The sequence below is a fragment of the Salmo trutta genome, chromosome 1, assembly GCF_901001165.1.
Source record: "Salmo trutta chromosome 1, fSalTru1.1, whole genome shotgun sequence".
Lineage (NCBI taxonomy): Eukaryota > Metazoa > Chordata > Actinopteri > Salmoniformes > Salmonidae > Salmo > Salmo trutta.
The window spans coordinates 41,027,472-41,099,560 of record NC_042957.1 but is presented as its reverse complement, the minus strand read 5'-3'; the positions used below and the strand labels follow the sequence as shown (position 1 = coordinate 41,099,560).

The 72,089-nt window shown below is 41.7% G+C and overlaps 2 protein-coding genes across 3 annotated transcripts; both read right to left on the bottom strand.

Annotated features, from left to right (window-relative positions):
• Nucleotides 1-6,260: 6,260 nt before the first annotated feature.
• On the bottom strand, nucleotides 6,261-9,796 carry LOC115195949 (H2.0-like homeobox protein). 2 transcript variants are annotated; one of them, XM_029756317.1, is made up of 4 exons: nucleotides 9,102-9,796; nucleotides 8,306-8,482; nucleotides 7,832-8,016; nucleotides 6,261-6,985 (listed from the first exon to the last, which is right to left on the bottom strand). In XM_029756317.1, the coding sequence occupies exons 1-4, from the start codon at nucleotides 9,535-9,537 to the stop codon at nucleotides 6,671-6,673; spliced, it is 1,113 nt and encodes a 370-aa protein (XP_029612177.1). In that variant the 5' UTR covers nucleotides 9,538-9,796; the 3' UTR covers nucleotides 6,261-6,670. The 2 variants fall into 2 exon arrangements, with proteins under 2 accessions (XP_029612177.1, XP_029612187.1); XM_029756327.1 differs by lacking the exon at nucleotides 8,306-8,482 and having other exon boundaries at nucleotides 9,102-9,792.
• An 18,796-nt stretch (nucleotides 9,797-28,592) lies between these two features.
• LOC115195943 (solute carrier family 35 member F6-like) lies at nucleotides 28,593-42,846 on the bottom strand. The gene is made up of 6 exons (XM_029756302.1): nucleotides 42,655-42,846; nucleotides 36,642-36,714; nucleotides 36,170-36,341; nucleotides 35,277-35,492; nucleotides 33,488-33,598; nucleotides 28,593-29,477 (listed from the first exon to the last, which is right to left on the bottom strand). Exons 1-6 carry the CDS (start codon nucleotides 42,729-42,731, stop codon nucleotides 29,002-29,004), a joined length of 1,125 nt encoding a protein of 374 aa, XP_029612162.1. The 5' UTR covers nucleotides 42,732-42,846; the 3' UTR covers nucleotides 28,593-29,001.
• Between the last annotated feature and the right edge of the window lie 29,243 nt (nucleotides 42,847-72,089).

Below are 72,089 nucleotides of genomic sequence, written 5' to 3'. Positions count from 1 at the left end.
TTTACTTCTCAATGACCACGGAAGTACCGCAGGATTAGGCTACCTAGCTTTTCCACTTTTGGGCAGATGAAAATTAAATGTATATTAAATCATTATCTTGACTGACTGTTTGTGCCGTGCTTATGTTTGGCGATACTGTTACAACAGACAGCAAAGTTTGGACAAACATGTTGATCATGTCTTTTGTGTACAACATGGTAATAGCTGCATGTAGCCTAACTCCCCTCATAAAAATATACCATGAAATCACGCTTAGCCTATGCATACCCCTTTTCTGTGGTCAAATGACCAAATCACCCTCTAGTGGCCTCATGAGTGGAATTGTATTAATATTTTTCATAATTTTATAATTAGTAAATATACAAATAAAAGCAGAAAATGTGATGTTTCTATGTCAAATGGTTTTGTTATATTTCAATCTCCTGTGATGTATATAAAGTGTTATATTGAGATGCAAACTAAAAATTGAATACATTTCAACTCTATATCTCACAGGGTACATGTCTTCTTTGTTTAAGCCCATAACCATGTGTGTGAGGTGTATAGTTTTGTTTCAAAGTAGATTTGTTTAAGACTACCAAGAAACACTATGCACCCCAGTTCATAAAAATGAGACACGCTGTCCCCTTTAGTTAATATTCAATATTCAATTTGATAAACACCTTTGCTTTACAATACACATTTTAGATGTATGGAACATGTTGTATGATATTGATATTTACAATATATTTCCCTTATACATTGGCCAAATTATGAAGCTTAACACTGTTTCATTACTTGACGTTGTCCGTTCCTTTATTTTCATGGATAATGAGAGATTTGTGTTTATATAAATGATATATTGTCATTCAGACTCCTTTACAAATGGTGTATATTTTGGCCAACTTTATAGGCCTACACCTAAACAGAATGCCGACTTAGGCTACAGTTTATTAATTTGCATTCCATGTACCAAGAAGGCCTAGCTGATATAGAACATACACTTGTCTTTGTAATGGTTTTCTTAGAGAAGTGGAGGAGTCCAGCAGTGTGTCCTCTGCGGTCACCTCTGGTGCATGGAACGGTTTCCCCTCCGGTCTCCCTAGTACCAGCCCCGCCCAACTCCATCAGTGTTGGGTCTAAGGGACTGGAGGATGGAACCAACGGACCCCGATCCGGACGTCCGCGGGAGGCCAGCAGGTTATCCAGCTGGATAGATAAGTCCACCAGCTGGTCCAGGTGGAGGGTTGTGTCCCTGCAGGCTAGCTCCCTACGAACGTCCTCTCGCAAACCACACCTGTAGTGATCGATCAGTGCCCGCTCATTCCATCCTGCACCAGCCGCCAGAGTTCTAAAATCCATTGCAAACTCCCGAGCGCTTCTCATCTCCTGCCTTAAATGGAACAAGCGCTGTCCCGCCGCTCTTCCTTCTGGTGGATGATCAAATACTGCCCGAAAGCGGCAGGAGAAGTCCTTGTAGTTATCCCGAGTCGGGTCTTCCACCTCCCAGATGGCGTTGGCCCACTCCAGGGCTTTACCAGTCAAACAGGAGATGAGGGCGCTCACTCTCTCTTATGGCAGTCATAAGATTCTGGATCATACTCGCCTGCTGCTGAACGCGCTCCTCTATATGAATAGGAGGACTGGCTGCTCCTGCTGACTCCATTGCGCGGTCGGTGATTCTGTAATGTTTTCTTAGAGAAGTGGAGGAGTCAGGCGCAGGACACAGGGATAAAGGTAAACAAACATGTTTATTAAAATTATCAATAAATCTTCTCATCGAAAAATACATAGTTTGGAGAAACACCTCCAACTACACAAAACAGACAAACAATCACCGACAAGACAAACAGGAAATGCAGAGGTTAAATAATGAACATGATTAGCGAAATGAAAAACAGGTGTACACAATAAAGACAAAACCAAACGAACAGTGAAACATCGATCGGTGGCAACTAGTAAGCCGGTGACGTCGACCGCCGAACGCCGCCCGAACAAGGAGAGGGGCCGACTTCGGCGGGAGTCGTGACAGTCTTAAAGGAATGTGGTGAGAAACAGACATTATATGCAACATTTATATATGTGAAATGTATTGCCTTATTGCTGTAATCAATTAAATATATCTGTTATCGAAACAAGGCAATTATCTACCAACTTTATTTTCTGTCGGGCAGCTTAAAAGAGAAGCATTAGAGGTCCATAAATGGAGTAGGGCTTGATTCTTATATCTGAGCCTGGATACATAAAATACACTCATCCGTTTCGTCGCTGATATCTGGAGCCAGCAAATGTATACAAACTATAAATTTCCCTTCTTCTCTGCACTTTCTTTGGCGCGACAGATTTCTTCTGACTAACATTCTTTAGAGGAAAGGGCTTAGCGGAATTACATGAACATGCTTAGGGAAAGGTCTTATAAGCCAAGAGATGTCCAAATTCTCATTTATCAAGAGCTTATGATTCCGATATGCAACAAATGGTCTTTGTGAAGCACTGAGGCTTGACAGGTTGGCATCGTTATTCTGTCTCGGTGATGCATGCTATTAAGTGTTGCGCTTAGGACATAGCATGTTTTCACTTTAATCACCATAGCCAACTCTTGACTCTGCTTTAGAAACTGTTTATGGATAGAAAATGTCTCACTAAGAGAAAGACAAATAGGCCTTGATATTATACAAATTGGAGGACATAGCATATCATACAAAATGGAGGGATATAAAAAAAATGACCAAATTATATGAACTGAGTCAAGTTTGCAATATTATACAACTATTGCCATTTCGTGGATTCAGAGCTATCTATCTAATAGAACTCAGAGGGTTTTCTTTAATGGAAGCTTCTATAATGTCAAACATGTTAAGTGTGGTGTACCGCAGGGCGATTCTATAGCCCCTCTACTCTTTTTCTATTTTTACCAATGACCTGCCACTGGCATCAAACAAAGCATGTGTATCCATGTACACTGATGATTCAACCATATACACATCAGCAACCACATCTTATTAAGTCACTGAAACCCTTAAAGAGTTGCAGTCTGTTTTGGAATGGGTGACCAGTAACAAACTGGTCCTTAACATCTTTTAAACTAAGAGCATTGTATTTGATACAAATTATTCCCTAAGTTCTAGACCTGAGCTGCATCTGGCAATGATTCATGTGGCTGTTGAACAAGTTGAAGAAATTAAATGACTTGGTGTTACCTTAGATTGTAAACTGTCATGGTCAAAACATATAGATTAAATGGTTGTAAAGAGATGCTCTGCTTTTTTGACACCACACTCGAAAAGGCTCTACTTTTGTCTAATCTTGATTATTGTCCAGTCATGTGGTCGAGTGCTGCAAAGAAAGACCTAGATAAGCTGCATCTGGCCCAGAACAGAGCAGCACATCTTGCTCTTCATTGCAATCAGATGTCTAATATAAATACTACACATGCCATTCTCGATTGGCTAAGAGTTGAGGAGAGACAGGCTGCAATCTTTCTTATTTTTATAAGAAACAATGTGTTGAAAATTCCAAATTGTTTGCATAGCCAACTTACACATAGCTCTGAAACACACACTTACACGACCAGACATGCCATAAGGGTTATTTTCACAGTCCCCAAATCCAGAACAAGTTCAAGAAAGCATACAGTATTATAAAGGGCCATTATTGCATGGAACTCCCTTCCATCTCATATTGCTGAAATGAACAGCAAACTTGGTTTCAAAAACAGATAAAGCAACACCTCACGACACAACGCCAATCCCCTTATTTGACCTAGATAGTGTGTATGTATGTGTAACCGATGTGAAATGGCTAGTTAGTTAGTGGTGGTGCGCGCTAATAGCGTTTCAATCGGGTGACGTCACTCGCTCTGCGACCTGAAGTAGTTGTTCCCCTTGCTCTGCAAGGGCCGTGGCTTTTGTGGCGCGATGGGTAATGATGCTTTGTGGGTGTCAGTTGTTGATGTGTGCAGAGGGTCCCTGGTTCAAGCCCAGGTTGGGGCGAGGAGAGGGACGGAAGCTATACTGTTACATATGTATTGATATGTAGGCTGCGTGTGTACTTTTTTTTTTATTAATGTAGTTCTGTACTTGAGCTGTTATTTTTGATTAATGTTCTGTGTTATGTCATGTTTAATGTTTTGTGTGGACCTGAGGATGAGTAGCTGCTGCTTTAGCAACAACTAATGGGAATCCTAATAACATTCCAAAAATACCAATACAGACATTAAACTCTATAACTGTTTTAAAGTCACCATTTGCCTCATGGTGAAATCCCTGAGCGGTTTCCTTCCTCTCCAGCAACTGAGTTAGGAAGGACACCTTTATCTTTGTAGTGACTGGGTGTATTGGTACCCCATCCAAAGTGTAATTAATAACTTCCCCATGCTCAAAGGGATATTCAGTAGGTACCTTTCTTTTTGAGGCTTTGGAAAACCTTCTTGGTCTTTGAGGTTGGATCTGTGTTTGAAATGTACTGCTCGACTGAGGGACATTACAGATAATTGTATGTGTGGGGTTAGGGTTAGGGTTAGGGTTAGAGATGAGGTAGTCATTCAAAAATAATGTTAAACACTATTATTGCACACAGAGTCAGTCCATCCAACTTATTATGTGACTTGTTAAGCAAGTTTTTACTCCTGAACTTATTTAGGCTTGCCATAACAAAGGGGTTGAATACTTATTGACTCAAGCCATTTCAGCTTTTTATTTATATTTATTTATAAAATTCTAAAAACATCATTCTACTTTGACAATTTGGGTTATTGTGTGTAGGCCAGTGACAAAAATATCTCAATTTAATCCATTTCAAATTCAGGCTGTAGACAACTAAATGTGGAAAAACTCAAGAAGTGTGAATACTTCCTTAAGGCACCGCATGCTTCTTTTCACACTTCCATTGGGACTGGACAAAGTGAGGTATCCATAATACTGCACTACAATATTGGCTGTCAGTAAGGGTATAGACTATAGGCCTACTTTAATACATGGAGTTTAACATAACCTGCTATAAATAATATAGGCATGTTTTTAAATGTAATTCAAAGTTGTTATTATGCCATTACTGTGTGGATTACAACGAACTCAGCAAGTAGTGACTGCTAAATAAGGCGTATCTAATTCTTCATTAGTTCAGCGGACTAACTTTAATGGTCTGTTACTCACTGGCTGCGTTTACGCAGGTAGCCTACATATTATATATGTTTCACTAATTTGACTTTTGACCAATCATGTCAGCTCTGAAAAATATCTGATGTGGAGAGGTCTGATGTGATTGGTCAAAATACCAATTACTGAGATTTTTTTTTAGAATTGGGCTGTCTGTGTAAATGCAGCCACTGACTCCCGGAGTTAGGAGGATACCTATTTGTGGGCCTTGGTGTAACCATTTTTTTTGCCATCAGCTTATTTTAGACACTTTAATTTACCTCAGACTGATTTAATCAATGTAACAGGACAAGGTAACCTACTGAAAATAAAATTAACTAAGGCAAACGGCTCATTGAAAACGCATCGATAGGCTACCATTTTTCTATTGTAAGTCGCTCTGGATAAGAGCGTCTGCTAAATGACAAATGTTAAATGTTAAATGTTTTTAAACGACTTGCGTAACTTGCATTCGTAAATGCAAACGGTTAGATGGTGTTGGACTTGTGAGAGACAGTATGACTAACTTATTTAAAAACCCTTGATAAGTTTTATCTATTTACACCAAATTGTTGAGATAAGTTATTACAGGCTCCACCATGTTTTCACATTCCATTTCATCTTGAGTGTACCCATTATTGGGTTTTATGCTTATTCCCAAAAAGCTAAATATTACTTTATGAATTACATAATTGCAATATAGAATGATAGACTAGGTAGGCTTTATTGATTCTTTTAAGCATGAAACATAAACATATATCCCACCCCTCTGATCACTTCACACGGTGAAATAAGGCCTACGTGGCAGCGAAGTCCTAGACTTCAAATATTATTTTATCGGCATGTAAGCTGTGAGGAATTAAATAGTAAACCTATATCATCATCATGACCATCATCTTACTTTGTACATACTGTAGGAAAGAAATGCACAATCCTAAATGTATAGCCTATGACGAAAATAAAATGGTATTATCCACTTCAGATAGTCAAGACCATGTCAGTTGTGAAGTTCTCTCTCCTTCAGTGATGTTTTCAGCATTCGATTAGACCCGAAAGAGGAAGTAATAATGGGCAAAATAATGCAATTAAAAAATAATAATATCATTAATAATAATATATATATAAAATATGACATTTAATCGAAAATCGAAAGAAAGAAATGTTTTATTTACAATATTTTCAGTGCAAATAATTATTGAAAAATATAAAATACAACAATATTTATTAACGCTTCCAGAGTAAAATACATTAACATTGTGTCATTTTCTGGGATTTCAGAACGCGAAACGCTGTTTCAGATTAAAATTCACAACAGAATATTTCCTTAATTTGAGGAAAAAGTCATGCATATCGCCTAATACTGACTAACAGAGCTGAAAGATTGAAGGAGTCGAAAGTAAAAATAATAATAACCCATAGCCTCTGCAGTGGGGCATCCTACTGGCCCTCCACTTTAAGACAAACTTCACTCTGTATATCAATTTAACAAAATAATATTTATATTAAATTATTATTGTTACATTTGTTTAAAATTACGTTTGACTTTGCACCCATATTTACATTTGTGATGATGCCACAGTTTCTGTGAGGGCTCCGACTGAAGTTGCCTCTTCCGTACTCACAGGGGTGGCCCCGGTCATGATCACACTAGTCTTGTTATGCTCAGAAATGTCCACGTCACTCTTGTCCTCCTGTCCTTCCTCGAATTCGGACTCGCAGCTCGCTTCACTCTCACACTCGGACACTTCCGGCTCTTTGGGCTCGGCCTCTGTCAGTGACTTGTCCAGTGTCTCCTTGTCCTTGTCCTTCTGTGCCTGGGCTTCTTTCGAATGCCTCCACTTCATTCGCCTGTTCTGGAACCACACTTTGACCTGACGAGAAAGTGCAAAAGCTCGTTTAGATGTCAACAGCATGACCCTGATTCCTAGGCTACTCGCCAACATGTTGACAATGATTTTTGCTCCATGGAAATATGACCCAGAGACCTAATTGATAGCATAAAAGGACAGTCTCTACATAACACAACAAAACCGTATTGATAAGGAAATCATAGCCTACATTTCATAATGAATAACTTGACAGTAGCCTAGGTAGGCTACAATAAAGTTAATGCAGAATAAAACAACAGTGTGGGTAAAGGTGGGCATACGTTGCGTAAATGTGGGCCTATAGCCTACAAAAACATATGGCTATTAAACACATCAGATGGGCTGTAGGCTAGTATTATGTGTATTGCTTAACCCAATGGAGTTACGTAAGATTATGACCTTTCTCCATTTGCAATAATTCGTTGTAATCGACTTTCATTTCCCTAAAAGTTCTCGATTGCGCAATTCTACAGTTGCCTACTAGGATATATTACCGGGTGTGTCCTCTGAGTGGCGGCTTCCTGTCTTAACAACACAAGACCAGGGCTCTATTCAATCCGTATCGCGAAAGTTCACCGTTACAGCATTATTGAAATTTAAAGACAATGTTCATGATTTAGCGGAGACTGCATTCACGGTAAACGCTCCATATGTCGGCTCAGTCGCAAATGACTTTTAGGGTATATTTCTATCGCGCAATCTTTAACGCTTCAGCTAAACTTATTGAATATATATATTACACTATTAGGCATATGTCTTTCCATCTCAAGAAGAAATAATTCTTGAAATAACTCAAACATGTCCATAAAATTGGGGCCTATAGGCTACAACATGATGCAAGTAACGTACCTGTGCATCTGTTAGGCCAAGCATTGCAGCCAGTTGTTTTCTGTCGGGTTTGGTGACGTATTTCTGTATTTCGAATCGCTTCTCAAGTCCTTTTCTTTGCAGGTTGGAGAAGACCGCTCGCGACCAGGACCTCTTCCTTTTGTATGTCTGTGGTATCGTGTCTTTTGTGAGGACAGCATACGGACCTGTATAAATAAAGGGACATAAAGGTTGAGCAATGTTATTTATTCGTTCAAATTTCAAAGTGCACTGGTAAATTATAGTTGGATATCCTAGAAAAGTGGTATCATGCCATCAAACATGCCAAATTATATTCACTTGAAAAACACGATCAACAGAAGATAGTTTAATGGTTTAAAAACACTGAGCAAAGTCTGAATAATAAAGGCTATGTACAAATATTGTTTGTACATAGCAAATGCCATGTGTGCGGGAAAATTCCCTATGTAGCCTATGTGCTGACGGCTACACTACCTGGGAAGGTGTCCTGAAACTGATGCTGCCCTGATTGCCTGGCGCAGTTTAGTGAGCTCATCATGGAGGACGTGTCGCTCATCGCTGGGTCTATGGATGCGAAGTACTGGTTCGCCGAGGGCTGCACGGGCATGTGGATCCCTGACTGACGATTCGAGCTAACAATGGACGTGAGATCTGTCACAGGGCGAGAGATAAATAAGTAAGAAATTACCGCAACGTATGATATATAAGAGTATTTGTCAATGATAAAACTTTTCACCTAAAAATGACTTTGGTGTGCGAGTCTGAATGTTTAACCCTTTATTTAACTAGGCAAGTCAAATTCTTAATCACAATGACGGTTTAGGACCAGTGGAAATTATAGGTAGATATCCTAGAAAATTGGTGTCATGTTTTACCTTGTCAGCGGGGGGATTCGATCTACCAACCTTTCGGTTAGTGGCCCAACACTCTAACCACTAGGCTATCTGCCGTCCCGAGCTAAATAATACCTAGTTTTATAGTGAGGCAACTGTGGCAGTTTGGATATTAATATAAAGGTTTTGTGTGCGTAAATAATAAAGTGCATGATGTTGCCACTGTTGTTTAGGTGCCTTCGAGGTCAGTAATTTATAAACGTAGCTTTTAATTAAGTCAATACAGCCACATTATAAAAAATAAAAAGTGCCTTTACAACATGATGAAATTCTTGAATGCTTTCTATGGCAGTAAGAGAATCTTGATGTGGGCCTATAAATAGTTATTTTAGAGAATTCATTTTGACAACGGTATGAAAGTTAATTTAAAAGGTTACCTCTTAAAGACAATATGTCTTTTGTTTTTGGGTCGAAGTCTGTTGACAATATCCGATCGATTCCGAACTTGAGGTCCTTGCTTGATGGTGGGGGAGCTTGTTGGGAATTGAAACTCGTTCTAGATACAGACGTTAAGTGTATTCCGTGCCTGTGATATGGAGACCCGGGGTTCAGTCTCCCACCGTAGACCGACTGTTCTGGCCCCACCGGGGAAGGACGCAACGGAGATCCAGAGGTGTGGACCTGAGAACGGTGTCCCATATGAGCCATGAGGGCCGAGGATCCGGGGATGTTCTCGGCATCTCCAACCTGCAAAATGTCAGCAATGCAAAATGAGGGCTTCTTCATTGTATCCACAGCGAAACCACTCGCGCAATAAGCAGACCAAAGACTAAAATTTGATGCGTAAAACGGATTGAGTCCTGCCGTATACATCCTGAACTCGTAATGTTGCCCCTCGGTTGATCACAAACGATGATACAACAATAAATTTGGCATGTAACGTTGAGTTAACTGTAGTCAGAAAGGCTGCAGTCTTTGTGTAAGTGCCAGAAATCTCTCACACAACTCTGACATGTTAGTCTTTGGTCTAAGTACTTCAACGTTGAAGTTTTTCCTCTGACACAGATTGGTTGCTTTCTAGCCAATAGAAGTTTGGTTTCGACACCCAAACACGCCCTTGTGATGGAGATGTGCAGAGTTAAGTGTTGCTAATGACCATATATTGAATATCTTCATAAACATTTTCAACAGCAGTCACAGACAACATCATCATCTTCGTCACTATCTTGTTCATCATGGATGGCATGCAGCAACGACAACAATAAATGCAAGGGCAAACGTCTTCTGCAAGATGAACATGTATCTAATAATGTAATTACGTTTCTCCTTGCACTCGGCTGTTATGTATTCAGCTTTATTTGTTTCAAAATACGTTTAAAAAAAAGTTGATACAAAAATGATTAGGCTGAACAACTGGAATCACATTTTCATATTTTCTGCATTGCAAAACAACTGCCAATTAAACGATTTAGGATACAAAAAGTAAACACGGACAATATTGAAGATTGCATTTGACAAAGATTTCATATTTTTGAGCCATGTTTAATTTCTGAAAATATAATCAATCGAACATCATACATTTAGGTTACAAGCTAATACAAGTGAGGTACCATGATCTACATTGTATATGCAGCGCCGAGCGCAGAAAACTATAGCTTCTATTAGCTTCAGATTACTCTGTTTTTATGGGCTGTGATTCGTGCGAAATGAGCAGATATGCCTGTTAAATTTGTCTCAAAATAGAACATGTTCTACTATTTTAGGATACAGCAGCAATCCTTATTTCTTCCGTAGTAGAGGGGGAAACTTTATAATTACTGTTAGAACTTCCTTTTTTCAATATTTGTGCAACTTTATCTCGACCTGCAAGTTGCAGGGTGACGCAAATCCGTCCCTATGCTTATAATAAACAGAGGAAATCTATTCCCCTCTTAAACGAAAACAAAATTAACTTCAGAGGCAATACTTCACCGGGTAACGAACATAATGGGGGGCTGATTATTATAACAATGACAAATATGTAAGGGTAAATTGTATTTTTTTTTTAAGTATTATTGTAAGTAGGAATAGGTCTATACTTTTTTGTCATTTTATATGGATAATAATATAAAAAAGAATCACAATCATAATCAGCATCATCATAATAATAAAAGTACAATCATATCCATATAGATAATAATGAATAAAGACATGCTTTACTTTTATAATAATATACAATCGTTTACTCATGGAATATTGTTGTTGTTTTTGTTTTTTAATCAAACCGAATCTTTATAACATGCTTACATTCTCATACACTCCTCTAAAATTGAGAAAGTAGTGTGCCTGTGTGTTTGTTTGCCTGCGTGCCTGCATGCGTGCATGTCTGACATGGAGACGAGTTTGTATCGTGCAGGTACACGTTCCCAAATTCCCACGCCACAGATATAGGCCCATGCACTGTTTAACCCATTGTCATTACTGCATTCATTAGACTTGATTCATTGGCGGCAGGGTCTATGACCCTGGCTGCCTGCTATCGTGGTGTTTTCGGATGACACTTTTCCGGGTTCAAATTAGAAATTAAATGTAGGCTAACGTTTGCCCCCGATCATGCAGTCAAAACAATCCAGGGAAAAGGATGTAGCAGAGGCACAAAGGGTTAGCACGCCTAAGTTATTTCAGGTGCTGATGAGCCTTCAGAGGGAAGCATTAAAACATGCACACTAAAACATGTCAAAGCACTGGAGTCTTGACACTCAAGAACGTCAGTAAGTCAGTAAAATAGTGCCATTTAATTTAGGAAATGATTTCATAGTGAGTGAATGTCAGGTTTGTCCAGTTGAAAATGAAAGTATGACCCATGTGACAAAGGCCTTCAGTTATTGTTTCAGCTCTGATAAAATTGTTCATTTGCCTTTGGTTTTCAATTATATCAATGCAGGTTTGTGTTTAAACACCAACAACATTGTAATAGCTACACATAGTCCATTTAAAAGTGCTATGTATTATACTTTATCTTGGAAATGTTGATTGAGGCTATCAGAACTTCCTAAGACAACTGTATAAGCACGCTGAAAAAGAAAATGTCAACCCATGCATAGTCCCAGTAAACAGTGGCAGATAAAAATCTATATAAGTTTGACAGCTACAGCTGTCTTCAAGCCTATTGTTGTCAGTTGATTCCTCAGTGTGTATTTTTCAGGAAGCCTTATCCGAGCTCAGGAAGGCTGATTGAGCGCCTCATCTAACAACTCTCTCGGATCAGATTTTGGGAGTCAATTAAATCATTTCCATTACTACACTGAGAATTATTACTCCACTCTGGTAAAACGTCCACCCAGGCCAAGATGACTATTTCTGGCAATGTTTGTCTCAGGAAGGAACTTTCGTAGATTTAATGGGACCTGGGCCATTGTACACGGCCTTCTGTATGGCATAGTGCCATTATTTTCGAAGCAAAAAAAAATGTTAAGGGAGTTATCCAATGTCAATTGAAAACAGGATTGTCCCGTTTGTAACCCCAAATGTGGTTTTATTATATGTATTCATATTTTAATCAGTTCTGTTTAATTGGCCCCCATGTTATGAGGGAAATGGGCTCTCCATCATGTGAAAAGGTCTAGATGTTTTTGAGGATTGTTTCAGGGTGTCTGTCCGCCCACTGGTTCAACAAACATCAATTGTCTGTGTTATGTCTGTGTTGGTCCATATGAGTATTCCCATGACCTCTGTGACAGAGGGTTGGAACACCAGGCTAGCACATAAAATATATCCCTATAGGCCTCAGTAGGCCACATTAGGACACAGACCACATTATCCAGGTTTTGAATCTAATAGGAGAGAGCTCTTAATGTATTCCTTTATTTGTGATTAAAACATCATCTAAATCCATCAGGACCCCTTGGGAGACTTAGTCTGTTTGTTTGGATATTTGGAGGAATATCAGTGTTGGTCTGTTGCTAGGGCCAGCCAAGAGGAGAGGAGCTATAGCCCAGCTGCCCATCAGTGGAGACAGGGCTCATCACACAGGAAACATAACAATTGAAATATCCTTATCTTCCACCACTGATCATGGGAAAATATGGAAACCTCATGGATTTCCCCCTATCCTTTAGGCCAGCAATCACCTTCCGGAGAGTTCCACTCATATGGCCATTAAATTTAACTCCACAAACTTCATTACAGGCTATAACAGTGATTTTCTCTGAATATGTCCACCCCAGACAAGTGACTCATAAATGCCCTCTTGTTCCAATCCAAATGGGGAAGTGATCTATATCCCTGGTATATTTAGCTATTGAATAAGTCACAAACACATTTTATTAAATCCATATATAATGACTTTTCAAAGTTAGTAGGCCTAGCTGTATTTCAACTCACTCCTCCCAATTAAATATAATTGTCTAATGTTTTTCTTTCCCATCTCTTTGAGAAAAAAGAGAGCAAAGCCCTATACTTACCACTCAAACAGAAACATCCAGATTTATAATGCAAACAACCAAACCTAAATGTAGCCTAGTCTCCACAGTTATTGTGGTTTTAGGCCATATTCAACTCAAATAAAAATAATTCACCAGAAGACACATCATTAAAATCACATAATTGAAAAAGAAGATACTGAAAGGCTACAGTGTGGGCGACATTATATATTTTTTCTCTCCATTTGTGGTCATAGAATTATGCTGTTCTCCTACCTTTGCCCCACAGAAGAGTGTAGATAAAACATTACGGGGTCATTAGATGGACATTAGGAGTGGTAGACTAACTACACTCGCCTCAGTCTGCCCTGTGGTTTAAACAATCGAAGGGCTTATTTAATGGAAGCTTTTAAATACGATGGTGTCCCAGTGTCTGTACATTAACAACCTCTGTGTTTACATAAAAACAGCCCCGTTGCAGATTAAAGTCGCTCCCCTCTTCGCCTCTTGTGACTGGTGCATTTAGGGCCTTCTGATTACTCGCTGGGTCAATGTACACAGGGTTAAATCACATTTGCTGAGTACTCCGGGGTTACAGCGCTAAATAAGAGAGGAGACTAATGGAAACGTAAAAGGTCATCATAACAAACCATTACTTATTTTTCTCTCCCAGTGTCCTGGCAGGCATCCCGTGGGCAGAGAAGATTCGAGGAACAGTGCGCACTCTGTGTAATGACGCCCATGTGACCGATGGCCCAGGTCACTTGGCAACCCCGTGGGCCAAAAAAACTAAAGTTATAGGCTCTCTTTAAGTATTGTCTGCGACTGTGTGCTAGAGTGATCAATTTTGCATGTACTTAGCGCAACCCTTCACCATTGAGGTAAAGCAGAGCCTCTAAAAGGGCCGATGCGATAGATCTGTACCAATGTCACACACTGTAAAATTGTTGTAATAACAAGCCGATGTGGAAACAATTGCGAGGGGATGCTGCAGCACCCTTAGCACCTCTACTTCCCAGATTTGGCCTACTAGAGCTGAATAAGGTTCAATAGGCCTATAACATTACACAGCCTTATTTTAACTTCTGAAAATTATTGTTATAGTCTACATCAGCCACAATGTTCGCTACCTGATTTATGGCCGTTAACAAAACAATTAAATCAAGGTTATGATCGGGCGTGTTCTTGCAGAGCGACATTTCACACCCCAAGTATCATCTTGATGGATTCCAGTTTTGTCAACGCTCCAGAGCTGTCCAAACAGACCGTGTTTTATTACCTCTCCCTGAAAGTACAGCTGTCAAAATTACGAATGTATAGGACTTGTCATTAAACCAGAAACATCGTCTTAGCAATGCCAAAATGAGACAATAACATACATTGAACAGTCATAATAGTTAATATATTTAATTTCCGAGTCGTCATCGCGAATCTGGGTAGTATGTGGGAATACTAGGCGTCAATAACTATTTCAATGCCTTGTCATTGAATTGATTTGACATAAATCAAAATGTACAGCATCGAATATATAAAGTAGCCTAACAAAAATATGAATACACTTATTCATTTTGAGAGCAAGACAAGTTCACATTTTTGTTATATGCCCTAGGCCTATATATTATCCTAACGTTTTGTACATATCATATCCATCTTTGGGTGGCAATAATGTTTTCTCTAATAAATCCGTATTCCTTTTCTTTGTGCAGTTTTCATTATGGACACCTGGATAGCCACAATTAGCCTACAGCACTTCCTCCCCCAGGACAACAATGCACTTTCACTTATAAAGATCACACCCCAGGGAGCACAGGTCCCGAGGCATCCATATACATGTGGTAAAAAAATACACCAAAAATAGTTTTTCCACACCATCCCAAGCGCCCTATTTCATGTACAGTTTTAATGTAGGCTCATGCATTTTAAAATATATTTTATCATGTCAGCCTAAAGGTCATCAGATAATAGACAATACAGATACAGTAGCCTCATTTTTTTATTATGAAATTAAGTTACTTTGGAAGCACGTGAAGCTATTTGGCTGTTATGCCAACTATAGTGGCTTGAGAATATCAGTAGCCTAATTGTATTTATTCCTGCTAAATAATTAATTAATAACTGAAGGTGATTACATTTGTCTATTGCTTATCTCTACAGGCTATTGTTAATAAAAAAAAGGCTTGTTAAATGTAGCCTTATCAAGTTGTAGGCTACCCAGGGCTTTTGGGTGCAATTTACCTATCAACCGATTTCAGGCACACACACATTTACAAAATTATATTAGCTAACAAACCCTTTGTTGTAGACATTGCCTTTATTAAAATGTATAAGGTGCAGTGTTGCTGTGTAGGTCTAGCTTACCTGGTCATGATAGGATACCCTATTTATAAATTCTTCAGGCTAGTCTACATTACCAGTTAAGCTGCTCATTTCATCACAGCTCCTCTCCTTTCTTAATCAAACACCATACTATTGATTCACCAATTAGGTTACAGTTGGCCTAGTCTGGGTACGAGTCTTTTTTAGGTAACATTCCACTGAAATCTTTGGCATATAACAGGAGTGATAAGGAGTGGAACGCAATAACTGAAAAGAGACGGCAACCAGGCTACAGTTGGCCTTTAAATGATAGGCTATATTCTAACATCATTCATGAAATCGGATACATTTTTTGACTATTGATTTATGTGATCAGAGATTCTAGTCCTCGTGCAGGTCCTTATTTGGGGTCCTTATTATAGCCTAATAAACTCTCAATACACAGGTCAACTTTAACAAAATGCTGTCATCTAGTGGTGGTTCTTAGAAACAACCTGCCATTTAAACAAATGGAAATTATAATTTGAGCTAAGTACATTTACATTTTAGTCATTTAGCAGACGCTCTTATCCAGAGCGACTTACAGTAGTGAATGCAAACATTTCATACATTTTTTTTTCCCTGTGCTGGCCCCCGTGGGAATTGAACCCACAACCCTGGTGTTGCAAACACCATGCTCTACCAACTGAGCTACAAGGAAGGCTAAGTAGACTGTTTACACAGGAAGACCAATTATGATATATTGTTCAGATCAGCTCTGAAAAGTATCTGATGTGAAAAGATCTGATGTGCTTGGTGAAAAGACCAATTTATGGAGAAAAAATATTTGGGCAGCAGGTTAGCGCATTGGGTCAGTAACTGTTGTTCTGCCCCTGAACAAGGCAGTTAACCCACTGTTCCTAGGCTGTCATTGTAAATAAGACTTTGTTCTTAACTGACTTGCCTAGTAAAATAAAAAATGGGCTGCCTGTGTAGACAGAGACATACAGTCTCGGCATTATGGTAAGCCTATACTATGAGCGACTAGAATATTGCAAATAAAAAAACAGACAACATGAAAAAATGTCTGTCAGATGCTCATGGCGATGTATTAAAATCTGTTGACCTCAGATCAGTTATGTGCAGGGGCGCAACTTTGGTTTTAGAAGTGTGGGGGACATACTTTTTTATTGATTTATTTTTTGTCAGATAAACACTCCAAACAGCCTACCCGACCGCTCAGAGGTGTCCGCATGATCCTAAAGCACACCGTTAGTTTGTATCACATCCCGAGGGGGACAAAAATGCCATTTCAGAATGTGGGAGGGACATGTCCCCCCCCGTCCCCAGTGAAAGTTGTGCCCCTGGTTATGTGCAGAAAAACATTATCTTTTTGTCATAACCACCACTGCGCTTCCCAACAATGTCTCAATTCGGATTACACGTTGGTCGGTGCTATTCGCAATCCTTTGGACTTCTCAAATCTGACGTTTAATTTAAAATGCTTAATGTAAGTGTTATGGTTAGGGTAGTGGATAAGGTTAGGGTTTAGGGTAGGGATGTCCCAAGGAACACGCATAGCACTAACCATTAAGGTGGGATCCCGGTTAGCACTAACCATTAAGGTGGGATCCTGGTTAGCACTAACCATTAAGGTGGGATCCTGGTTAGCACTAACCATTAAGGTGGGATCCTGGTTAGCACTAACCATTAAGGTGGGATCCTGGTTAGCACTAACCATTAAGGTGGGATCCCGGTTAGCACTAACCATTACTACACATTGGGCTATATTTAGTGCATTGAGTGTGAGACAGCTTCAGGGAGGTGACCCAGGTGACCCGGGTTTTTCTCCTAAAATGTCGACGTAGATCATCAAATCCAGGCACGTTGAGCGTATTGTGGACAAAGTGCTTCTCCACTGACACCAGCGCTGTTCAATTCCGGTCCTGGATGGCCGAAACACTTCTGAGTTTTGTTTCTACCTGGTAGTTAATTGCACTCACCTGGTGTCCCAGGTCTGAATCAGTCCCTGATTAGAAGGAGAGGATGAAAACCAGAAGCGTTTTGGCTCTCCAGGACCGATATTGAACAGCCCTGGCCAAAACTAATGCACAACAGGCTTGTCAAGTGCGAATAATTTACAACAGGTGGGATTAATCCCGTTTCTTATCCCAATAAGCAATCTATTTGTCTTTCCTCATTGCACAAGTTCAGCTGTGGTAAGAATGTTAAAGATCCAGCTGTCCACTTGACAGTCTGCTAAGGAAAGAAACTGCCCCGTAGAGACTCACTTTGGATTCAGTTTCAATGTTTCATTTAAATGGCAAGGTTTAAAGAGGTAGCCCATGCTATTTATTTTGTAAGGTATGCATGTATGTATAGCTTTTTGCATGTATAGGTGTATTTCACTTTTCAGAATTGCCCATCATAATGACATTAGTCTTCTATTCTTAAGATTAAAACTTTGAGCTTGAATGACCAGACACACAGTGGAGGACATGGCTTTCAGAATTTACAGATCAAACTTATCTTGGATTGTGTTGAAACCATATCCATTTTACTAGACTACCACATCATATAATACAACTAAGCTGTCAAGGGTGTGTACGGGAGGCGAAGTCAGGTGCAGGAGAGCAGAGAAATGGAGAAATGGAGCGGCGATGGATGGAAAGCCGTGACATAAGCCATGACATTTGATGGAAATATTGCCTTTCAGTTTCATGTAGGGGAAATTTAATCTAACAGCAGAACAACAGGATCACTGATCTGTATTGGATGTTCCAGATGATCCAGCTGCAGTTGGTTTATTGCAGCTCCCTGTGGTTTGCATTGAAGATATGCTGGTGTTTAACCTCTGGCCTTAATTAGGTTCTAAACTATTAGGGAGGAAGTTTTGCTGGTAGCAGGCAGGGCCAGGTAGACAGGAACTCCAGCTGATGGCTGGTGTTGGCATGACAGGAGACAGGTGAAACTGGACACCTGCACTGGCTTGGATATTCATTTTTAAAGTTGAAATTCAAGGGGACATTAAAGAGAAAGGACAAGTTATACATTTGGCAGATGTTTATAACCTTTGAATCATAAATAACCATTATAGCAGAATCTTTAGTATACTGATGAATTTTGGTCAAAATGCAGAAATCCTGGGTCATTTCACCACTTCAGTGAAACTAAAACTTTTGATTTCGCCTCATTTTAACATTCTGGCATAAAGAGCACATTTTCAACTTCATAAAAAAAGTTTTCCCATCTCAAGAGGTTAAATAAATAAATTACTCTAGTGAGGGACTGTACATTTTTTGTAATGTGGGAAACCTAGACAAAATTGGATCGCTGAAATTAAAATGGATGGGCCTCGCGTCAGTAAAATATTTTTTCCCCCGACCCTCCTGAACGCTTGAAAAAAACGTGACCCTCCCCTATACCCAAAATAATATTTAAAACATAAAGTGGATAGCAGAGAACATGCCTACCGTTTACCCTCACTCCTAGGACAGACCAGAGCCTTAGATATGCAGTTTTAGAAACTGTTCTTCGTTTTGTAAGCATTACATGGCAAAGTAGCCAGAAGATTGTGGATTTGCAGGTCATCGCGGACAAGGATAAAAATATATCCATTATAATAAAACCACTGCATGAATCTCTCATCTTATTCGCGGTCTGAGAATAAATAGCTTTTAATAAACGTAATTTTATATGACTGGAGACAGGCAGAATATTTTTTCATACCACAATAGAGCATGACAATGAATGAGCGCATGCAACAGCAGCGGAGATGTTTTGATTTCTATACAGACTTTTGTTAAAAAAGAGAATAGTCTAAGTTTGGAACAGTGATAAAGTTGAGCCCAACAGAACCAGTTACAACTGATGTATCTGACCATTAATGAATTCTAGAAAAAAGCCATTAGTTGTTTAACACAGCATCCGCATATCACCAGGTAGGCCTATATGCACTTGTAAAATAAAGTCATTTGGGAAACTATCATTTCCTAATTGATTCTATTTTATTCCATGATATTGTTGTTACAAAATAGATGTGTGTTGACTGTGATTTGGGCATGGGACTATAAGAGCATCTGCTGGGCTAAATTAACTCACCACATAATCCTCAAACCACAGACTGGCCAAACACATTCAAAGGCACTGTATAGCCTAATAAGGCATTTTTCGTTTCATGATTATTTTATTCTAAGTAATTTATAATTGTATTGTTATTTTATACTGCCTAAATGCTCAATTTATAGTCATGTTGTTGAAGTACTGTTGTTGATGTGTTGTTGAAAGGCTGAGCGCTCCTGCCAGCCTGTACTGTGTAACAAAGCCTCAGACCCGGCGGCAGAACGAATCAGTTAGACTGGCCTTTGATTTCCATAGGGTGGCAAGTTTTTTCACAGGACCTTCTAAGTGTGATCGCGCTTCCATGCGCATTTTCTTCAAACAGTTGCACGTCAATAATAACGTTTTCGTTTCTCAAAATCATTGTCACATGGTTAACCATAAAAATCTGAAGTAAAATGATCAAAATCAAAAATATAAAATTCAACAATGCCCGAACGCACTAGCCTCTGCCATGTGATCCATTGGCGGCTAAAGAAATGAGAGCATATAACTCAGAGATACAACAGTAGGCCTATAACTTCCATCGTCAACTAAGTAAAATACATAAGCCTAAAGCCGACAAATACAAACAGTAGCAAATATCCTGAGGAAAATTCCGGTTCTTTCAATCACATTCATCTATCTACTCAAAACGGTCTGCCTCCCTTTCTATCTGACTTTACTTTAGATAATGCAACATCGTATCAAATCATCACTTGGTCCGTCTGGACGCTGAAGGTGCAGCATTGTATCAACTAGCCTATTGAAGGCCCTCAGTTTCCTGCGCCAGTGAGCTCGGGGCAGAAAGCTGTTTTTTTATGACGTTTCCACGGCATATATATGGGATAATAAGGTCCTTATATTTTGCTCTTTTACATGGGTTGGTTATTATCGAGGCCAGGGGTGTTGTAAATATTTTTCAAATACTGAGGAACTACAGTGTCTTTCGCAATGGATGTTAAAAAAAACAGACTTCGTTGGCGAAGAAAAAATGAGTGGTGTACATGGTGAGTTAAGACAATCAGAAATCAGACATTGCCAAATGGGCACTTTCCTACATTATGGACAGAGACGCACCATATCCCCCCCCATACACACCTCTTCTTCTTGATGCAATATTTTAAATAAGACATCTTATCTTCACACATATTTTAGACGCTTTTTTACTGACAGCCGCAACTCAATCAGATAAACTTAATGACACCCGTAGACTGGTGATTTGAAACAATCTACAGGAATTTTTTTTTTAATCCTCTGTGACTAAATCCTACTCTCTTGTGGAGTATTTTGGAATGATTTTATTTAAACAGGAGTAATTATATATATAATTTTGGCGAAACATCAATTTCTGCCTTAGGGCAATGCAGAATTCTAACAGTGCACTGTGCACCCGCAAACTTTCCTTTCTAATTCGCAAGAGGCTGAAATTAGAGATCTGTAGCCTATAATGACCAGATGCTTATGTCTTCGTCTTTCTCCCAAAGGCGGGAAAACAGGCGACAAGCTTAAGTCTGCATATTATTCCCATAGAAACACATTGGGTTTATACTGGACATAATTTGGCAAGAGTTTTTTTTAATTTGATGTTTTTTTTAAACCTTTATTTAACTAGGAAAGTCAGTTGTTCAGGGGCAGAACGACAGATTTTTACCTTGTAAGATCGAATCCCCGAGCTGACAAGTCCAACGCTCTAACCACTAGCTAGGCTACCTGCCGCCCCAGGTAGCGGCAAATAGAGTGATCCCTCACGCTTCGCCTCTTCCTCTCTGCTGAAACGATATCACCGGAGAAAGCAGCCGAGCGAGCGAAACAGCGCCTCTCTATTTGTAGCCCATGTACTGTCTGTATCGGATGCTGTCTGGCCAGAAATAGTATGACATGCCATACTCATTTGGTCCAGACAGCAACAGATACATGGTCTACACATACTGAAACAGAGGGGCGCTGTTTCGCTCACTCGGATGCATTAATTGATGCGTTTTTCTGTTGGCGCCATCTCGGTCAAATAAATTATAAATATTTCAATATTTTATTTGGACGGGCAAGGAGGTACGGTACCCATAACGCTGGCCCTTCATTTTCCTTCATTCTTGGCTACCTGGCTTGCTGCTGACTGATTTAGAGTTACAATGTTTAATATCTTATTAAAATGTCTAACATCAATTGATAATGACATAATCACACATTAGGCTTCTTCCCAAGCAAAGTATTTTTGTTGTCTCCTATAAGTTGTAGTGCAGCCTCTGAATATCATAGAGACAGACCAAAGATATGCCATATGCATCTTCTTTCCACTGTATTTTATAGCTTGTTTCTAGCATAAAGCAGTGCAGACTAAAGTGTAGTTATATACTGAATAAAATATAAATGCAACATGTAAAGTGTTGGTCCCATGTTTCATGAGCTGAATTAAAAGATCCCATAAGTTTTCCATACATACATACATACATACATAGCTTATTTCTCTAAAAATATTGTGCACAAATTTGTTACATCCCTGTTAGTGAACATTTCTCCTTTGCCAAGATAATTAATCCACCTGACAGATGTGGCATATCAAGAAGCTGATTAAAGAGCATGATCATTACACAGGTGCCAGAAACAAGCTATAAAATGCCACATTAAAATGTGAAGTTTTGTCACACAGCACAATGCCACAAGCGGGCTGTCATGTGCCTTTTACTGAGGAGTGGCTTCCATGTGGCCATTCTACCATAAAGGCCTGAGTGCTACAGAGATGAATGTCCTTCTGGAAGGTTCTCCCATCTCCACAAAGGAACTCTAGAGCTCTGTCAGAGTGACCATCGGGTTCATGATCACCTCCCTGACCAAGGCCCTTCTCCCCGATTGCTCAGTTTGGCCGGGCGGCCAACTCTAGGAAGAATCTTAGTGGTTCCAAACGGCTTCCATTTAAGAATGATGGAGGCCACTGTATTCTTGGGGATATTCAATGCTGCAGCGATTTTTTTGGTACCCTTCCCCAGATATGTGCCTTGCTTTGTCATTGTGGGGTATTGTGTGTCGATTGCTGAGAATTGTAAAAAAATTAAATAAATTTCAGAACAAGGCTGTAACGTAATTTTTTGGGGAAAAAGTCAAGGGGTCTGAATACTTTCAGAAGGCACTGTGTGTGTGTGTGTGTGTGTGTGTGTGTGTATACATACACACACACACACACAAATATATGGGGGATTTGAAATTATGCAGACAATTGCATTGATGGAAGCCACAATCTATCTGCAATATTAAAACTGATCTACCCCCTCTTCTTTTTTATAATTTTTTTTAAAACACCTAGTAGCCTAAAGTCAAATTAAAATGAAGACTGTTTAAATGAAATAGGCCTTCTCAAATAACCCTACTTTCAGCACCAACACGCTGTCCATCTCCACGGCTGCCACTTCATAGTCAGGGTTGGGTAGGTTACTTTCTGAATGTAATCTGTTACAGTTACTAGATACCTGTCCAACATTGTAATCGATATCGTAACTTTTGGATTACCCAAACTCAATAACGTAATCTGATTACATTGTTACTTTTAGATTACGTTCCCCTTAAGATGCATTAGAAGACAAAAATGTTCAGTAAAAGTCCAAATTTGGACACACCTACTCATTCAAGGGTTTTTCTTTATTTTTTTTACATTGTAGAATAATAGTGAAGACATCAAAACTATGAAATAGCACATATGACCAAGGAGCTATTGATGTTTTAAAGTTTGAAAAATTCATGTAAAATCGAGTGAGATGAAAATGGACAAAACTAAGGGCGTGCAATGTATAGGCCCACAGAGTGTACATTCTGAACCTTGTTTGAAGTCAGTAGGTCCCATGACCAAGGAGCTATTGAAATTTGAAAGTTTGAAAAATTCATGTAAAAATGTGTGAGATGGAAATGGACAAACTAAAAGATGTGCAATGTGTAGGCCCACTGAGTGCACATTCTGAACCTTGTTTGAAGACAGTGGGTAACATGACCAAGGAGCTATTGAAATTAGACATTTTGAAAAATACATGTAAAAACATGTGAGATGAAAATAAACAAACCAAAGGCTGTGCAATATAGCAGGGTAGTCAGTCAGGGGACATTCAGAACCTTGTTTGAGTCAAGTAGGTCACATGACCAAGGAACTATTGAAATTCGAATGTTAAAAAAGTTAGTTGTTAGTTTACTCTCCCTAACTAATTCAACTTGGAATACAAAATGCTGCTCACATTTCCACATGTTTATTAGTTTTAGAAAGCGAATTAATGTCCAAATCGTGAAAATAAGACCTGTCGAATGTTGTGCGCAATTTTTCCAACATCATTTTGGAGTATGTGGCTCAAGTAGTTTGAAAGCTACTGAGGTTTGAAAGTGCAAATATTCGTTGAATATCCAACTTGAAACAATCTTTACCTCGGTGTCGCTGACTTGTGGTCAGACTCGCTCAGGTGGAACAAACTTAACAAAACAGCCACACGACAATATTGGTTTTTGTGGTAAATGTGAAAGAAAAAAACTGTTTTGATAATGGTTTTCATACACATACCTTGTCCATAATGTAGAGGCCTATGGGATTGGAATTGAAGAGGTAAAGAAGGACGTGTGATTTGCATAACATACCATTACCAATTGACATACCTTTGTATGCCTCCTCGTCTGTATACCTACAGACACAGGAACAAAAGTGAGCAATTCAGTCATCTGCACCCAATATAGCTAGCCTTCAACATATTCTTACCTCTTTTGAAGAACCTCAGGGTTCTTGGCACTGAAAATTGCCCGCAAAAAGGTTATTCCAAGAACCCCATAGGAGGTGTGGTTCATCAAGGAACCTCCTTAGTTGGTGGAGGTTCTTGCAGGAACCTAACTGCCTAACTGAAACATTTGTATTTCAATTTGAAAGGATAGCAGGTGCAAGCACTTAACTGACAAATGTAAACGCTTTCCTCAATATGATACCTTAAATTGAGGAAAGCATTTACATTTGTCAGTTAAGTGCTTGCACCTGCTATCCTTTCAAATTGAAATCCAAATGTTTCAGTTGGGCAGTTAGGTTCCTGCAAGAACCTCCACCAACTAAGGAGGTTCCTTGATGAACCACACTTCCTATGGGGTTCTTGGAATAACCTTTTGCGGGCAAATTTCAGTGCCAAGAACCCTGAGGTTCTTCAAACCCTTGTTGAAGCCCTAATTTTTAGAGCATATAGGCTACCTGGCCTGTGCACAAATGTAGGCATATAAATATGCCCATTTGGGGACATGATAGTATTTCTGATTGGCTTAATGCACCACCACTAATGACCTGTGGAGCTTCTCAAAGTAGTTTTATTCACCTCAAACAGCAAGCAAACAAACTGTTTTTACATCCATTGAGAATTACAATAGTTCCTCAATGTATTTGAAAAATCTTTCCAGCTCTCTCCCTTTCGATTACCACTCAAAGGGAAAGGGAAAAATGTCATGCCCTGATCCAATTGAAACGTCATAAAAATCACCCTAACTGATTACTTCTTATCAGTGCCTGACTGACTGAAATAGGTACTGGTACTCCTTTTGGGTGCTGGTACTGTTTACATTTAGGTGCAAGAGCTCCACAATACTTTTGAGCTAATATTCTATAAGAGGCACAGGAGCTCAAGCAGTAGAACATTTGAGGTGCTGGTACTCAGCTCTGGCGAGCTCCTGCAAAAGTCAAGCGCTACTTCTTATCCCTTGAGCAAATAGCCAACAGCTGTGTCTGTCCTGAGCTCACTGTCGCAGGAAACTTAGGGCCCAGAATATTTTATACAATGATACAATGAAGTTCGCTAGCACATGCTTTAGGGCCGGAACCAAGTTAATAGTTGATTCAACATTTCAAGTTCATGCAGCCATGCCATGTGTTTCAACTTCTAAATTTGTGGTTTATATTCAAAGCCCTAAAAATGTACTAAAAGTCCAATGGCTTACATAGTATTTCTGTTATGTCACTAGTGACACATTAGTAAAATGTACAGTGCAACAATTGAAAAAGCATGGAACCAACAGCCCACTGGTGCCATATGCAATATCTTGTCTAAGTTACTACAAGTCCATGATTTCACACCAGGGGAAATCAGAAATAAGAGGTCAGTACAAATGACAGGGCTGAACACAAGCCCATTTTCCCAATTGAAAAACAGCGGTGAGAGCAACCAAACCAAATGCCAATGGTCAAGACCTAGACATTGAAATTAAATCAACTCAAAACGAGTGTATTACCATATCCAAGAATCCAATATTAGTTAAGTGTAAGAAACCACAGTAAACCCATATATAGAGTGCTTTGCAAAAGTATTCATCCCCCTTGGCGGTTTTCCTATTTTGTTGCATTACAACCTGTAATTTAAATGTATTTTTTTGGGGATTTCATGTAATGGACATACACAAAATAGTCCAAATTATTGAAGTGAAATGAAAAAAAAAGATCAAAAAATGATATATAAAAAAAACTGAGAAGTGGTCCGTGCATATGTATTCACCCCCGTTGCTATGAAGCCCCTAAATAAGACCTGGTGCAACCAATTACCTTCAGAAGTCACAGAATTAGTTAAATAAAGTCCACCTGTGTGCAATCTAAGAGTCACATGATCTCAGTATACAGTGGGGGAAAAAAGTATTTGATCCCCTGCTGATTTTGTACTTTTGCCCACTTACAAAGAAATTATCAGTCTATAATTTTCATGGTAGGTTTATATGGACAGTGAGAGACAGAATAACAAAACAAAAAAAATCAAGAAAACCGCATGTCAAAAATATTATAAAATGATTTGCATATTAATGAGGGAAATAAATATTTGATCCCTCTGCAAAACATGACTTAGTACTTGGTGGCAAAACCCTTGTTGGCAATCACAGAGGTCAGACGTTTCTTGTAGTTGGCCACCAGGTTTGCACACATCTCAGGAGGGATTTTGTCCCACTCCTCTTTGCAGATCTTCTCCAAGTCATTAAGGTTTCGAGGCTGACGTTTGGCAACTCGACCATCAGCTCCCTCCACAGATTTTCTATGGGATTAAGGTCTGGAGACTGGCTAGGCCACTCCAGGACCTTAATGTGCTTCTTCTTGAGCCACTCCTTTGTTGCCTTGGCCGTGTGTTTTGGGTCATTGTCATGCTGGAATACCCATCCACGACCCATTTTCAATGCCCTTGATGAGGGAAGGAGGTTCTCACCCAAGATTTGACAGTACATGGCCCCGTCAAATGATGCGGTGAAGTTGTCTTGTCCCCTTAGCAGAAAAACACCCCCAAAGCATAATGTTTCCACCTCCATGTTTGAAGGTGGAGATGGTGTTCTTGGGGTCATAGGCAGCATTCCTCCTCCTCCAAACACAGCGAGTTGAGTTGATGCCAAAGAGCTCCATTTTGGTCTCATCTGACCACAACACTTTCACCCAGTTGTCCTCTGAATCATTCAGATGTTCATTGGCAAACTTCAGATGGGCATGTATATGTGCTTTCTTGAGCAGGGGGACCTTGCGGGCGCTGCAGGATTTCAGTCCTTCACGGCGTAGTGTGTTACCAATTGTTTTCTTGGTGACTATGGTCCCAGCTGCCTTGAGATCATTGACAAGATCCTCCCGTGTAGTTCTGGGCTGATTCCTCCCCGTTCTCATGATCATTGCAACTCCACGAGGTGAAATCTTGCATGGAGCCCCAGGCCGAGGGAGATTGACAGTTCTTTTGTGTTTCTTCCATTTGCAAATAATCGCACCAAATGTTGTCACCTTCTCACCAAGCTGCTTGGCGATGGTCTTGTAGCCCATTCCAGCCTTGTGTAGGTCTACAATCTTGTCCCTGATATCCTTGGAGAGCTCTTTGGTCTTGGCCATGGTGGAGAGTTTGGAATCTGATTGATTGATTGCTTCTGTGGACAGGTGTCTTTTATACAGGTATCAAGTTGCGGTTAGGACCACTCCCTTTAAGAGTGTGCTCCTAATCTCAGCTCGTTACCTGTATAAAAGACACCTGGGAGCCAGAAATCTTTCTGATTGAGAGGGGGTCAAATACTTATTTCCCTCATTAAAATGCAAATCAATTTATAACATTTTTGACATGCGTTTTTCTCGATATTTTTGTTGTTATTCTGTCTCTCACTGTTCAAATAAACCGAACATTAAAATTATAGACTGATCATTTCTTTGTCAGTGGGCAAACATACAAAATCAGCAGGGGATCAAATACTTTTTTCCCCCACTGTATATACACCTGTTCTGAAAGGCCCCAGAGTCTGCAACACCACTAAGCAAGGGGCACCACCAAGCAAGTGGCACCATGAAGACCAAGGAGCTCTCCAAACAGGTCAGGGACAAAGCTGTGGAATGTACAGATCAGGGTTGGGTTATAAAAAAATATCTAAAACTTTGAACATCCCACGGAGCACCATTAGATCCGTTATTAAAAATGGAAAGAATATGGCACCAGAACAAACCTACCAAGAGAGGGCCGCCCACCAAAACTCACAGACCAGGCACGGAGGATATTAATCTGAGAGGCAACAAAGAGATCAAAGATAACCCTGAAGGAGCTGCAAAGCTTCACAGCAGAGACTGGACTATCTGTCCATAGGACCACTTTAAGCCTTACACTCCACAGAGCTGGGCTTAACACAAGAGTGGCAAGAAAAAAAGCCATTGCTTAGAGAAAAAAAATCCTGTTTCAGTCTTCCAGAGATTTGAGACTGGGACGGAGGTTGACCTTCCAGCAGGACAATGACCCTAAGCATACTGCTAAAGCAACACTCGAGTGGTTTAATGGGAAACATTTACATGTCTTGGAATGGCCTAGTCATAGCACAGACCTCAATCCAATTGAGAATCTGTGGTATCACTTAAAGTTTGCTGTACACCAGTGGAACCCATACAACTTGAAAGAGCTGGAGCAGTTTTGCCTTGAACAATGGGCAAAAATCCCAGTGGCTAGATGTGCCAAGCTTATAGAGACATACCCTAAAAGACTTGCTGCAAAAGGTGGCTCTACAAAGTATTGACTTTGAGGGGGGGGGGGGGGGGGGGTGAATAGTTATGTACACTCAATTTCTGTTTGTCTAATTTCCTGTTTGTTTCACAAAAAATATTTTGCATCTTCAAAGGGGTAGGCATGTTGTGTAATTCAAATGATACAAACCCCCCAAAAATCTATTTTAATTCCAGGTTGTAAGGCAACAAAATTAGAAAAATGCCAACGGGATGAATACTTTTGCAAGCCACTGTATCAATGATCACAGTAGCGCACTCTATCAAACAATGTTATGGTTAACTTTTGTGGATTTATAAAATGCCTCCCACCACTGACACATTTAACCGATGCTGCAACAAGCCTTGAGGGGGGCTAGTCCAAGATCCTATCAACATATGTCACCTGGAATTTACAACCAGGAGTTAACAACAGTTTTAAGATATTGTCATGTACAGTTATCTGAGAAATGTGTTGTCTTTATGTCATACACGCATGGTGTGGAGTACGACAGGGTTATGTTATCTACATGTCATACACACACACTTTCAGCATGTTGCGAGGTCATCACTTCAGGTCAGTTAGCCCTCTTCCTGCACCCTTCCCCCGTCCAGCAAGCTCGTCCTCTCCACTGGGTTGACTTCCTCCTCCTCCACGCTGGCGCAGCACAGAATCCTTGCTAGCAGGGGGCGATGAAGCCCATTATACAGTGCCGCACCCACCAACAGCACAATGAAACCCAACACCTGTAACCCATGGAACTGCTCCCAGCCCAGAGCCAGACTGACCACCCAGATGACCACAGTGCGCAGGCTGTCCAGCACCATGCGCGTGGTGGCACTGATCTCCTTGGTGACAGAGATGCCGGCAAAGTTGAAGAAGGCGATGGACACTGTATTACCGAGCAACGCCAGGATGATCATGGGGTTGTGGCTGATCTGGCAGAAGGCGTCCAGCGCGTCCTCAAGGACATGGCGGGGGTTGTTGCTGAAGCTGCCCACCGGGATGTAGAAAAAGGGGATGAGGAGGAGCGAGAGGATGAAGAAGCCAAAGAACCCTGGAGAATGGAGGAGAAGAAGGGTGGAAATTAATGGAGACAGGGTGAATTCCTAAGGGAGCGGTCGAAATGTACACAATTGTTACCTGGAGGAAAATGGAGGGTCGTGCTTTTCCAATTTCAGTTAGGGGGAGGGTTTAGTATTGTTTTATTTAGTCCAGGGGAGGGTCATGTAATTTATAATCGATTAAATGTGATATTGCTCAGTGTTTGAGAATGTGTCGGTTATTATATCTCGATGTGTGCCCAATGCTGTCCCTCATCCCTGATTCTCTGCGGGCGCGCAATATCAAGTGCACCTAGTGTGGCCTCAATCAAATGATCAATAGCCTATACTATAAACTTTAGGCCTAGGCTATATGAAGAGCATGCTCAGAGAAGGACAGGGCAAAGTTATATTTCTAAGAAAATGTACTTACTCAGTTTTTGCACTGCTGGGATGGTGTATATAAAACTAGGCTACACTGACTTACACACTGCAATGGATAGGTATTCCCAATCATGAGCCCTGGCCTGCCCTGCCCTGCTCTTGCTGATGTAAACCCTTTTTTGCTGCCTAACCAATGGCTGTGCTGTGTACAGTGGCACTTCGCCATGTAATTCTTACAAAATTAGTTTCTGCATATCTAAGGTTCTGGTCTGTCTTTTATGTTTTAATTATTATTTTGGGTATAGGAGATGGGGACTTGTTTTTTTTCCCCAAGAGTTTTTTATTTATTTTATTCATTTCACCTTTATTTAACCAGGTAGGCAAGTTGAGAACAAGTTCTCATTTACAATTGCGACCTGGCCAAGATAAAGCAAAGCAGTTTGACAACATACAAAAACACAGAGTTTCACATGGAGTAAAACAACATACAATCAATGATGCAGTAGAAAAAAATAAGACTATATACAATGTGAGCAAATGATGTGAGATAAGGGAGGTAAAGGTAAAAAAGGCCATGGTGGCAAAGTAAATAAAGTATAGCAAGTAAAACACTGGAATGGTAGATTTGTAGTTTGAACTTTCTTCAAAGTTAAAATATAAATAATATGGTGCAAAGGAGCAAAATAAATAAAATAAATAAATACAGTAGGGGAAGAGGTAGTAGTTTGGGCTAAATTATAGATGGGCTATCTACAGGTGCAGTGATCTGGGAGCTGCTCTGATAGCTGGTGCTTAAAGCTAGTGAGGGAGATAAGTGTTTCCAGTTTCAGAGATTTTTGTAGTTCGTTCCAGTCATTGGCAGCAGAGAACTGGAAAGAGAGACGACCAAAGGAGGAGTTGGCTTTAGGGGTGACCAGAGAGATATACCTGCTGGAGCGCGTGCTACAGGTGGGTGCTGCTATAGTGACCAGTGAGCGGAGATAAGGGGGGACTTTACCTAGCAGGATCTTGTAGATGACCTGCAGCCAATGTGTTTGGCGACGATTATGAAGCGAAGGCCAGCCAACGAGAGCGTACAGGTCGCAGTGGTGGGTAGTATATGGGGCTTTGGTGACAAAAAGGATGGCACTGTGATAGACTGCATCCAGCTTGTTGAGTAGGGTATTGGAGGCTATTTTGTAAATGACATCGCCGAAGTCGAGGATTGGTAGGATGGTCAGTTTTACGAGGGTATGTTTGGCAGCATGAGTGAAGGATGCTTTGTTGCGAAATAGGAAGCCAATTCTAGATTTAACTTTGGATTGGAGATGATTGATGTGAGTCTGGAAGGAGAGTTTACAGTCTAACCAGACACCTAGGTATTTGTAGTTGTCCACAAATTCTAAGTCAGAACCGTCCAGAGAAGTGATGCTGGAAAGGCGGGCAGGTGCAGGCAGCGATCGGTTGAAGAGCATGCATTTAGTTTTACTTGTGTTTAGGAGCAGTTGGAGACCACGGAAGGAGAGTTGAATGGCATTGAAGCTCGTCTGGAGGGTTGTTAACACAGTGTCCAAAGAAGGGCCAGAAGTATACAGAATGGTGTCGTCTGCGTAGCGGTGGATCAGAGATTCACCAGCAGCAAGAACGACATCATTGATGTATACAGAGAAAAGAGTTGGCCCAAGAATTGAGTTCAGGGAGAAGAATTGAGTTCAGGGAGAGCCAATATATACTGCTCAAAAAAATAAAGGGAACACTTAAACAACACAATGTAACTCCAAGTCAATCACATTTCTGTGAAATCAAACTGTCCACTTAGGAAGCAACACTGATTGACAATACATTTCACATGCTGTTGTGCAAATGGAATAGACAACAGGTGGAAATTATAGGCAATTAGCAAGACACCCCCAAGAAAGGAGTGGTTGTGCAGGTGGTGACCACAGACAACTTCTCAGTTCCTATGCTTCCTGGCTGATGTTTTGATCACTTAAGAATGCTGGCGGTGCTTTCACTCTAGTGGTAGCATGAGACGGAGTCTACAACCCACACAAGTGGCTCAGGTAGTGCAGCTCATCCAGGATGGCACATCAATGCGAGCTGTGGCAAGAAGGTTTGCTGTGTCTGTCAGCGTAGTGTCCAGAGCATGGAGGCGCTACCAGGAGACAGGCCAGTATGCCAGGAGACGTGGAGGAGGCCGTAGGAGGGCAACAACCCAGCAGCAGGACCGCTACCTCCGCCTTTGTGCAAGGAGGAGCAGGAGGAGCACTGCCAGAGCCCTGCAAAATTACCTCAAGCAGGCCACAAATGTGCATGTGTCTGCTCAAACTGTCAGAAACAGACTCCATGAGGGTGGTATGAGGGCCCGACGTCCACAGGTGGGGATTACAGCCCAACACCGTGCAGGATGTTTGGCATTTGCCAGAGAACACCAAGATTGGCAAATTCGCCACTGGCGCCCTGTGCTCTTCACAGATGAAATGAGGCAGGTTCACACTGAGCACGTGACAGACGTGACAGAGTCTGGAGACGCCGTGGAGAACGTTCTGCTGCCTGCAACATCCTCCAGCATGACCGGTTTGGCAGTGGGTCAGTCATGGTGTGGGGTGGCATTTCTTTGGGGGGCCGCACAGCCCTCCATGTGCTCGCCAGAGGTAGCCTGACTGCCATTAGGTACCGAGATGAGATCCTCAGACCGCTTGTGAGACCATATGCTGGTGCGGTTGGCCCTGGGTTCCTCCAAATGCAAGACAATGCTAGACCTCATGTGGCTGGAGTGTGTCAGCAGTTCCTGCAAGAGGAAGGCATTGATGCTATAGACTGGCCCGCCCGTTCCCCAGACCTGAATCCAATTGAGCACATCTGGGACATCATGTCTCGCTCCATCCACCAACGCCACGTTGAACCACAGACTGTCCAGGAGTTGGCGGATGCTTTAGTCCAGGTCTGGGAGGAGATCCCTCAGAAGACCATCCGCCACCTCATCAGGAGCATGCCCATGCGTTGTAGGGAGGTCATACAGGCACGTGGAGGCCACACACACTACTGAGCCTCATTTTGACTTGTTTTAAGGACATTACATCAAAGTTGGATCAACCTGTAGTGTGGTTTTCCACTTTAATTTTGAGTGTGACTCCAAATCCAGACCTCCATGGGTTGATAAATTGGATTTCCATTGATTATTTTTGTGTGATTTTGTTGTCAGCACATTCAACTATGTAAAGAAAAAAGTATTTAATAAGATTATTTCATTCATTCAGATCTAGGATGTGTTATTTTAGTGTTCCCTTTATTTTTTTGAGCAGTGTATTTTACTGAATGGAGGGCCATAAAAACAAAAATTCTCCAGAGGTCTGATTTTCTCCAGGTATCTCACATTATAAATAATGTACAGTACGTAATGATCTACAAACATTAGCACCATCTCAAGTACGAAATGGTGACAGACATTCTTTTCTGCTGAAATAAATTAACAGAAATGGTTAAATAGGTCATTAAGTACAACCTACACATCTGATTATTATGCTTGTGTTTCTTAAGACTGTACAGCTTTGAGAGTGAAGCTTACAAACACCATTGTTACATTCTGTACATCATGGAGTTATACATTAACCAAATGCACACAGCCGTAAATGTATACAGTATGTTCACTGTACCGTACCTTCAGTGCCCACTGCCCGTAGAGGATGAACATCGTGCTTGTAGACAAACTTCTCCTCCAGAACCATCTGGACAGCAGCAATGACCTGGGCCATGATGATCAGAAGGTCACCTTAGGGTTAGAAGAGATGGGTAAGGCCTTTGCACGGCAGTTCCTCATTGGGCATTTATTTTAGCAAGATGTTGCTGGTGTAGGGAAACCAGTCTCTGTAGAAGCAAAATCTAAATAATGAAAAGTCAAGACTCCAACTCAGTCGTTGGCCCTGTTTGAAAACCATTCAAATGTATCATTCCCATTTTCCTTGAGGTAATCACTGATCAGATGTGACTGGACTGGTGAAATAACTGCTCTGTAAAGCTTGCTTTCAACTATCCAATCATACGTTTGATCGTAATTAATTCAAGTGAGGAAGGAGGGAAAGATATATTCTAAGACAGTGGTTGGTAAACACTGTTCTAAGAGTATTCGAACAGGGCCCTACCTTTGTCACTGTAAGTGCCCACTCATTATCCTCTTAACAATGAGTATGTTTTAATGCACAATAATCATTTGAGATTAAACTGATTATAGCAGTAGGCAGAGTAGGGCTGACACTATTTAGTTGACTGGTCGATTGTTTGATCAAGATTTATTTTTAGTCGAGCAGCAGCAAACATATACCAGGGCTACACTTGTGAGGAAAAAGTTTTGGTTTATTTTATTCCATTTATGAGTTGTCAATTTATTCATTGTCTTTTGGTTGGAGCGCTCCTGTCAATCTTGAGTAAGGACACGCACCTGATTACGCATGGACTTGGGCCTAGACTACCCGGCCTGCGCACAAATGTAGGCTTATAAATGTGCCCATTTGGCAATCTGATACTATTTCTGATTGTCTTAACTCACCATCACTGCGGAGTCATTTTTTCTTCTCCTCAAAAAGCAAGTCAACTAAGTCTATTTTTACATCCATTGAGAATGACAATAGTTCCTCAACGTAGCCTATTTGAAAAGACTTTCCAGCTCTCCCTTTTGATAACCACTCAGCATGAAAGGGGAAAAAAATGGTATGTTCTGATCTGGTAAAATGTCATGAAAAAGTCCTACCTGATTACTTCTTATATCTTGTGCAAATAGCCTACAGCTGTGTCTGTCTGTCCGGAGCTCACTGGCACAGGAAACTCTAAGGGCCCAGAATATTTCATACAATGTTGCAAGTTTGATAGCATGAGCTTCAGGCCGGACCCAAGTTAATAGTTGATACAATGTTCAAGTTCCTTGCAGACAGGCCATGCATAGCCAATGTGATTTATAGGATATTTTATACCTGTGGGCTGCAATGTTTTTATTTGTTGGCTTGATGTAGGCAATTTTTACATGTATTTGATCTGCACACAACCCACGCAAGCTTCCTTCTTTTGCGCAAGTATATTGAGTTTGGAAAAACTGGATGTATTCATCTTTGAAATAGTTTTCACATACAAACTTCATATGTCCGAACTCGGACTCAAATAGGCTTCACAAAAATAACATGTTCGCTGTGGTAGAATGTTTATTTTGATTGGTGATTTTCTGCATTTATCGAAGTCCCATCAGGTAGCCTGATTTCCGATGTGTCCATGTAAACAGGATTAAGGAAACTGTTCTTCTTGCAAAGCATGTAAACTTTTAAAATCAAACTATTATATTAATCTGACTATTCACAATAATCATATTATTGTGTGAATGTAACCATACTCATTGTGTTCTAACAGTCCTACCCTTGCTACTACAAGTATCCCCTTCCAACCCACCATTCTCTCTACCTTACCAGTGATGACCTCGTTAAGTTTGTGAGAGTCGTCCTTGTGTCCGCTCATGAAGTCAGCCAGGCCCACCACTATCAGGCCCAGGATGGTGATGAGGATGCCTGTCCACTGACTGGCTACCAGGCGGCGCCCTAAGAAGGCCACCGACAGCAGGCCTGTGAAGATGATCACTGCCCCGCGCAACATCTGGAAGCTGGAGGCGCTCGTCATGTTCAGGGCTGGGGAAGAGAGTCAGAGGGTCACAGACAGAGCTTGGTTCAAATAGGGCAGCAGCTATCCTAGCGGTTAATAGCGCTGTGCCAGTAACCGAAACGTTGCTGGTTTGAATTCCTGAGCCGACTAGGTGAAAGGCACTTAACACTAAGTGCTCCTTTAAGTCACTCTGGACAAGAGTGTCTGCTAAATTACTAAAATGTAAATAAGATTTCTTGTTTCAATGTCTGCCCGGAGTGGCAAATGGGCAGCAGTTGCACTTTGTGACTATTCAATTGGTTCAACTGGCAATTAGTTCCAGGCAAAAGAAAGCAAATACTATTTGAACCCAGGTCTGCAGGCAGTCAGCACAAACTTTCACTATGACAATCTAGAGTTCTTGGATATTGTGTTCCAGTTCCTTAATAAAATGGAAGATACATCACAGGAACTTAAAGTTCAATGGAAAAATGTGTTTGTAATTGTGTCTCTGACCATAACGTTACAGATCATTTTGACTTCCTCGCAGTTTTTGAAAAATACTTTTGAAGAATAGAACTTGGAAGCCCTTTTTGGTACATATTTTATGTAAGGTGTCAGGGAATTAAATGGCGGCTCAAGCAACAAGCAACATGCCCAGAAACTCTGGAGCCCACTGCAATACCAAATGAAGATAAATATCCTGGATGTCAGGGTCACGTACCAACATACATGATGGAGGTAGCGGTCATGTCACAGAGGGCAGGGGAAAGGAAAAGGAGGGGGTTGAAGCTCTGGCACGTGTTCATCTTGGGCTCTGGTCTCCGTCTGTCGTGACAAAGCAGCATGTGGAAGACAGCCAGACAACTGAGCTCCCCCAGGAACATTCCTACGGCCTAGAGAGCAGAGGCAGAGGGGTAGAAGGAGAGAGCGAGGGGAGGCAGAGGGGTAGAAGGAGAGAGCGAGGGGAGGGGAGGCAGATGGGATGAAGGAGAGAGCGAGGGGAGGCAGAGGGGCAGAAGGAGAGAGAGGGGAGTCAGAAGGAGAGAGAGGGGAGGCAGGGGGGTACGAATGACAGACACTGAGCAAGAAAAAATAACAATGACACATTTAATCCATTCAAAATGTTGATAAAGACAAGTGATTCATTTAGGTCTTAGCTTACACACTATGTATTTTTATTTGAAAGACTGTACCTGTACAAATGGGTGGGCGAATCCGTGTTCAGGGGAGTCTTTACAACCCTTTGCGGAGAACATGTCAGCCCATCTGGGGGAGAAGAGAATGTTGATTAAGTTTGCTCAAGAATGTCACCAGGTCTCCCGAGTGGCGCAGCGGTCTAAGGCACTGCATCGCAGTGCTTGAGGTGTCACTACAGCCCCAGGTTCGATCCCATGCTGTATCACAGCCGGCCTTGACCGGGAGACACATGAGGCGGCGCACAATTGGCCTAGCATCGTCCGGGTTAGGGGAGGGTTTAGCCGGCCGGGATTTCCTTGTCCCATCGCGCTCTAGCAACTCCTTGTTGCGGGCCGGGTGCCTGCAAGCTGACCTGGCCAGTTGGACAGTGTTTCCTCCGACACGTTGGTGTGGCTGGCTTTCGGGTTATGTGAGCAGTGTGTCAAGAAGCAGTGCGGCTTGGCAGGGTTGTGTTTCAGAGGACGCATGGCACTCGACCTTCGCCTCTCCCGAGTCCATATGGGAGTTGCAGCGATGGGTCAAGACAGTAACTACCAACGAATTTGCTGTTTGTTTTGGTTTCAGATTAATTTCTATTGGGGACAAAATAATGGTAAATAATATAGCGTCATTTTGGAGTCACTTTTATTGTAAATAAAAATAGAATGTTTATAAATACTTCTACATTAATGTGGATGCTCCCATGACTACGGATAATCCTGAATGAATCGGAAATAATGATGAGTGAAAAAGCTACAGACACACAAACACACGTACATTCGGAAAGTATTCAGACCCCTTGACTTTTTCCACATTTTGTTACATTACACAAGTTTTCTAAAATTGATTTAATTATTATTTTTCCTCATCAATCTAAACAATACCCCATAATGACAAAGCGAAAACAGGTTAATATTTTTTTTCAAATGTATAAAAAAATAAAATGTATTTTCATAAGTATTCAGACCCTTTCCTATGAGACTCAGGTGCATCAGGTGCATCCTGATGCAGGAGCTCAGGTGCATCCTGTTTCCATTGATCATCCTTGATATTTTTCTACCACTTGATTGGAGTCCACCTATGGTAAATTCAATTGATAGGACATGATTTGGAAAGGCACACACACCTGTCTATATAAGATCGCACAGTTGACAGTGCATGGCAGAGCAAAAACCAAGCCATGAGGTCGAAAGAAAGAGCTCAGAGACAGGATTGGGTCATGGCACAGATCTGGGGAAGGGTACCAAAACATATCTGCAGCATTGAAGGACGCAAAGAACACAGTTGCCTCCATCATTCTTAAATGGAAGAAGTTTGGAACCACCAAGACTCTTCCTAGAGCTGGCCACGTGGCCAAACTGAGCAATCGGGGTAGAAGGGCCTTGGTGAGGGAGGTGACCAAGTACCCAATGGTCACTCTGACAGAGCTCCAGAGTTCCTCTATGGAGATGGAAGAGCCTCCCAGAAGGACAACCATCTCTGGAGCACTCCACCAAATCAGGCCTTTATGGTAGAATGGCCAGACGGTAGCCACTCCTCAGTAAAAGGCACATGACAGCCCACTTGGAGTTTGCCTAAAGGCCTCTCAAACCATGAGAAACAAGATTCTCTGGTCTGATGAAACCAAGATTAACTTTTTGGCCTGAATGCCAAGCGTCACATCTGGAGGAAACCTGGCACCATCTCTACGGTGAAGCATGGTGATGGCAGCATCATGCTGTGGGGATGTTTTTCAGTGGCAGGGACTGGGAGACTAGTAAGGATTGAGAGAAAGATGAACAGAGCAAAGTACAGAGAGATCCTTGATGAAAACTTGCTCCAGAGTGCTCAGGACCTCAGCGAAGATTCACCTTCCAACAGGACAACGACCCTAAGCACACAGCCAAGACAACGCAGGAGTGGCTTTGGGACAAGTCTCAATGTCCTTGAGTGCCCCAGCCAGAGCCCGGACTTGAATCTGATCGAACATCTCTGGAGAGACCTGAAAATAGCTGTGCAGCGACGCTCCCCTTCCAACCTGACAGAGCTTGAGAGGATCTGCAGAGAAGAATGAGAGAAACTCCCCAAATACAGGTGTACCAAGTTTGTAGCGTCATACCCAAGACGACTCAAGGCAGTAATCGCTGCCAAAGGTGCTTCAACAAAGTACTGAGTAAAGGGTCTGAATACTTATGTAATTATTTCTAATAAATTTGCCAAAAATCCTGTTTTTGCTTTGTCATTATTGTCATGCCCTGATCTGTTTCACCTGTCCTTGTGCTTGTCTCAACCCACTCCAGGTGTCGTTTTCTGTCTGTCTGTGCCAGTTCGTCTTGTTTGTTCAAGCCTACCAGTGTTTTGTGCCTCAGCTCCTGCTTTTTCCAGTTTCTCTTTTCTCGCCCTCCTGGTTTTGACGCTTGCCTGTCCTGACTCCGAGCCCGCCTGCCTGTCCTGACTCCGAGCCCGCCTGCCTGTCCTGACTCCGAGCCCGCCTGCCTGTCCTGACTCCGAGCCCGCCTGCCTGCTGTCCTTTACCTTTGCTCCTACTATGGATTATCGACCCCTGCCTGCTTTGACCTGTCGTTTGCTTGCCCCTGTTGTTACAATAAACATTGTTACTTCACACAGTCTGCACTTGGGTCTTACCTTGATCCCTGATAATTATGGGGTATTGTGTGTAGATTGATGAGGAAAAAAACATAATTTAATACATTTTAGAATAAGGCTGTAATTTAAGAAAATGTGGAAAAAGTCAAGGGATCTGAATTCTTTCCAAATGCACTGTACATACAGAAAGTATTCAGACATCTTGACTTTTCGTTACAGCCTTTTTTTTTTTTTTTTAAAGGTTCAAATTGTCCCCCCCTCACTCAATCTACACACAATACCTCATAATGATGAAGCAAAAACAGTTCGATTTTTTTGGTTGCTATTTTATAATAAATAAACTGACACATCACATTTACATAAGTATTCAGACCCTTTACTCAGTACTTTGTTGAAGCACAGGGTAGGCTGTCATTGTAAATAATAATTTGTTCTTAACTGACTTGCCTAGTTAAGTAAAAAGGTTAAAAAAATGGAAATAACATTTAGAAAAATTGCACTTGATATGCGTTTAATGGCTATGGATGAGAAAGTTAACTTAACATTTCCAAATGTTTGTCAGTTGTATACTGCTTTGTGATCTATTAACAGCAAGGGTTGCATTAGATAGGCTAAAAAAAAATTTACTGATGCATTTATCAATATTCAATTCATACGCACAAAAGCATTCACTGTGAAAGTTGATAAGCTATATATGAATGGCCTACATGCAGCCTATGTGCAGCACTTAGTTCAATTTATCGAATCAGTTATTGCTTTCTTGTGCCAACCGCGAGCAACACCTGTCAAACTCAGACATTTCTCTCAAAACACAGGGATGTCAATTCACATGGGACTAGCGGAGGACCTTGGAGTTCACCAAAAAAATTGTAGGTTATTCTGTCTGTAATTGTTACTCTACTGCCATGTAGAAATGACTGACATAGCAGATTTAGATGCACCTAAAATTACAGATGTGGTGTTTTGTGCTAATGCACATAATTACATTACCCGACCTCCCCCAGTAAAACTAATCCCATCCGAATAGGGCATATCATAATCACATCAATAAATTGATTATAACAAACTCTGAACACCTTAACACAAGACAGCAAAATGGATGCAGAAGACATGACAAATAAACTTGAAACGGGGGAATTGTTACTAGCTGCTCAGGAGGTAAAGGGAAAGTCAGAGGTGTGGAATACATTTGTCTTGCTGTAAAAAATACTGGAGATCAATAAAAAGGTGAGGAGCAAGCTCTACGTGCATATTATGTGTGCCAAACAGGTGCTGTATAGATTACAATATAATATTTCTGACCATTTGGAACAATGTAAAGACTAAATAAATACTAAGCATACCAGAGAGTTTGTTTTTTAAGCCTTTATTACAGCAAAGACTAAAAACAGTCGCATTCATTTGCGAATGCAATTTCCAAAATGGAACTAAAACTAAAATGCTTGATTGCATTTCAAATCATGAATGACTCGAATGCTGTATGATGACATGAACAAATTAATGATTGATTGATTGATTGATACAGTAGCCTATATAGGTATTGAAATATAGGCCTAAGGAAGTTACAGTATTAAGACTAAACATAATGTGCTTTTAGGCTTACAGCTCAGTGGTGGTTATACAAGGCTGCTATACTAAGCCTACTAATGATAATTACATTATTTATAATAAGAACAACAACAATAAGAAGATCAAGAAAAAGGAGTGTGTTTATAAATATAATCTTTTGGACAATTTGGAACAGCCTAATAAACAAATCATCATTGTGTTTGCCAGATGTCTAGCCTGCATTTTCCGTACTTGACGCCCAAGTGCTTAACTAGTTAGTTGGAGAGTGTGTGTGTACTTCCTTTTGTACCACCGCATGGTAAAACAACACATGAGTTGAAAATATTGAATGCTTGCGGTGCACAGAACGCACCACAGCCTAGTGCGGTACCCCCAACATTGCGTTACTGACTGCTCCATTGACAATGAATGACTTCCGCCGGAATGCAATGAGTTTGATGCATCGGGTGGACATGAGGCGTCAGTCTCGTCTCCACACACACCGAACAGATTCCGATACGCTGTTTTGAGTTTTTATGCAACTTGATGAATTATATATATAAAATAAATACAAAATTATGTCCCCCCCCACTTCTAAAAGCAAAGTTGCGCCCCTGCAGAAACTGAACATCGGCTCACAGAAAAATGGAATTCAAATGATTTTATAGATGTTGTTTAAAAATAAAAAAATCCCCAACATTTCAGTTAATCGGTCAGCACTAGCACCTATTGGCTTTTATAGTCCAATAGGCCTAATCAGTAGAGGCATGACAGGCATGTGAGTGTTCTCCTTGCTGAATCAATAGAAGGGATGTAGTAGTCACAGTGCCACACAAAGTTATGATGCCGCCTTTTCCCTCACACATCAGCAGATTGACCTCCATATCACAACTATGCACGATTGAGTCACTGGTTTATTGACAAAATGTAGCTGTTGATCTGAAGACATTTGACATTCACACACTGCCAAGTCTTAACACAGTTGGTCAAATCAACGCAAAGGGTCTTCGCAAATTACTCCTAAAATAAATGTAAAAAATTATACACAAGAAGCAACTGTTCTCAGCTCAAGTTAACATTCTCATCAGTGAAGCGCATACAGTGAAGGGTTTGGTTTCAGGTGACTGCTCTGGTAAGAAGTCCCAAAAAGTGGATGAAACTTGATCTCTATTTGCTACATTGTCTCATTTCACTGAGCAAGAGCAACCATGTGTAACATACAGTATCCGTACTGAGGGACTTTTGCCAGACTAGACCACATATTTGACAAAATGTTAAAGTTGATCAGGTGTCATTTCCACATGACATAAAAAAAGCAGAGTAGCAGAACTACGACCTGTCACCCCAATCCACATCCTATTTTGCATGACAGCAAAATAAGTTAAACTGCTGTAATTTACAGAAGTCAATTTAGAGTCTGTCTGTTTTGCGGCACAAAGCCAGTGATTTGCTGAGGCAGCAGTGTCCTGCATTTCATGACACGACAAGACATGAATCAACAGTGACGCAAGGCAAACGTGAAAGGTTTCCTTGTGTCTGGCATTTTGTCTAATGTCTAGCAATTTCACCATTTCAAATGTAATCATACATTACATTGACACCTGTAATTAAACTTACAGAATATCATTATCAACCATGCTTGATTGTATGAAAAGGTATTTACAAAGATGGTGGAAATATATAACTTTCCCAAATGAAAGATACCATGAATCGCCAATTTAGACAACTGTTGATACAAATATATTGAGGAACTACTCTGTTCACCAGGAACAGTGCAATAAACATGAAAAACATTGCAGCCCGAATCTTGACGGTCTAACACGCATTTCATTAGACGTTGGCTACATTGTAAACACCGTGACGTCAATGGACAACATAACTGAAGCGTTCACTTACTTTGCTGATAGCGTGTTGATAGAGCCGGTTGTGAGCATTAGACCCGCAATAAATAGTTGATACTTTGTCCAAGCCATGTTGGACGTGCGAGGATATAATATACAATTACTAGAAACTTTGTTTCAAACCCAGCAAGATGTTTACCAGCAACCGTGTGCACTCTATCTGCCTACAAAAATCCAATCACATGACTTTGAGTGTGTCAGCTGACTGAGTACGCACAAGCAGTGAAAGGATGGTTTCCGGCTCGTGGGGCATTTCAGCCCTGAATGATGCCTGGAAGGCAGCCTGTCTCCTACGGAGTAGGTTACTTTATGAAGACACGGACTGCTTCTGTATGTGTATACTGTTTAATACAACGTAATAAAAGGCTTTTATTGAACACATATGCTGGCAAAAAACAGTCCAGGCTTCTGCCTCCCTGTGACATTCAAGCCCCTCCTATGTCACTGCTCAACATTAACATTACACCACATCTCTCTTTCTGGAAAACAAAGGGTATATTACCTTTGTCTCAGCAGGTCATAAGGGGTTTTACTCTGCCCTTGTAAACCAGACCTGTTCCTAGTCTGTCTTTTTACTAAAGCTCAGTAGATCAGGTGAACATTTCACTGTCATTTTCTTAACCCTTTCTGTAGAACTGTCCCCAGCACTCTAAACTTTCATACATGTTACTTTCAGTCACTCAACGATCAAGTCTCTTTGGTTTTATCACTTCTCTGCTTGATCTTGTTCTCACAGAGGTAGGTATGACCTGACAGGTCACAGAGTTAGACACCTGAGTCTGCCTGGGAAGGGTAAGTATGTCCTCCTCAAGTAGGTGCAACTGTTGGCTGTCTTCACAGTTGTTCTTTGTAGCAGGCATAGGCACCAAATGATGGCAGTTTTTCCTGAGTGTGCCTTGTGGCCCACTAACAAGGTAAGAGCGGCGATTTTTAGAGCACACTGTTTCTCATTGTAGATGTTATCACTATCCTAGTGCCCCATAACAGAAGACCCTCATACACAGTCAACAGAGCTCTCTCAGTCCAGAAATGCTTTAGTGCCCTGTCTAGGCATCCTCTATGCAGTGTCTCATAATTTCTGAGCTGAGCTGCTCCCTGAGCTCTCTTAGATAGTGATCACTTGCGGGTAAGTTTTCCATTATTGTGTCGACATAGATGTTTTATCCTCAATAAGGTTCCCCATTGGCTCTGCTCCCGGAACATGAGTGATGAAGTAAGAATACCTCATGAGCCTCATTCTGTATCTCTGGTTTCTCGGTGGAAGTGCATCCACGGCTTGTCCTCCCAGTAAGCTCACGAGTGACTTATGGTCTCTTTCCAACTAGAAATCGTCCTATGATGAAGTCACTGAACCTCTCACAGGCCCAAGTCAGAGCTAACGCCTCTTTTCTACTTGCGTAGCGTTGTTCTGTCGCTGTCAACAATCTGGACGCATACACAACTGGTAACCACAAATCAGTCTGTTTTTGCAGCATCACTGCCCCTAATCCGAGATCTTTAACTCTCTGTTGGGATCATACAGCTTGAGAACAGGCGCAGAGAATAGCTCTTGTTTCAAGCTGTGGAACGCTTTCAGCTGCTCACATCCCCAGTACCACTGGTTTTTCTTTGACAGCAAGTCTCTTATCGCTTTGTTCTTTTCAGCCAGGTTAGGAATTCATTTTCAAAGCTGGTTGACCATTCACTCACGTTTGATGGCTGCCTCATCTCCTACACTCCTCTCATTTTGTCAGGGTCTGTTATCATCTCATCTGTGGAGATGATATGACCGACGAACTTTACCCGTCTTTTCCCGAACTTGCACTTTTCCATGTTCAGCGTGATGCTTACTTTTTGGTATTTTACCAGGACTGTGTGTACTCTTGCGTCGTGCTCGGCTTGATCGCTCCACCAGACTAGCACATCATCCATGTGGCACACCACTCCATCAACTCCCTCCATCACCTCCGTGAACATACATGCTGGCTAAAACATTTCTAGGCTTCCACCACCTCCCTGTGACATTCAAGACCCTCCTACATCACTGCTCAACATTAACATTACACCACATCTCCCAGGCTGCGTGTTGCCTCCAAGACCACAGCCAATCCCATTCAACAAACAACGCAGCAAACTTGCCTAGTCTTGTGAGGTAGCTATTTAGCTTTATACCACAGGTGGGTCTAATCCTGAATGCTGATTGATTAAAAGCGTATTCCAGCTGGCAGAATTAACTAGAAAGAGAAATGTCTCTTGGGCTCAAGCTAGACATACAAATGCACCTGTTGACTGGGCGTCCTTCAGAGTGCTAAGAAACAAATGCAGAGGATTGATCAGGAAGTCCAAATCAGATTACTATTAAAATCATCCACAGAGAACCTTAACAACCCTACCAAGTTCTGGAAGCTAATCGAATCAGTATCAGGTTCTAACGTATCCCTTGGCCATTTAATGATGGATTCTAATGAAGTGAAGGATAAAGCCAATATTGTAGGGGTTTTTAGCACTTCATATCTGCTGGTTCAGTTTTTGATAATGGTGATAATGTAAGCTCTGTTACAGTCAACTATGATATAGGCCCTCATGTGAACCATTTTAACTTTGAGCCTGTTTCTTATACTGAGGTCTATAAAGCACTAAAGGCAATAAACACTAAAAAGTCTGCAGGTCCAGACAACCTGGACCCCTACCTCTTAAAGATAGCAGCTGGTATTATTACTGAACCTGTGGCTCACATTTTCAACTTAAGTCTCTAGACAAATTCCATACCCAGCATTTGGAAATCATCTTATGTCCTCCCACTGCTAAAGGGTGGAGATCACTCAGATGCTAATAATTATCGTCCTATCTCTAAACTCCCTATCCTGGCTAAGGTCTATGAATCCGTAGTGAACCCACAGTTAAAAAAACTTCTTGCTTGAAAATAACATACTGAGCAGGGTTCAGTCTGGCTTTAGATCGGGGCACAGCAATGCAACTGCAGCTATGGCATATTTTTGTTTCATCAGACCAGAGGACATTTCTCCAAAAAGTACGATCTTTGTCCCCATGTGCAGTTGCAAACCGCAGTCTGGCTTTTTTATGACGGTTTTGGAGCAGTGGCTTCTTCCTTGCTGAACGGCCTTTCAGGTTATGTCAACAAAGGACTCGTTTTACTGTGGATATAGATACTTTTGTACCTGTTTCCTCCAGCATCTTCACAAGGTCCTTTGCTGCAGTTCTGGGATTGATTTGCACTTTTTGCACCAAAGTACATTAATCTCTAGGAGACAGAATGCGTCTCCTTCCTGAGTGGTATGACAGCTGCGTGGTCCCATGGTGTTTATACTTGCATACTATTGTTTGTACAGATGAACGTGGTACCTTCAGGCGTTTGGAAATTGCTCCCAAGGATAAACCAGACTTGTGGAGGTCTATAATTTTTTCGCTGATTTCTTTTGATTTTCCAATGATGTCAAGCGAAGAGGCATTGAGTTTGAAGGTAGGCCTTGAAATACATCCACAGGTACAACTCAAATTGACTCAAATGATGTCAATTAGCCTATCAGAAGCTTCTAAAGCCATGACATAATTTTCTGGAATTTTCCAAGCTGTTTAAAGGCACAGTCAACTTAGTGTATGTAAACTTCTGACCCAATGGAATTATTTACAGTTAATTATAAGTGAAATAACCTGTCTGTAAATAATTGTTGGAAAAATGACTTGTGTCATGCACAAAGTAGATGTCCTAACCGACTTGCCAAAACTATAGTTTGTTAACAAGAAATGTGTGGAGTGGTTGAAAAACTAGTTTTAATGACTGCAATCTAAGTGTATGTAAACTTCCGACTTCAACTGTATCTTCAAATCACATACCTGTAAATTAACTTACTTCAGAGAAAAAAACTAATGTAGTAAATATACTCAACAACATGTATTCATTGTCTAACAGATACAAATAAATCGAATCTAACTTGAAATCATCAGCATGGTAATGAAGAAAATAGCAAAGACTGGATATTTACCAAATAAATTGTATATATTTTTTTATGTAGCTACAACTATGGGGATGTTGACCTTAGGATGTTTAAAGGGACAACTACAGAATTATTTACATGAGCCAAGTGGTAACCGAGCAATAGATTAACCAATGGATGTTTAAAAGATAATTAACACAATTTTAATAATAACCCCCCCCCCCCCGAATCAAACCCAGTTCAGAACTATTGTCTTTTTGAGTGAACTTTGGAGATGGGTGCCTGTGAAAGTGCTTTGTCCAAAGTTGTTGAATGCATTGAAACAATTTTTAAAAACATTTTTTAATTAGGATACTGAAAACAATTTATACACTGCTCAAAAAAATAAAGGGAACACCAAAATAACACATCCTAGCTCTGAATGAATGAAATAATCTTATTAAATACTTTTTTCTTTACATAGTTGAATGTGCTGACAACAAAATCACACAAAATAATCAATGGAAATCCAATTTATCAACCCATGGAGGTCTGGATTTGGAGTCACACTCAAAATTAAAGTGGAAAACCACACTACAGGTTGATCCAACTTTGATGTAATGTCCTTAAAACAAGTCAAAATGAGGCTCAGTAGTGTGTGTGGCCTCCACGTGCCTGTATGACCTCCCTACAACGCCTGGGCATGCTCCTGATGAGGTGGCGCATGGTCTCCTGAGGGATCTCCTCCCAGACCTGGATTAAAGCATTCGCCAACTCCTGGACAGTCTGTGGTGCAACGTGGCGTTGGTGGATGGAGCGAGACATGATGTCCCAGATGTGCTCAATTGGATTCAGGTCTGGGGAACGGGCGGGCCAGTCCATAGCATCAATGCCTTCCTCTTGCAGGAACTGCTGACACACTCCAGCCACATGAGGTCTAGCATTGTCTTGCATTAGGAGGAACCCAGGGCCAACCGCACCAGCATATGGTCTCACAAGGGGTCTGAGGATCTCATCTCGGTACCTAATGGCAGTCAGGCTACCTCTGGCGAGCACATGGAGGGCTGTGCGGCCCCCCCAAAGAAATGTCACCCTACACCATGACTGACCCACCGCCAAACCGGTCATGCTGGAGGATGTTGCAGGCAGCAGAACGTTCTCCACGGCGTCTCCAGACTGTTGTGCTCAGTGCTCAGTGTGAACCTGCTTTCATCTGTGAAGAACACAGGGCGCCAGTGGCGAATTTGCCAATCTTGGTGTTCTCTGGCAAATGCCAAACGTCCTGCACGGTGTTGGGCTGTAAGCACAACCCCCACCTGTGGACGTCGGGCCCTCATACCACCCTCATGGAGTCTGAGCAGACACATGCACATTTGTGGCCTGCTGGAGGTCATTTTGGAGGCCTCTGGCAGTGCTCCTCCTTGCACAAAGGCGGAGGTAGCGGTCCTGCTGCTGGGTTGTTGCCCTCCTACGACCTCCACGTCTCCTGATGTACTGGCCTGTCTCCTGGTAGCGCCTCCATGCTCTGGACACTACGCTGACAGACACAGCAAACCTTCTTGCCACAGCTCGCATTGACGTGCCATCCTGGATGAGCTGCACTACCTGAGCCACTTGTGTGGGTTGTAGACTCCGTCTCATGCTACCACTAGAGGGAAAGCACCACCAGCATTCAAAAGTGACCAAAACATCAGCCAGGAAGCATAGGAACTGAGAAGTGGTCTGTGGTCCCCACCTGCAGGACCACTCCTTTATTGGGGGTGTCTTGCTTATTGCCTATAATTTCCACCTGTTGTCTATTCCATTTGCACAACAGCATGTGAAATGTATTGTCAAATCAGTGTTGCTTCCTAAGTGGACAGTTTGATTTCACAGAAGTGTGATTGACTTGGAGTGTAACGGTTGTCTTTAGAGAGAGTGGACCAAAATGCAGCGGAGTTAGTGTTCATCATATATTTAATGATCAAACGGACACTATACAATACAAAATAATAAACAGACAACCAAAACAGTCCTGTCACGTTTAACACAGTAACAAGAACAATTACCCACAAACACCAAAGGAAAAGTAGGCTACTTATGTGTGACTCCCAATCAGCAATTACCCTCTACAGCTGTGCCTGATTGGAAGCCACACGGTCAAAATAAATGAAACAAACCAACCTACACACTTCTCTTCTGCCACGTCCTGACCCAACTACACCCTCTACTGGTCAGGACGTGACATGGAGTTACATTCTGTTGTTTAAGTGTTCCCTTTATTTTTTTGAGCAGTATATTTTGGTATCTTATAATATAGAAACTGAGTTATACCTTCTATGGCAATTCATATTATTTTCCCAAAATTAATGATTGTTACTAAATGCTGGGTTAAAAATAACCCAATCTGTGGAATTTAGACAACCCAATGCTGGGTCAATATTGGACAAACACAGCATTGGGTTAATTCAACCCGGCGGGTTTGGGTTGTGTTTCTAACCCAGCGCCTTGGGTTGAACGCTGCCGGGTTAATTAAACTACTATATATTGCTGGGTTAAAACAACCCAGTGTATTGGGTTGTGACATAAATCCAGCACATTGGGTTGGGAGATTGACCCAGCAGATGGGTAAATTATTTTATCCTAATTTAAATTTTGCTTGCATATTTTTGCCTTCTCTTCCATCCCACCCCTCCCTTTCCTACACACACAATCAAGATACAATGTTGAATTTCCAAAAATGTATTTCTATTGACTGTATTTCAGAACATATATCACATCAGAATGTACAAGAATATAAGTTTACAGTCCCATTCAAAAGTTTGGACACATCTACTCATTCAAGAGGTTTTCTTTATTTTTACTATTTTCTACATTGTAGAATAATAGTAAAGACATCTAACCTGTGAAATGACACATGTGGAATCATGTAGTAACCAAAAAAGTGTTAAACAAATCAAAATATATTTTATATTTGAGATTCTTCAAAGTAGTCACCCTTTGCCTTGATGACAGCTTTGAACACTTGTCATGACTGTCCTGTGCGAATCCAGATGGGTCGGATCAGCTTTGCAGTGGATGACTTCGGCCAGACCCCCTCTCACCTGCGGGGTGTGGGGGGGGGGGGGAGGGGGGAGGGGGTGAAGGGAGCTGGTGGGGGGTTGACAGTTCACACCCTGTTGTAAATCAACGATTAGAACATTCAGCTATCTCACTCTCCAAATTCACACAGGAATGTGCCTTTGTTTTCCTGATGAAACTCTAACACTTTCTAAACCGAATACTGGAACAATATTTCTAACATAGAACATGGGGATTTGGCAGAGGTGACCTAAAAGAAGACTAATTTCATATGGGTTGTTATTTTGTGATGTCATTACAAATGTTATAAAGGAAATACTGTAACTTGAAAAGTATACCCACTATATGTGTGAACTTTCCATCCTCTACGTTGTGTATGAAATATGAAAAATTATGAAAGTGTTTTTGTTAAGAGAAGGATGTGATCTTAGAAACTATAAGAGGGAATTGTTTCTATAACTTTGTACAAGTGAGTAGTCACCGACCCCTTGAGTGAGGTTCGAGAGCATGTCAGCCTCACGAACCACCCCTTTTGAAGAACTGTATAAAATTATGGGTTAAGAATTAACATATCAGACCAGAGGCGTGTAGCTGCAGCTCACATCCAAAGTGGTTCGAACTCTGACATCTCAACACGAGGTAGAGACGATGAAGTCACCTCCCAGACAATCACTGGTACGGCTGATTAGCTGTCCTAAGTAAAGTATCTAGGAAAGTGAATTTAAGTGGGACCATTCTACTACTCTTCTCAAATCACCATAGTACGCTACTCTCATCACCCCACTGAGAACCATCAACACGGCTGGCTAGCCTATCTTCAAATAATAATCTTCCAGACCGAGTGGAAGTAGAGTGAGCTCTGTAGTTCTGTTCAGGACTACACAACGGGTCGATGGATGTCGTGCAACGGCAGAGGAGAGCAACATTAGGAGACGGATGGGGACCCCTTTTGGACAATCACAGCCTGACAAGCATGCCATGGAAGGGCCCAATCATCCCCTTTCCAAGAAGGTCCGGTTAGGAGAAATGCACAAAAAACCAAGGCATTTCCACGTAAATACATTAATGATTTCTTACTCCAAATGGGTGGCTGTTCGTGTGCAAAGAATATGATTACTGTAAGAGTAGTTTCTAAAATGTACAAATGTAAAGTGTCTCTCTCTCGCCCTCTCCATGTCTTTTGTAGCATATCGTGTCAGTCTGCTAAGGACCTGTTTTAATGTATTAAGTGTGTATGTTTATCCTGTGTTGCCATTTAGTTAGCTAGCAAATAAATCATTAAACCAATATGTGTAGTACTGAAAATGGCGCCGGAAGAAATGGCAGCAGTTTTACGGCGCCCAACCAATTGTGCTATTATGTGGGGGTTTTTTTTGCGTTATTTGTAACTTATTTTGTACATAATGTTTCTGCAACCGTATCTTACGGCAAAAAAGAGCTTCTGGGTATCAGGACAGCGATCACTCACCTCGGATTAGACAAAGATTTTTTCTTCAACAAACAAGACGCACAAGTCATCCTCCAAACACCCGGTAGGGCCGACATCCACGTTATTTGCAAGAGGAAGCGACGCAGGTACAGGGGACAAAGAGACTGATGCCTGGTCAGGACCCGAAAAAGGCGAGTGGGAAAGCTTCCGTTACCGTCAATACTACTCGCCAATGTGCAATCATTGGACAATAAACTAGACGAGGTACAATCACAAATATCCTACCAACGGGACATCAAAAACTGTAATATCCTATGATTCACGGAATTGTGGCTGAATGACGACATGGATATTCAGCTAGCGGGATACACACTGCACCGGCAGGATAGAACAGCACACTCTGGTAAGAGGAGGGGGGGGGGCGGTCTGTGCATATTTGTAAACAACAGCCGGTGCACGAAATCTAAGGAAGTCTCTAGATTTTGCTTGCCTGAAGTAGAATATATTGTGATAAATTGCAGGCCACACTACTTGCCAGGAGAGTTTTCAGCTATACTTTTCGTGGCTGTTTATTTACCAACACAGACAGATGCTGGCACTAAGACCGCACTCAGTCAGCTGTATAAGGAAATAAGCAAACAGGAAACCACTCACCCAGAGGCGGCGCTCCTAGTGTCCGGAGACTTTAATGCAAGGAAACTTAAATCAGTTCTACCAAATTTCCATCAACATGTTAAATGTGCAACCAGAGGGAAAAAAATTCTAGATCACCTGTACTCCACACACAGAGACGCATACAAAGCTCTCCCTCACCCTCCATTTGGTAAATCTGACCACAACTCTATCCTCCTGATTCCTGCTTACAAGCAGAAATTAAAGCGGGAAGCACCAGTGACTTCGGTCTATAAAAAAGTGGTCAGATGAAGCAGATGCTAAACTACAGGACTGTTTTGCTATCACAGACTGGAACATGTTCCGGGATTATTCCGATGGCATTGAGGAGTACACCACATCAGTCACATCGAGGACATTGTCCCCACAGTGACTATACGTACATACCCCAACCAGAAGCCATGGATTACAGGCAACATTCGCACTGAGCTAAAGGGTAGAGCTGCCGCTTTCAAGGTGCGGGACTCTAACCCGGAAGCTTACAAGAAATCCTGCTATGCCCTGCGACGAACCATCAAACAGGCAAAGCGTCAATACAGGGCTAAGATTGAATCATACTACACAGGCTCCGACGCTTGTCTTATGTGGCAGGGCTTGCAAATTATTACAGACTACAAAGGGAAGCACAGCCGCGAGCTGCCCAGTGGGCACGAGCTACCAGACAAGCCAAATCACTTCTATGCTCGCTTCGAGGCAAGCAACACTGAGCATGAGAGCATGCATGAGAGCATCAGCTGTTCCAGGTGACTGTGTGATTACGCTCTCCATAGCCGACGTGAGTAAGACCTTTAAACAAGTCAACATACACAAGGCTGCGGGGCCAGACGGATTACCAGGACATGTGCTCCGGGCATGTGCTAACAAACTGGCAGGTGTCTTCCCTGACATTTTCAACATGTCCCTGATTAAGTCTGTAATACCAACATGTTTCAAGCAGACCACCATAATCCCTGTGCCCAAGAACACAAAGGCAACCTGCCTAAATGACTACAGACCCGTAGCACTCACGTCTGTAGGTATGAAGTGCTTTGAAAGGTAGGTAATGGCTCACATCAACACCATTATCCCAGAAACCCTAGACCCACTCCAATTTGCATACCGCCCAAACAGATCCACAGATGATGCAATCTCTATTGCACTCCACACTGCCCTTTCCCACCTGGACAAAAGGAACACTTACGTGAGAATGCTATTCATTGACTACAGCTCAGCGTTCAACACCATAGTACCCTCAAAGCTCATCACTAAGCTAAGGATCCTGGGACTAAACACCTCCCTCTGCAACTGGATCCTGGACTTCCTGACAGGCCGCCCCCAGGTGGTGAGGGTAGGTAGCAACACATCTGCCACGCTGATCCTCAACACTGGAGCTCCCCAAGGGTGCGTGCTCAGTCCCCTCCTGTACTCCCTGTTCACCCACGACTGCATGGCCAGGCACGACTCCAACACCATCATTAAGTTTGCAGACGACACAACAGTGGTAGGCCTGATCACCGACAATGATGAGACAGCCTATAGGGAGGAAGTCAGAGACCTGGCCTGGTGGTGCCAGAATAACAACCTATCCCTCAATGTAACCAAGACTAAGGAGATTATTGTGGACTACAGGAAAAGGAGGACCGAGCACGCCCCCATTCTCATCGATGGGGCTGTAGTGGAGCAGGTTGAGAGCTTCAAGTTCCTTGGTGTCCACATCAACAACAAACTAGAATGGTCCAAACACACCAAGACAGTCGTGAAGAGGGCACGGCAAAGCCTATTCCCCCTCAGGAAACTAAAAAGATTTGGCATGGGTCCTGAGATCCTCAATAGGTTCTACAGCTGCAACATTGAGAGCATCCTGACTGGTTGCATCACTGCCTGGTACAGCAACTGCTCAACCTCTGACCGCAAGGCACTTCAGAGGGTAGTGCGTATGGCCCAGTACATCACTGGGGCTAAGCTGCCTGCCATCCAGGACCTCTACACCAGGCGGTGTCAGATGAAGGCCCTAAAAATTGTCAAAGACCCCAGCCTTCCCAGTCCCAGACTGTTCTCTCTATTTACCGCATGGCAAGCTGTACCGGAGTGCCAAGTCTAGGACAAAAAGTCTTCTCAACCGTTTTTACTCCCAAGCCATAAGACTCCTGAACAGGTAATCAAATGGCTACCCGGACTATTTGGACAATGCCTCTTTTTACGCTGGTGCTACTCTCTGTTTATCATATATGCATAGTCACTTTATCTATACATTCATGTACATACTACCTCAATTGGGCCGACCAACCAGTGTCCCCGCACATTGGCTAACCGGGCTATCTGCATTGTGTCCCACCCACCACCCGCCAACCCCTCTTTTACGCTACTGCTACTCTCTGTTCATCATATATGCATAGTCACTTTAACCATATCTACATGTACATACTACCTCAATCAGCCTGACTAACCGGTGTCTGTATGTAGCCTCGCTACTTTTATAGCCTCACTACTGTATATAGCCTGTCTTTTTACTGTTGTTTTATTTCTTTACCTCCCTATTGTTCACCTAATACCTTTTTTGCACTATTGGTTAGAGCCTGTGAGTAAGCATTTCACTGTAAAGTCCACACCTGTTGTATTCAGCACATGTGACAAATAAACTTTTGATTTGATTCTTAAGTAAGGCTGGGTTTTTTGCATATGCAGGAGGTTACGACTCTTCAGAATAATGATATGATACGAGGTTATAATTAATGAGTTGACTGTTTATGGATGTAATAGGTAAAGACCTTTACAGTTTAATTTGGAAGATGGTAACTCTAAAGAACCGGTCTCGTGGTGCCCCAAATCCTAATTAGTTAATTGTTACATGATTAATTTAATTGGGTAACAATTACACATAGTTAGTTGATTAGAGAAAAAACAGTCATCGGATAAATGAAAGTAAAGTCACGACGCTCTTGGCATTCTGTCAACCAGCTTCATGCGGTAGTCACCTGGAATGCATTTCAATTAACCTCTTGACGGTCGCCTAGGATAGGGGGCGCTACAGCGATTTTTGAAAATAAATTGTGCCCATTTTAAACGGCCTCCTACTCAAACTCAGAAGCTAGGATATGCATATAATTAATACTTGTGGATAGAAAACACCCTAAAGTTTCTAAAACTGTTTGAATGGGGTTTGTGAGTATAACAGAACTCATATGGCAGTCAAAACCCCGAGACCGATCGTAACAGGATGTGGAATTCTGAATTGCGGACTCAACTTCATCACTTTGCCTATTAATCACACCATGAGTAATGGTTCATTGAGCACTTCCTATTGCTTCCACTAGATGTCCCCAGTCTTTACAAAGTAGTTTGAGTCTCCTACTGTGAAAACTGACTGAATGAGACGCTGTGGAACGTGGTCACATGAGGAGGGCCATCACCATTATGACTCCGGCGCCCCTGGCTACCCTTGAAAGACAATGCAATCGTCCCCCTTAAATCTTATTGGAGCTCTGGTTGAAAAAGGCCCTAAAGATTTATGTTATACAAAGTTTGACATGTTTGAACGAACCTAAATTTAAAAATAATGGATTTTATTGAAAGAGGAGTCCCGCAGCCGACGGAAGTTTTGGAGCAGCCTTCAGAACGCGCTAACAAGAACAAGCTATTGGGACGTAAAGGATGAACTTTTTCGAACGAAAATACATTTGTTGTGGACCTGGGATTCCTGGAAGTGCTTTCTGAGGAAGATAATCAAAGGTAAGGGATTATTGACAATAGTATACAAGAGTAGATTTGATATGCGATTGTTCCAAGATGGCGCTGACCTGTAACGGTAGCCTATTTTTCTGAGTATCACATCCCCTTTTATCGCAAAGTGTGATTACCCAGTAAAGTTATTTTTAAATCTGGCATTACAGGTGCTTTCAAGAGATATTCATCTATAAATCTTAGAATGACAATATTACATTTTAAAAATGTTTTCGAATAGTAATTTAGTAAATTGTAGCGCTGTTTCACTGGATGCATTTGAGGGAAAATAGTTAGTCAACGTCACGCGCCGATGTAAAATGCTGTTTTTATATATAAATATGAACTTTATCGAACAAAAGAATGCATGTATTGTGTAACATGATGTCCTAGGAGTGTCATCTCATGAAGATTGTCAAAGGTTAGTGCTGCATTTAGCTGTTTTTTGGTTATTTGTGATGCATGTGGTTGGTCGGAAAATGGCTATGTGGCTACTTTTACGATATACTCCTCTAACATAATCTAATGTTTTGCTTTTGCTGTAAAGCCTTTTTGAAATCGGACAACGTGGTTCGATTCAGGAGAGGTATATCTATAAAACAATATAACATAGTCCTATATTTGAAAAAAATAAAATATTACATTTTGTTATGCTAATGGCGATAGGATTTTTCGCTGGATGTCCGTCCCGAGCCCGACCAGGCGTTAACAGGTGTGCCTTGTTAAAAGTTAATTTGTGGAATTTATTTCCTTCTTAACGTGTTTGAGCCAATCAGTTGTGTTGTGACAAGGTAGGGGTGATATACAGAAGATAGCCCTATTTGGTAAAAGACCAAGTCCGTATTTTGGCAAGAACAGCTCAAATCAAATCAAAGTTTATTTGTCATGTGCGCTGAATACAACAGGTGTAGACCTTACAGTGAAATGCTTACTATTCTGCCCTTGAATTCCATTCCCATGCAAAACTAGACAGATAGCTAACAACTACGTCTTCAATAAAACTCCCAAGGCGTGCCTTTTCTTGAATGAATATATTGAAAACGTTTATGTTGTGAAACTGCAAAATACAAAAAAGAATATACTTTAGTATTCAATTCACATCTACATACTGTAGCTGTACATTATACCTTTTAAGTTGAAGTTGCATGAAAATACAAAGCACGTGCCAAGGTACCATGCATCTGGCATGACGCCAAACCATATAGCTAATTGTTACTCATATGGTAATTGGCTAACTCCTTTCATTACTCTAATAATGTACAACCTTCTCTGTAGAATAACAAAGTATATTACACTAGAAACAGTTACAAAACTTCAGTATTGTATGTTTTACAATTCGTTTACATGACGCACGAGCAAAGTAATACAGCTGACGGCATACATGAAAGGCATTGCAATTTGTGTGAGTAAATGTAACCAACCAACATTGATAAGTAAGCAATTCTATCAATAACAAGATTATCATCACTAGCTAAATGCTTGAATCGAACTTACAAACAAATATTTTCCGAGGCTGAAGCGTGACAAGAAATAGCTACACTGAAAGACCTGCACCGTAGCATTGTTTTTAGCTGCTTCTATGCGTGCAGAATGAATTCTCTACTTCCTGTTTGCGTACAGTCTTTCTAAGTACCAGGAAGCTCCACTAGGGGGCGAATAACACCATGGAACACAATGAAAATCCATCTTAACCATTATAATAAAATTATCTGTTACCTTCTAACAGGATGGCAGCACACTTACTTACAGGCTCTAACCAACAGTGCAAAAAAGGTATAAAGTGAACAATAGGTAAATAAAGAAATAAAATCAACAGTAAAAGATCCAGTGAAAAATAATTGTAGCGCGGCTATATACAGTAGCGAGGCTATATACAGTAGCGAGGCTACATACAATAGTGAGGCTATATACAGGCACCGGTTAGTCAGGCTGATTGAGTTAGTATGTACATGTAGATATGGTTAAAGAGGGGAGTAGTAGCGTAAAAGAGGGGTTGGCGGGTGGTGGGTGGCGGGACACAATGCAGATAGCCCGGTTAGCCAATGTGCGGGGGCACTGGTTGGTCGGGCCAATTGAGGTAGTATGTACATGAATGTATAGTTAAAGTGACTATGCATATATGATAAGCAAAGAGAAACGACAGTCCATCATTACTTTTAGACATGAAGGTCAGTCAATCCGGAAGATTTCAAGAACTTTGAAAGATTCTTCAAGTGCAGTCGCAAAATCCATCAAGCACTATGATGAAACTGGCTCTCATGAGGACCACCAGAGGAAAAGAAGACCCAAAGTTACCTCTGCTGCAGAGGTTAAGTTCATTAGAGTCATCAGCCTCAGAAATTGCAGCCCAAATAAATGCTTCACAGAGTTCAAGTAACAGACACATCTCAACATCAACTATTCAGAGGAGACTGCCTGAATCAGGCCTTCATGGTTGATTAGCTGCAAAGGAACCCCTACTAAAGGACACCGATAATGGGAAGAGACTTGCTTGGGCCAAGAAACACAAGTAATGGACATTAGACCGGTGGAAATCTGTCCTTTGGTCTGATGAGTTCAAATTTGAGATTTTTGATTCCAACCACAGTGTCTTTGTGAGACGCAGGGTAGGTGAACGGATGATCTCTACATGTGTGGTTCCCACCATGAAGCATGGAGGAGGAGGAGTGATGGTGTGTGGGTGCTTTGCTGGTGACACTGTCTGTGATTTATTTAGAAATCAATGCACACTTAACCAGCATGGCTACCACAGCATTCTGCAGTGATACATCATCCCATCTGGTTTGCGCTTAGTGGGACTATAATTTGTTTTTCAACAGGACAACGACCCAAAACACACCTCCAGGCTGTGTAAGGGCTATTTGACCAAGAAGGAGAGTGATAGAGTGCTGCATCAGATGACCTGGCCTCCGCAATCACCAGACCTCAACCCAATTGAGATGGTTTGGGATGAGTTGGATCACAGAGTGAAGGAAAATCAGCCAAAAGGTGCTCAGCATATGTCGGAACTCCTTGAAGAGTGTTGGAAAACCATTCCAGGTGAAGCTGGTTGAGAGAATGCCAAGAGTGTGCAAAGCTGTCATCAAGGCAAAGGGTGGCTACTTTGAAGAATCTAAAATCTAAAATGTAGTTTGATTAGTTTAACACATTTTTTGGTTACTACATGATTCCATATGTGTTATTTCATAAAAATAAAGAAAACCCCTTGAATGAGTAGGTGTGTCCAAACTTTTGACTGGTCCTGTATATTTTGAAATAGCACATTGAAACAAAGCCCTAGTCTAAATATTTATTTTTCACAAGATACGATTTCATAAGATATAATTTATTTATATTATTTAATGAATCAAACATCAGACTAAAGTATCATTAGAAATTGGTGTGCACACTCAGATTGCTGTGGAAAAACAAACAAAGCATGCGTGCGTCAGACATTGTCTGTCTTAAGAGGTATTAACACAGATCTGTCTATCAGACAGTGCCAAAGCTAAAGCTGACACACTTCAGCTATCTTAGGTGACAGCACACACACACACACACACACACACAAACAATGTTGTTTTGCCATACAATAAAAGTCTACACTTGGGTCGAGTTAAAACATTGTTACACAGAACAAATGTAAAATATTACATTTGAACATCACTCTAAAGGATATGGACTAATGACTCTTTATTTAATAACTGTATTTCATTCATAAAGCACTTTTCACAGTCTTCAAAATGTAACATTTGTGTTTAAAATAAATTGATGTGATAGAATGAAAGAATACTAGAACACGCTTTAGTAGTTGAATTAAAGTCAAACAAGCCACATTTTTATTTTATTTAACTAGGTAAGTCAGTTAAGAACAAATTCTTATTTTCAATGACAGCCTAGGAACAGTGGGTTAACTGCCTTGTTCAGGGGCAGAACGACAGATTTGTACCTTGTCGGCGCGTGGATTCAATCTTGCAACCGTTTCAGTTACTAGTCCAACGCTCTAACCACTAGGCTACGTTGCCACCCCATACTGTACTGTAGGCAAAAAGCAGGCACAAATGCATAAAAAAACTAAATCTCAATTTAACAGAGCTATAAATAGAGTCTTAAAAGCATATTAGCATTGGAATGAGACACTCTTAGCTCATCCATCCATTGATCTATTAATTCACTGGAACACATCAGCCAGAGGGCTGTGCTTCCTCCTGTCACTTCTCCCACTACATACTTATCCACTATTGTTCAGTGGAAAAAAAGACATGCTCACAACAGAATTACTATGGAGGATTCTGTTCCTGGCAGCTGATACACCGTGGTCTGTAGGAAATCCCATCCTGGGGCACAGTGGGAAAGTTGATATCAAACAAATAATAGGACTTGAAGCACACATCCAGTAACCCAAGCAGTGTACCTTGCTCCAATGCCGGTCCACTAATGACTGTAAACACCTATGAGCAGTCCCCAAGAGCCAACACAAATGGGTGGGGTCTGATCACCTTGACCTGGTGTATGTACTCAACTCAAATCTTTAGATTTTTCAATACGAGGACTTGTGCAACGTGTGGAGCAGGGGCAAAAATCTGATATCAACTTTACATGAAATTTTCTCAAGAGCAATTCCTGAGGGGGACACCAAAAGTAGTGCTGTAACACATAGCCTACATTGTAATATGGTAAATGTATATTGAGGAACCAAAGAAATAAGGTGTTTGCCGTACTCCTAACTACCGGTACCCAAAACTACACAACTAATCACAACAGCAATACCATTGCCTTTAACAAATCTTAGTTCAGTCACCAGTTTAAGTTGAGAGTGGGGGTATCCATCACATTTTCCAATTATGTTCCTATTTTACAAGTAAAAAAAATTGAGAACCTTTCATAATGTTGCCAAACAAAGACTCAACAAACTTACCTGAGACTCCCTGTCTCTGCCAGTCTGTCCCTGCATATCTGTCCCCAACTCTGCTGTCTGTGTGCCATCTGTTGCATGCTCTGCCTAATGACATCATTGTGAAACATTTCCATTAGAATTTCATTTCTTTCTTATGAACATTTCATCAACTAGTCTTTCAGATATTAGGCTACTAGGGTTCTTACTTTGCATTTTGGTGTACTGAAAAATACTCTGATGTCCGTCTTTTATTTTTCTGCCATTTTTCTACCTTGCTGGCTGGCTACACACACACACAGTGTGTAGGTTATTTACAGTAGGAGATGGGCTTCTATCATCTTATCTTTTATCATTCTATTTGGGCTTCGATCTAAAAGGTAGCAAGCAAATGTGAAACGGATTAAAATGACAAGAGTTGACAGCTGTATGAGTTCACCATTTACACAACATATGCTGCAACCTTTTGTAATTTTAATAGTTTGTTTCATATTGGCTGGCTTCCAACAATAGCTGCATTTGCAAAGCTAGCGAGCACCAATTCAGTTTCAGTGGTGTTTGCTATAATCTTTGCTACCCGGGTTAAATAAAGGTGAAATAAAATAAATAAATAAAAGTTCCCTTGCGACAATTTAGCTTTTGCAACGAGACCATTAAATATATTTAAGACAATGGTAGAAGAGAGTGTAGTTCTGTTCAGTTTGGACTCCAGTTTATCGCTAACCTTATCACAGGGACTTTGAAGCACTAACTTACATCATCTGCATGCTGATCTTGGAATAAATTGACGATAGCAAAGATTCCATCTTTGACGAGGCCACATAAATGGAATAGGTACTAGCTAGCTTAATAGTTAATATTTGCGCGCTAGCTCTGCATATTCAGCTAGTGTGTGTGCGAGATTGACTGGATTAACCTCAAGTCAGTTACGTTCATTGAGTGCCTTTCAGACAGTGGATACGACCCCTCTGTTACCTTGCCAACTAAGGAACTGGCAGTGGATCAAACCATTGTGAGGCAAAGGGTGGGGGGGTCGCAATCTTTTGAAACTTAAAAACGCGCTATTAAGTGTCTATAATCAGCACAATTGCTTTCATTGCGTATTATTAATATTATTTAAATTACATAGTTATGTTTCAGTGATATATTGGGGGGGACAAATCATATTTTTCCCAGGATGGGGGGGTCGTGTCCCCCCCCCCCGTCCCCCCCGGGATTTCCGCCCCTGGTGTGGAGGCACACTGACAATTCCATCACACAATGTATTTTGTATATTTTATAGCTGGCTAATCAACACCCAATCCCTGTTTGATGCCTACATATTCCATTCATTTGGGGCTGGGACTCATAGGTTCATTTACACAACACTAACCACGTTTCCAGCCAACCATTTCATGCGGATGAAATACCTGACACATGAAAAAAGTCACGACCGGGTTGATGGAAACATAAAATGCAGGTACAATTTAATAACTGTCTACAGGCAATTTCTTCATTCGACATGGTTGGATCTTTTTGTGTCATTAAAATTAATTGGCGGTGAAACTCCTTTATGCGCATATATTGAAATAATAACCATCATATAGAAGTACATTTGGAGTCGATATGTTGTGTGGTCCTCCCACTACGTCTCGGGAAAGCATGCAGTTTATTAGGCTACAGATTAAATAAATGATGATGAACTTCACAGGATGGTGATGAGCTTGATGCTCCTTTCCAATAAATATTTAGGTTCTCATTCTGGTGATGTGATGATTGATGCTTGGCTGTCATTTGACAAATCTTATAATCTTATAATAATAATAATCTCATAATGTAGATAGCCTACCCCCATTGTACATTATGTGCGTACTGTTGGCTACAGTGCATGTGCCAAGACCAGAGTGGGAACATTTGCTATATAACGCAACAGTTTGTGACAAAATCATCATTAGAGTTAATAATGCGATGGAAACCCATTAATTTATTTTATTTTTTATTTGGTACATGGGAATTTTATGAGCATTACATCATCACGCACATACTTTTATCCTCAACAGTTGGTTTGCTGGAAACACCTCAGGTGTAAAAATCTGAATATTGTTTTATGCAGATTTTATTTTATATTTGCATGAAAATCTGTTGCAAATTGGATGGAAACCTACCCAATGTCTTGGAATGGACAGGTATGCATAACAGATTTTGGAGTGCTGTTCCTTTCATTCAAGGTTTACAAAATGCAATAATCTAATTTTCCCCTCAATCTCCCTATGTCTATCCACTGTTTAAACTTACAGGCTGCAAGTCAATGAAGGACTTTCTGGTCTCATTGAAGCTTGGTCGTAATGTCTTCCTGCCTATTTTATAGACTGGTGTTGGGAGGACCACTGGCAGAAGTCTTAAAAAACATACATTGACTAAAACAACTTAACATTTACATACATATCCACAAAAATGTATGACATCACACTTGCTCAGATCCATGTTCCCACCGTATCCACACCCAATGTTGTTTCTAATGCTTGTGAGAGTCTGCCCCATATGACTTCAAATTGTGTTAAGTTGTAGCAAGACCAACAATTACTTTTTCCACCTCACCCTTCTGTTAACAATGGTTTGATTTTCCAATCCAAACAATGAGAGTTATCAACCCAGAGGAAAAAAAACAAACATTAGAGAGAACCAATCAAACCCTGTCGCACAATTTACAAACAGCCTCCTTTCTAGACCAGTGTGTTCACAGCTCTCCCTGCGCTGTGAGTTGCATTGGTCACGTCAGCCGGGCTAAACAGAATAAAATTCAAGTGTAATGTTTTTGTAAAAAATGTGACCCAAAATGTGACCCAACATGCCTGGAGTATCCAACAGACGCTAGTCACATGATCTCATTGATAGTGGGCTTACAACTTACTGAACTGCTATTATTCAATAACTACTTTGTCTTTGAGTCAGACTTTTTCCTTCAAATTCGGGGTGTAGCCATGGGCTCCACTTTTCCCCCCAACTATACAAACCTGTATGTGGGACAATTTGAAGAAGCAATCCATTATAAAACAGAGACACACCCCTACTTTGACTCTGTTGTGGGGCGGCAGGTAGCCTAGTGGTTAGAGTGTTGGACTAGTAACCGGAAGGTTGTAAGATCGAATCCCCGAGCTGCCAAGGTAAAAATCTGTCGTTCTGCCTCTGAGCAAGGCAGTTTAACCCACTGTTCCTAGGCTGTCATTGAAAATAAGAATTTATTCTTAACTCTTGGGGACCCTTTCAAGATAGGATCCCGATAACGGGTTTGCTTGACAAGATAGCATGGCACGAAATTCAAAACGGCAAAAATCTAATAATTTCAATTTCTCAAACAATCAACTATTTTACACCATTTGAAAGATAAACATCTCCTTAATCCAACCACATTGTCCGATTTCAAAGAGGCTTTACGTCGAAAGCATAAAGTTAGATTATGTTAGGACAGTACATAGACAAAAAATGACACACAGCCATTTTCAAAAAGCAGAAATCCAGCTAAAATTATGCACTAACCTTTGACAATCTTCATCAGATGACACTCCTAGGACATTATGTTAGACAATACATGCATTTTTTGTTCTATCGAGTTCATATTTATATCCAAAAACAGCATTTTACATTGGCGCGTGACGTTCAGAAAATTTATTTCCCCCAAAACTACCGGTGAATTTACAATAATACTCATTATAAACGTTGATAAAATATTCAACTGTTATTCAAAGAATTATAGATTAACATCTCCTGAATGCAACCGCATTGACAGATTTCAAAATAACTTTACTGGGAAAGCACACTTTGCAATAATCTGAGTACTGCACTCAGAAAAATACACTAGGCAATACAGATAGCCGCCATTTTGGAGTCATCTAAATGCATAAATAGCATTACAAATATTCACTTACCTTTAATAATCTTCATCTGAAGGCACTTCCAGGAATCCCAGGTACACAATAAATGTTGTTTTGTTCGATAAAGTTCATAATTTATGTCCAAATAACTCCATGTTGTTAGCGCGTTCAGTAAGCTACTCAAAATGTTGGACGGAAAAGGAAAATGTCATGACGAAAAGTCAAAAATAAAATCTATTTACATTCGTTCAAACATGTCAAACGTTGTATAGCATCAATCCTTAGGGCCATTTTAACGTGAAACTTCAGTAATATTCCAACCGGACCATTCCAGTGTCTTGAAAAATGTTTTGGAACAGAGCTACCTCTCTCGTGAATGCGCGCCAATGAACTGATGTCCTTCCCTGGGTCACCAACTTCCCAGCCTTCTTGTTCGGTCTCTGTTCATCATAGACGCCTCAAACAACTTTCTAAAGACTGTTGACATCTAGTGGAATCCTTAGGAAGTGCAAAATGAATCCTTAGTCACTGTGTGTTCGATTAGCAATGACTTGAAAAAACTACAGGCACCAGATTTTCATTTCCTGCTTGTATTTTTCTCAGGTTTTTGCCTGCCATATGAGTTCTGTTATACTCACAGACACCATTCAAACAGTTTTATAAACTTCAGAGTGTTTTCTATCCAAATCTACTAATAATATGCATATTCTAGTTTCTGGGCCAGAGTAGTAACCTGTTCAAATTGGGTACGTTTTTCATCCGGCCGTGAAAATACTGCCCCCTAGCCCCAACAGGATTTATTAACTGACTTGCCTAGTTGAAAAAATACAACTTTCTAAAATACTCCTATGGAAGAGATACATAGAGGATATCTTTGTCCTCTGGGAAGGAAATCAGCAGGAACTAAATTAATTCCAAACTCTACTAAAGGAGAGCTCTGAATACCTATAATTCATCATGCAGACTGATGAGAGAAAAATATACTACCTGGATTATCAAAGAGAATAATGCATTACATACAGACTTATACACAAAGCCCACAGACCACAACATCCTGCTATGCTCGGACAGTATGCATCCCCTTCCCCTCAAAAATGGTCTACCATATAGCCAGTTAGGCAGGGTTAAACGAATCTGTGGCCACCAGACAGATTTTGACGGCAACGCTAAAAAATGACAGATAAATTCAAAATGAGAGTCTACAAGGACAAAACTATTGATGCTGCAATGATGAAAATATCTCAAAAACCAAGAGAGGAATTACTAAAAACTCAACCAAAGAAGAAAAACAAAACAACTGTCTTTTGCACTAAGTACACCAAGGGTTCAGAGAAAATGAAAGCAATCCTGAAAAAGCACTGGCATATTCTGCAATCAGACAAAGAAAATCGCACACCTCTTCAAGGAACCCCCACCGGTGGTCTATAAGTGTGGTCGCAATATTGGAGATAGCTTGGTGAGCTCTGACATGCCCCCTGAGCCCACTCAGACACTCTTGACTCCTATCCCAAATGGGAAATACAAATGTGGCTCATGCGCACATGAAAACATCTTTCTTCAAACACCCACATACAGGTCGAAAAATCCCTGTTAGGGGTATCATCTCATGCAAGACCAAGGGAGTAATCTATCTCATCACCTGTTCATGTGGAAAAGCCTACATAGGACAAACGAAAAGACAATTAAAACAACGCATAGCTGAACACCGCAGCTCAATCAGGTGTAAGAACATTGACTATCCAGAAGCAGCTCACTTTGTTGAAGCTAACCATTCAATCTCCTCCCTCAAATACACAGGCACGGAGCATGTTGCTCTACCAAGGAGAGGGGGTAACATCGAGATCCTACAACTACAAAGGGAGGCTTACTGGATATCATATCTAAAAACATTGACTGCTAGTGGTCTGAATATTGATTTTGATCTCAGGCCATTCTTATGAACAAATCTTTCTTTTATGAGTCCTTTTTAAGTCTTATAAATTGATATATTCTTTCTACAGCTTATTAACGTACACCAAATATGTTCCCCCTGTTGATGATGCTCATTATACTTTAAGGTTGAACCAAAAGTTTACATGTAACAAATATGAAATGAAATACGAAACAATCATGTGAAATTTAATTAAACACTAATGTATGTTGATGCTAATATGATGTAAAATATTCAATTATGTTTCTATATGTTAACCTGTTAGGGCTAGGGGGCAGTATTTACACGGCCGGATAAAAAACGTACCCGATTTAATCTGGTTACTACTCCTACCCAGTAACTAGAATATGCATATAAATATTGGCTTTGGATAGAAAACACCCTAAAGTTTCTAAAACTGTTTGAATGGTGTCTGTGAGTATAACAGAACTCATATGGCAGGCAAAAACCTGAGAAGATTCCTTACAGGAAGTGCCCTCTCTGACAAGATCTTGTTCTTCTTGTCTCTGTTTATTGAAGACTGAGGATCTTTGTTGTAACGTGACACTTCCTACGGCTCCCATAGGCTCTCAGAGTCCGGGAAAGAGCTGAATGATATCGAGGCAGCCCCAGGCTGAAACACATTATCGCCTTTGGCAAGTGGCCGATCAGAGGACAATGGGCTTAGGCGCGTGCACGAGGTGACCCTGTGCTTTATTTTCTTTCGTCTATTTACCTAAACGCAGATTCCCGGTCGGAATATTATCGCTTTTTTACGAGAAAAATGGCATAAAAATTGATTTTAAACAGCGGTTGACATGCTTCGACGTACGGTAATGGAATATTTAGAAATTTCTTGTCACGAAATGCGCCGTGCTCGTAACCCTTATTTACCCTTTCGGATAGTTTATTGAACGCACGAACAAAACGCCGCTGTTTGGATATAACTATCGATTATTTGGGACCAAACCAACATTTGTTATTGAAGTAGAAGTCCTGGGAGTGCATTCTGACGAAGAACACCAAAGGTAATCAAACTTTTCTAATAGTAAATCGGAGTTTTGTGAAGGCTAAACTTGCTGGGTGTCTAAATAGCTAGCCCTGTGATGCCGGGCTATCTACTTAGAATATTGCAAAATGTGCTTTCACCAAAAAGCTATTTTTTATCGGACATATCGAGTGCATAGAGGAGTTCTGTATCTATAATTCTTAAAATAATTGTTATGCTTTTTGTGAACGTTTATCTTGAGTAATTTAGTAAATTGTTAGTAAATTCACCGGAAGTTTGCGGGGGGTATGCTAGTTCTGAACGTCACATGCTAATGTAAAAAGCTGTTTTTTGATATAAATATGAACTTGATTGAACAAAACATGCATGTATTGTATAACATAATGTCCTAGGTGTGTCATCTGATGAAGATCATCAAAGGTTAGTGCTGTATTTAGCTGTCTTCTGGGTTTTTGTGACATTATATGCTAGCTTGAAAAATGGGTGTCTGATTATTTCTGGCTGGGTACTCTGCTGACATAATGTAATGTTTTGCTTTCGTTGTAAAGCTTTTTTGAAATAGGACAGTGTGGTTAGATTAACGAGAGTCTTGTCTTTAAAATGCTGTAAAATAGTCATATGTTTGAGAAATTGAAGTAATAGCATTTCTAAGGTATTTGAATAACGCGCCACAGGATTCCACTGGCTGTTACGTAGGTGGGACGATTTTGTCCCGCATTCCCTAAAGAGGATAACAATAGCCTAATATATTTTATATGTTATAAACCATTGTTTTCACTAATTCATTTTAATTAAATTATCTGAGAACTGTACTATCCTCCTCCTGTGTCTGGAACGCCAGGAATGTGCCTTCAACACATTGCTGGAGCAATTTCACAGATTCTGTAAGGCTGCCCACCACTACTGTAACCCCCCAGACTGTCAATTACCCTGCTACTAGCTGTGTTTCTCCCCAATCTACCCCGGCTTCCCAAGAACCCTGCTTACCTCCTCCGGAGCGCTACGCTGGAGATCCCGGATCCTGCCGGGCGTTTCTCTCCCAGTGTTCCCTCATCTTTGAGCTGCAGCCCTCTTCATTTCCCTCGGATTGCTCGAGGACAGTGTATGTGATGACGCTGATGTCCGGGAGGGCTCTTGCCTGGGCTACAGCGGTGTGGGAGCAACAATCCACCATTTGCCACAGACTGGAGGAGTTCGTGGCAGAGGTATGTAAAGTGTTTGATTCTCTATTGTCCGGGAGAGAGGCGGCTCATAAGCTGCTCCAACTACGTCAGGATTCCCGTAGTGTGGCAGACCACGCGGTGGATTTTTGCACGTTGGTGGCTGAGAGTGCCTGGAACCCAGAAGCCCTGTTCGACGCGTTCCTTCACGGATTATCGGAGGTGATTAAAGACGAGCTTGCAGCCCTGGGGCTGCCCCTGAACCTCGACTCCCTCATAGCCTTGACCATCTAGATCGATGGGCAGCTACGGGAACGTAGGAGGGAGAGGGAGTCTGTTCCCTGTCACCAATGCTCATCCTCGATTCCCACCTCGCCTCCGAGGATTCCCGGAAATCCCCAACGCCCACATTTATGAGTGGATCTGATGTCGCCCGAGTTCTCTCAGAGGTTACAGAGGGCTGTCCAGTTGTCTCCTCCGGAGCCCATGCAACTGGGCAGGGCTAGATTGTCTCCTGCTGAGCGCTTATGCAGACTTAACACCCAGAGCTGTCTGTATTGTGAAGCTACAGGATATTTTTGATCTACCTGCCCATTAAAGAACCAGGCTCATCAAGTAGGTACTAGTACGCTGGTGAGCCGTACTGGGAGTTTCCCATCTTCCATTTGTCATACCATTCTCCATGCTACTCTGTTGTGGGGTGACCGGTCCAAATCTCTCCGGGTGCTCATAGACTCTGGGGCAGACGAGAGATTTATGGACGCTACCATGGTGTCGGAGCTGGGAATCCCCACACAACCCCTCTCCATTCCCATGGATGTCAGAGCGTTGGATGGGCGCTCTATTGGCAGAGTCACCCACACTACGTGTCACATTAACCTGAGAGTGTCGGATAATCACAGTAAGTCTATGCAGTTCGTGCCCATCGAATCCCCTCATGCACCCTTGGTTTGGGGTTTTCCTGGCTCCAGAGGCACAATCTGCTGATCGACTGAGCTACTGGTTCTATCCTGGGTTGGAGCCAGTTTTGCCATGCGCATTGCCTGAAGTCGGCACTGCCTGCCCCGGGACGTCTTCCTGTGGGCTTGGGAAAAGCCCCGGACCTCTCCGACGTTCCCGCGTGGGAATACCAGGACCTCCGGGAGGTTTTCAGCTAGGCCAGTGCCACCTCGCTTCCTCCGCATTGACCCTATGACTGCACCATCAACCTTCTCCTGGGCACTACACTGCCTCGGGGGCAGCTTTCTCCACCCCGCTGATCTCCACCCCGCTGAGACCAAGGCGATGGAAGAGAATATTGAGGACTCCCTGGCTGCAGGGGGTATCCGTCCTTCTGCCTCCCCCATCGGCGCAGGGTTCTTCTTTGTGGAGAATAAGGACAAACACTGAGTCCATGTATCGACTACCGGGGCCTTAATGCCCTCACGGTCAAAAAACGTTACCCGCTTCCATTCATCGCCTCGGCTTTCAAGCCTCTCCAGGAGGCTACCATATTCTCCAAGTTGGACCTCCTGAATGCCTACCATCTGGTACGGATACGGGAAGGGGATGAGTGGAAGACCACCTTTAACACAGCTATCAGGCACAACGAATACCTGGTGATGCCGTTAGGACTGACCAATGCTCCTGCTGTGTTCCAGGCTCTGGTAAACGACGTTCTCCTGGACGTTGAACCCGTTCATATTCGTCTAACTTGATGACATCCTTGTGTTTTCCCACTAGGCTCAAGAACATGTCCTCCATGTCAGACAAGTCCTCCATTGTCTTCTGGATAATCAGCTGTTTGTCAAAGCGGAAAAATGTGAATTCCATCGCTCCACCATCTCCTTCCTTGCATACATCATAGCTGCAGGCAACATACAATACAGTTGGATCCTGAAAAGGTGAGAGCGGTGGTGGATTGGCTGCAACCCACCTTCAGAGTGCAGCTGCAACGTTTCCTGGGGTTCACCAATTTCTACTGCTGGTTCATCCAGGCCTACAGCACCCTGGCTTCCACCCTGTCAATGCACACCTCTCCCAAGGTCCCGATGATGTGGTCTCTAGCTGTAGACTAGGCGTTCTTGGACCTCAAGCCCCAATTTACCTCCGACCCATCCTAATCCATCCGGATCCGTCCCGGCAGTTTGTGGTGGAGGTCGACGCCTCGGATGTCAGAGTGGGGGCTTTCCTGTCCCAGCGTTCGGCCCAAGACCAAAAGCTGCATCCCTGCGCTTTCCTATCCCATCGTTTCAACCCCACGGAAAGGAATTACAATGTGGGTAACCGGAAACTACTTGCAGTGAAGATGGTGTTGAATGAGTGGAGGCACTGGTAAGAGGGGGCGGAACACTGATTCATAGTATGGACAGATCACAAGAACTTGGAATATCTCTGCACCGCCAAGAGCCTCAACTCCAGGCAAGCTCGATGGGCCCTGCTCTTCCCTTACCACCCGGGGTTGAAGAATGTGAAGCCGGATGTGCTGTCACGCCTCTATAGCCCCACTGCTACACCATCGGAACCCAAGACCATCCTCCCTACTTCTTGTCTCATGGCGGCACTCATCTGGGGTATAGAGAACCGGGTCCGTGGGGGGGGGGGAATGGACTCATTCCTCTCGACTGGGCTGCCATCCTGGCTCCCATCGGACCCTGGCCTTTGTATGACAACGTTTTTGGTGGCCCACCTTGGTTCCTGACGTCTCCACGTTCGTTGCCGCCTGCACCATTTGTGCCCAGAATAAGACTTCTCGGCAAGCTCCGGCTATCCTCCTTAAACCACTTCCTGCCCCTCACTGTCTCTGGTCACATATATCTCTGGACTTCGTCACTGGTGTCCCCCCGTCTGATGGCTACACGGTTATCCTTACTGTGGTGGACCGGTTTTCCGAAGCCGCCCATTTCATTCCTCTCCCCAACCTACCCTCAGCCAAGGAGCTGGCCCACCTCATGGTGCAGCATGTCTTCCAGATCCATGGACTTCCGGTGGATATGGTCTCCGCCTGAGGTCCTCACTTCTTGTCCCAGTTCTGGAAGGCATTCTGCAAGCTCATTGCGTCGTTTGCCAGCCTCTCATCAGGGTTCCACCCCCGGTCAAACGGCCAGTCAAAGCTAGCCAATCAGGACCTGGAGATGACTCTTCGCTGCCTGGTCTCTGCCAATCCCATCACCCAATCCAATCCCACCACCCAATCCCACCCACCACCATTCTCATCGACGGGGCTGTAGTGGAGCAGATTGAGAGCTTCAAGTCTTCTGGGTGTCCACATCAACAACAAACTAGAATGATCCAAACACACCAAGACAGTCATGAAGAGGGCACGACAAAGCCTATTCCCCTCAGGAAACTAAAAAGATTTGGCATGGGTCCTGAGATCCTCAAAAGGTTCTACAGCTGCAACTCGAGAGCATCCTGACCGGTTGCATCACTGCCTGGTACGCCAATTGCTCGGCCTCCGACCGCAAGGCACTTCAGAGGGTAGTGCGTACGGACCTGTACATCACTGGCGCTAAGCTGCCTGCCATCCAGGACCTCTACACCAGGTGGTGTCAGAGGAAGGCCCTAGAAATTGTCAAAGACCCCAGCCACCCCAGTCATAGACTGTTCTCTCTACAACTGCATGGCAAGCGGTACCGGAGTGCCAAGTCTAGGACAAAAAGGCTTCTCAACAGTTTTTACCCCCAAGCCATAAGACTCCTGAACAGGTAACCAAATGGTTACCCGGACTATTTGCATTGTGTGCCCCCCATCCCTCTGTTACGCTGCTGCTACTCTCTGTTTATCATATATGCATAGTCACTTTAACTATACATTCATGTACATACTGCCTCAATTGGCCCGACCAACCAGTGCTCCCGCACATTGGCTAACCA

Coding starts and splice junctions, on each gene's coding strand:
- LOC115195949 (XM_029756317.1), bottom strand. CDS start 9,537: ATGTATACGGCAGGACTCAATCCGTTTTACGCATCAAATTTTAGTCTT. Junction 8,483..9,101: donor AGACATATTGTCTTTAAGAG/GTAACCTTTTAA, acceptor GCCCTGTGACAG/ATCTCACGTCCATTGTTAGC. Junction 6,986..7,831: donor TTGGCCTAACAGATGCACAG/GTACGTTACTTG, acceptor CTTTCTCGTCAG/GTCAAAGTGTGGTTCCAGAA.
- LOC115195943 (XM_029756302.1), bottom strand. CDS start 42,731: ATGGCTTGGACAAAGTATCAACTATTTATTGCGGGTCTAATGCTCACA. Junction 36,715..42,654: donor ATCAACACGCTATCAGCAAA/GTAAGTGAACGC, acceptor CTTCTCCCCCAG/ATGGGCTGACATGTTCTCCG. Junction 29,478..33,487: donor ACGGGCAGTGGGCACTGAAG/GTACGGTACAGT, acceptor TCCATTCTCCAG/GGTTCTTTGGCTTCTTCATC.